Here is a 56265-nt window from a genome sequence, read left to right on the forward strand (position 1 = left end):
CCGGTCTATTTGTGTTCTATGGGCTTCCTGTATTTGTATGGGGATGTCCTTCCTTAAATTCAGTAAATTGTCTTCTACAATCCTGTTTAAGATCTGGTCAACACCATTAACCTGAAATTCTTCTCCTTCCTCTATTCCTATGATCCGTATATTTGGTCTTTTCATGCTGTTCCACATCTCTTGCATATTCCATTTCTGTGTTTTTTTAAAAAAAACTTTTCATAATTTTTGCTTCAGTGGTCCAATTCTCCAACTTTATCCTCCAGTGTTGATATTGTTTTCCATTTCATTCATTCTAGCAGTGAGGCTTTCTCCTGTTGTTTCAAGTTGGCTTATTGAGTTTTCCACTTCCTTCTTCATTTCTGCCTGAGTTTTCTTCAATGTTTCTATCTTTTGTGAATTCATTCAGAAGTTTATCCTGAAGGAGACAGCCCCTCAGACCCCCTCCCTATCCTCTGAGAAAAAGCTGCCCTCCACCTGACTCTGGAAATCCCCTCCATTGTTCAGACCCTTTCCTGGTACATTTGTTCATGGTTTCTATGGGAATGGTCTGGGGTAGAAGAGAAAGAACATTCTGCCCCAGGTAAGCTAGCCAGTGGCTGTATAGGTTAAGGCTCTGGAAATCAGCCCCATATTGTTCAAATCTTTTCATGGTTATTCTGTGTATGGTTTCTATAGAAATCCCTTGCTTTGTGGTTTTTGTGGGTTTTATGCTTAAATGTCCTGTGTTTTTGCTGCTCAGTGTCATAGTACAGCTCCCGAGACTGTCTGTGTCCCCAACCAGTTGGCTCCAATAAAGCACTGCTTTTTACTGAGACTCAGTGTCTGAGTGGTCAATTTAGGGAATTTCATGGACCCTGAACATTTTGGGGGGCTCTGTCTGGGATTCCCTGTAAACCCTCAGTCTGTTTTCCCATCTTTTTCTGTCCTCTGTCTGGAGCCTGGAGACTTCAGTTCTGATTCCTCCCGAGGTGAGTCTGTTTTGGGTTCTGTTCTGACTGTCTGGATTTCTGGGGGCTCAAAGGAGAGAAACTGGACGCAGTATTGCTCTCTGAGCCAGAAGACAGGGGATGCCCCAACCCTCCATCTGATTGGTTGACTCTCTGTGGCCTCTGGCCTTTTGGCATCAACCCTAGTTGCTCCCACAGTGACCATCGAATGCGCAGCAAGCCCCCAATGCACAATGCTTTTGTTCTGTGTCGTCCTGGTGTCAAGTCTTTGTTTCCTGATTGTCTGGTTCTCATTGGTCTTTGTTTTGGATTAATCCTTTTCTTTTCCATTATGGGTCAGACTCCTTCATCTGAAGATACTCCCCTTGACCTAATTCTTTCTCATTTTAAAGACTTCCAAAAAGCAGCTGCAGTCTCTGGAGACACTGTTTATTTGGGGAACTTCCGGACCCTCTGTTCTTTTGAATGGTCGTCCTTTGATGGAGGATGGCCCTCTACTTGTTCTTGAGATTAACAAGCTTTCTTCTCTTCAGGCCATGATCTTTGGAAGCCCAGGACACCCTGATCAGGTTCCTTATGTCATGGTTTTCTTTTACCTTTTGGACAAACCTCCCAAATGGTTGAGCTCACCAGCCCACCTGAGATGATGTCCAACAACTCCTTCTCACCCTCTTCACCACTGAGGAACACACCTGGATCCTCTTCTCTGAGGCCCAGAAACAGGTATCGGCTGAAAATGGCCCATTTACTGAGGATCCTGAGGTGATCAAGGAATTTTCCCTTGCTGCTGCCCAAATTGGGATCCCAACACCCCTGCAGGTAGGGAGTCACTCAGACTCTATCACCAGATTCTTATGGGGGGGCATCCCAAGGCCACTACAAAAAGGCCTACGAATTTGTCAAAAGTCAGCTAGGTTTTGCAGGACAAAAACTTGTTGAAGGAACTTCAATGCCTGGGGTATTAGTCACCACTGCTGCCCTGCCCCTGCCAGCATCTCCTGCCCACCCACCTGCCGCCTCAGTGCCACTGGGAGGAAGTGAGAGGGACGCCGCCTGTAGGTTTGTCACTGCAGCTCGTCCACCCCACCTGAGAACAATTGGAAGAAAGTATGCACAGGCTCTCTTCTGCAAGGAAAAGGGCTGTGTTGGACATCCCCATTCCCTGAAGTCAGAGGCAAGTCAGAGAATTCCTGGGGTCAGCTGGATATTGTTGCCTATGGATACCTGTTTTTGCAGAACTGGCCAGGCCCTCCATTTCCTGGGGAGAAGAACAACAGCATTTTCCTGGGGAGAAGAACAACAGCAGGCTTTTGATAACCTAAAACTGGCCCTTACTTCTGCACCAGCCCTAACTCTGCCAGATATCTTGAGGCCCTTCTATCTTTATGTAGATGAACAGCTAGGTGTAGCAAAGGGAGTACTTTCTCAGACTTTGGGCCCCTGGAAGAGACCAGTGGCCTACCTCTCAAAGAAATTAGACTCAATGGCAGCCAGATATCCAGCCTGTCTGAAGATTATAGCGGCCACTTCAGTCCTGGTTAAAGATGCTGATAAGCTCACCTTGGGGCAACAACTGATTGTGACTACCTCCCACGCTATTGAAGGGGTATTGAGGGCCCCACCTGATCACTGGCTTACAAATGCAAGACTAACTCATTACCAGTCTCTCCAACTAGATGTGCCCCCCTGACATATGCAGTGACCAGTGCCTTAAACCCTGCATCCCTGCTCTCCGAGACTGAGTCTGAGACAACTGCGTATCACGATTGTTCTGAATTGCTGCAGCATGTCCAGGGAAGCCAACCTAATCTCACCAGCATACCATGGAAGAACCCTGACTTGGAGATGTACACAGATGGGAGTAGTTACATAAAAGATGGAGTCAGGTATGCAGGGGTGACAGTAGTCACTCAGAAGAATGTTCTATGGGTGGAAGCCCTGCCAAAAGGAACTTCTGCTCAAAAGGCTGATTCAGGCACTAAGACTGGAAGAGGGTAAGACTGTCAACATTTACATTGACAGTAGATATGCTTTAGCCACTGTTCATGTATATGGAGCCATCTATCGAGAGAAAGGCTGCCTGACATCAGAAGGAAGGACTATCAAGAACAAACAAGAGATCATTGATTTGTTAAAAGTCATATGGGCACTTGGGAGGCAGAGGCTGGTGGATCTCTGTGAGTTCAAGGCCAGCCTGGTCTACATAGTGAGTTCCAGGACAGCTGTGGCTATAGGGAGACCCTGTCTCAAAAAAACCAAAAAAAAAAGTCATATGGATGCCAAAAAGGGTAGCAGTCATTCATTGCCCAGGACACCAAAAGAACAACACACCTGAGGCCCAAGGAAACCAAAAGGCAGATCAAGTTGCCAAGAAAATAGCAGAATCCCCATCTGAACCTGCTCTCCTAGCCCTGCCACTTCCTATGTTACCTGAAAAGCCTTCATACACAGAAGAGGATGACAAATATTTCCAGACAATTCCAAATGGGTGTGTCTCCTCAGGATGGAGACACACTGTAGATGACAAGGTCATCCTTCCCCTCTGCCTGGGGGAAATGCTAGTTTGCCAACTCCATGAAGGAACCCACATGGGAAAAGAAAAGATCAGTTTATTACTAATCAGATTCTTCCAGTTTCCTTCCTCAACAGCTACAATACAGGAGATGTATGGCATGCCAGATGATTAATGCCTACCCAAAAAATGATAAATCCTCAGGAAAACATAGGAACTGCACCTGGGGTCCTGGGAGGTAGACTTCACTGAGGTAAAGCTGGAATGTTTTGGATATAAATATTTACCAGATTTTGTAGACACTTTTTCAGGATGGGTAGAAGCCTTTCCCACCAGGATGGGCAGATGTCTTTCCCATTGCCAAGAAGTTGTTGGATGAACTCATTCCCAGGTTTGGTGTGCCTTAATGTTAGGATCTGACAATGGACCAGCATTCATCTCTCAGGTAATACAGGCCTTAACAAAGGCCCTGGGGACAAATTGGAAACTACATTGTCCATACCATCCCCAGAGTTCAGGACAGGTAGAAAGGATGAATTGCACCATGAAGGAGACCTTGACTAAATTAACCCTAGAATCTGGTGCAGACTGGGTGACTCTCCTCCCTTTTGCTCTCCTTAGGATTAGAAACTCCCCCTATATCCAGGGGGAATAACTCCTTTTGAGATTCTTTTCGGAAGACCACCCTCCCCTGGTCCCAAGATTAAAGTCAGAACTGTTGGCTGAAATATCTAATCATGTAATCCTCCAGTCTACTAGGGCATTACAGGCTGTGTAGGAGCACATCCATCCCCTGATCTGACATGTGCACAAACTGCCTCCAGCTACTTGACATCCTCACCAACCTGGAGACATTGTCTGGATAAAGCGACATCAAAAGGAAACATTGGCCCCTCGATGGAAAGGACCATTCACTGTGATCCTGACGACTCCCATGGCAATGAAGGGGGACAGACTGAGAACCTGGATTCATCACTGCTCTGGCTGGTCCCCTCTTAATCCTTATAGTATTGTTAACCTTTGGACCCTGTATCTTTAATGCTCTAGTCAAATTTGTTAAACAAAGGGTCTCCGCTGTACAACTGATGGTTTTGAGGGCCCAGTACTATCCCCTAGATGATACATATGAATCAACGAGGGCCCATTATAACCCCCTAGACAACACATATGAATCAATGGTTTGATTAAGAAAGATTTCCAAAAACACAAGGGGGGAATGAAGGAAAGTGCCCCTCAGACCCCCTACCTGTCCTCTGAGAGAAAGCTGCCCTCCACCTGACTCTGGAAATCCCTTCCATTGTTCAGACCCTTTCCTGGTATATCTGTTCATGGTTTCTATGGGAATGATCTGGGGCAGAAGAGGAAGAATGTTCTGCCCCAGGTAAGCTAGCCAATGGCTGTATAGGTTAAGGTTCTGGAAATCAGCCCTATATTGTTCAAATCTTTTCCTGGTTATTCTGTGTGTGGTTTCTATAGAAATCCCCTGCTTTGTGGTTTTTATGCTTAAAAACCCTGTGTTTTTACTGCTCGGGGTTGCAGTACAGCTCCCGAGACTGTCTGTGTCCCCAACTGGTTGGCTCCAATAAAGCACTGCTTTTTACTGACACTCAGTGTCTGAGTGGTCAATTTAGGGAATTTTACAGACCTGGAACAATCCCTATCTTCTTTTAGCTCTTTAATTTGTTTGTTTGTTTGTTCTTTAAATTCATTGAATTCCTTGATCTTGTTTATGATTGTTCTTTTAAATTCAGTGTCCTGAGTTATCTCTAGGGGGTTCTCCTTGTAGAACTCTTTTACAGAATTGGAGTTTGGTGGGGACATAGTGTTTTGGCTTTCCATTTTATTATTCTCTCGTTGGGGTTTTGGCATGTGAATTTCTTTTGTTGTTTATGACTCTGATATGAGAATTAAGTTGAAGTATGCTTTTGTTTGTATTATCTAGGTGCCTAGATCCTTTCTTTATTGGTTATGGTTGGTACAGGGTTCAGGTTCTCTTAGGTTTAATTTGGAGGGAACTGATGGCTTCAGATCAGCTATTCAGGAGTACCCACAGAAGCCCAATTAAGATTGCAGTCAGGTACACTCAGGTTTCCTTCACCGTGTTGAGGCAGGATCTGGGTGCTCTCAGGCAGTCCCCTGCATTCTCAACCCTATGCCAGAGGGAGGCCAGAGGGAGGCCAGAACTAGGCACTCTCTGGTGAGGTCTGCTGAGATCCAAACCACTACACAGATGGAGGTCTGAACCCACCCTCTCAGGCTGTCTGGTAGGATCTCAGGTTTAGCTTACCAAAGCCAGATCTTCCCTGGGACCTTGGGAAGTGCCTCAAAAAATCCCAGGTAAGGGGATAGGTATGGCACAATTAGGGGAAGTTCACCACCACATGGAGGCAGAATCCAGGTGCTCTTGAGCAGTTCCCAGTGTTCTCAGACCCTCTGCTAGATGGAAGCCAGAGGGAGGGAAGAACTAGGCATTTTGTGGTGGTCTGATGAGATCCAAGCCACTATACCAATGGAGGTCCAAACCCACCCTCTCAGGCTCAAAGTTATTTTTAAAAATGGAAAAATAAAACTTGCAGTTTGAGCAGGAAAGAGGTTCTTGTAAAGATAGAGCCAAGGAAACTGGCTGCTGAAGAATGAAGCGCCTCAAAAGACAAGTACTTTGGGTTAATTTTAAGGGTAACTTAGAAATTGGCTGAGTACCACCAATTGCAGACTCAAAGGTTTAAACCTTTTAACTCATGAAAGACTTTGTTTTGAGAAGAGAACTCTGGGACTCCCTGCTCAAAATGAGGTCCCATAAGAAAGTGCTCCCCCTTTATTTAGCCATTCAGGCACTCTGAGGACTCTGTAGCCACAGTCCTTGGGCACCTGGCTGCTGCCACTGGAGCAAACACAAACATCATTTAAGTGATGTTGGTTCTTAAGTATGCAGAATCCAAGAGTTAAGGTTAGAGCAACTTCCACCTAGATTTCAAAGAAAAGCGTGGAAAGCCAGGCAATGTATGTCAGGGTCAGAATCACTCCAGGCAACTTCCAAGGATGATGGGTGAAGCTCAAGCTACAATGGGGACCCCATGGAGAACTGCAGGCAGTGAGTAGAGCCAATGGGAGAGAGGCCGCTTGGGCTGCCACCAGCAGGGCTGTAGGGTTGGAGCTACTCAAGCCTTTTGGAGCTTACATCACAGTACCACATGCCTCAGTGCTGGACATGGAGCTAAGAATTTTGTGCTTGCCCTGCTGGATTTTGGTCTTGCTTTGTCTGACCATTCCTTGATATTCTTCTAGTCTCCTCATAGAGTGGGGTTGTTTACTCTTTTGTGAAAAGAAGATTTCACAAAAAAACCCTGACAAGTTATATATCACCACTCCCATTGATGGGCTTTGTTGGGGAGTTGTTAGCCCCTGTCTTAAAATATGGTCCCAGAACATGCAACACCCAACCATAAAGTGATTCCTGGTCTGCAAACAGGTCCTTCACCAAAAAGAAATCCTTATCAGAATAACGTGGGCCCTAAGCCCTTTACAAATGTCCCTATACAACCCCTATGACTCTATTTCTGCATACAAACATACTTAAACTCCCCTGCCTCTTGACTGACATGGCTACTGCTGATTCCAACCAGTCAGATAGCCACCTCTCATTGGCTACAATAAAGGTCAATCTGGACTGTTGAGGTTGGTTGCTTTCTTTTCTACCTGTGACTCTTTCCCCTTCTATTTCCAACAAGTCTGTCATATGTTGGAAGTATGCACCTTTCTTTTTGATTTTACAAGATCTCACAACTAATAGTTTGCCTTCAGTGTCAGAGAAGACTTTGAAGTTAGACTTACAAGATTTTTTTAAAAAATTTATTTTATTTTTTGGGGTGGGGCATGCATGCCACAGTGCATGTGGGAAGGCTGTAAGAATGTTTTCTGCTCTTACAAAGGACCTGAGTTAGATTTTTAAAATCTACATCAGGCTATCAGACGACTTACAAATATTTGTAATTCCAGCTCCAGGGAATCTGATGCCTCTAGCCTCCAAGGGTGCCTGCACACATGTGTACATTCCCACACAAAGAGACACACATACATACACATAATTATTAATGGATTGTTTTAGTTTCTGTTGCTGTAATAATAACACTGACCAAAACCAACTTGGGGAGGAAAGAGTTTATTTTATCTTACATCTCCCAGGTGGGAAATCAGGGTAGGAACTCAGGGTGAACCAGGAGACAGGAGCTAAAGCACAGAACATAGAGGAACACTGCTTACTGGCTTGCTCCCCTGGCCTTTGCTCAATCTGCTTTCTTATGTAGCACAAGACCACCTGCCCAGGGGAAGCACTGCCAACAGTGGGCTGAACCCTCCCACATCACTCAACAATCAGAAAAATATTCAACAGACATGGCCATAGGCCATTTCAATGGAGGAAATTCCTCAACGGAGGTTCCCTCTACCCAGGTGTGTCAAGTTGACAAATGACACTATCCAGCTCAATTTTATATACATATATATATATATATATATATATATGTTTTATTTTGGTCTTTTTGAGACAGGGTCTCCGTGTAGCCCCAGCTGGCCTGGAATCACTATGTAGACCAGGCTGGCCTTGAACTCACAAAGATCTGCTTGCCTCTGCCTCCCAAGTCCTGTGATTAAAGGTGTGTGCCACCATGCCCCGCTATATTTTTAATTTACTTTTATTTTATGTGTCTATTTTGCCTGCATATATGTGAGTACACCAAGTGCATGTGGTACCCATAGAGGCCAAAAGAGGATGGCAGATCCCCTGGAACTGGAGTTACAGTCAGTTGTGAGCCACCATATAGGTGTTGGGAGCTGAACCCAGGTCCTCTGTAAATGCAGCCAGTGCTTTTAACTGCTGAGCCATCTCTGGAGACTCTATACACATAATTAAAATAAGACTTTAAAAATTTTGAGGTTTTCTGGATTCTGGAGTCACAGACCAAGTCCAAGCCTGTTCTTATGTCACCACCAAGGCCCCCAAATGGCATTCTCAGTACTTCTGTTAGTTTTTGTACACTTTATTAGAAGGGACTGTAAAATAACTACTTAGACACTTTACCTCTTCAGTATGCAAAAGTAAATAAATTGTAATATTGGAAATATTTTATTTTAATATAAGAATGAGCCTGTCCAATTTCTGCTGTACATTATTAAAAGCTTTATTCACATTATCATTGAAATCTACCTAATGACTTTATATACATGCTCAGATGCCATGGAGCTCAGAAAGTAGCTGACTGTGACTAGTAATAATCTGATATATAGAGATTAGAAACGCATGTGCAAACATCTTAATGTCAATTGCATTAAAAATGAAGTTTTCTGCATGAAACTCTGTATTTTAATAATGAAATGGAGATCTTTTTTAAAGGTTAAAACCTCATTTAACTTTATGTCTTATAGGGTTTATACTGAGTACAATATTGTATAACTGTAACAATTCAACTGTAAACCTAAAAATGTACAGCCAAATTTGTAAGAGATGCAGCCTAGCTCAGAAAATTGTTATTGAATATGTCAATGCTGATGTAATGAAATGCTTTTTCCAAGTATGTGGTTATTAAATAAATAATTTTTAAAAAAGTTTTATTCACAGAAAAAATTTTTTTGAGGTTTTTAAAAAATAGCTCTTTACTTAGCTCTCCATGGCAGAATCCAGAACTGACAGATGTTTAGGCAAAGTGTAAATTGGACATGGCTACTGGCCAGGCCCTCTGCTGAGCACTGGGATTGAAATGTGAGTTTAAAAACAGTAAAACAGTGGCTAAAACAGTAGCAAAGCTATTGAGCTGTCACTAAATCCTCACTTTCTCTAGCATTAAAGTTCTTCAAAACTGGGCTGGAGAACTGGACTTGGTGGTCCACACCTTTAATCCCAGCACTCAGGAGGCAGAGGCAGGTGGATCTCTGTGGGTTTAAGGCCAGCTGGGGCTACAGTGAGACCCTGTCTCCAGATTCCCAGGGTAAATCCCCAGATTCTCCAGGGTAAAAAGACCCCAAAGAAAAGTAGCTAATTTCTTGGCTAAAAGTCAAAATGTCCTTGGGCCTCTTAGCAACATTCTCTGTTCCAAAGGCCAAAAATGTCAAAAGTATTTGGGAGCTGTATCTAATCCTTAAAAGATTTTAGGGTTACCTCTTCAGACGGGGGGATGTTAGAGTAGCAAAAAGACCCATTAATAAAAATTTTTAAAAAAAGAAAAGAAAAAGTGATGGGGAGATATGGGAGTAGTTGGAGGTGAGAGAGTGGGTGTGGATTTGATCAAAACACCTTATATGCATATATGAAATTCTCAATAATTTTTTTAAGTTTAAAAAAATCAATTGAATAAAATAAAAATAATAAAATTTAAAAAAAAAACAGGGGCTAGAGAGATAGCTCAGTGATTAAGAACAGAACCCACATGGCAGCTAACAACCATTCATAAAGCCAATTCTGAGGGATCTGATGCCCTCCTCTGTGTTGGCATTGCATGCATGTGGTGTGCTTATATACACACTGGTAAAGTACTCATACACATAAAATAAAATACAAAAAAAATAATTTGTTTTTTTTAAAAATAGGATCTTCAAAGCTATTCAAGAACAGGAAAGCAGGGCTGACATGATAGCTTATGGGTAAAATCATTTGCTGTCAAACCAGATCCCCAGACCCTGACATGGTAGAAGGACCTCCATGTCCTCTGACCTCCATATGTGTGCCATGCATGCACAAGCACTAAAAAATTTTAAAAAATAAATATAATAAAATATTGAGAAGAAAACCATCAGGCAAGTGATTGTAAGGCAAACACCCACATCCACAACTGCTCAGAAAGGAAGGAGCATTCAGCTCATGGGAAGAGGTGGGAAGACAGAGGGCTGTATTCACCTTCTGTTTATGCTAACCTGTGGTTGTTGGTAGGACTGGTTTTCTCTCTGCAGTCTCAGGGGTATAATCCAATCTATTCCTTTCCTTGTCTAGTTTCTAGTGTCTATCCAGACAGATTCCTTTCCTCATGACCTGCTTTCTCCACCCTCAAATCAAACCATGTTAGTAGCTTTAATCTGCTTCCCTTGGCGTCCCTCTGGCCATGACTGTAAGATAGATGACATGGAGCTTACTATGTAGACCAGGCTGACTTTGATCTCACAGATAGCCACCTACCTCTGCCTCTGACTCCTGAGTGCTGGTATTAAAGACATATGCCACCACACCCATATGGTGGCATACTGTCACCATTGCGTGAACTCATATGAGTAAGTGACCAGCTGTGTAGAGGGCTCTGTTTCCTTGTGGTCATCCACCCCTTCTAGCTCTTACACACTTTCTGCCTCCTCTTCCACAGTGATCCCTGAGTCTTGGGAGGCAGAGGTTTAAAATAGGTGCCCTATTCAGGGATAAGCACTCTGCAGCCTCTTGTTCTCTGCACATTGGCTAATTGTGGGTTCTGTGTTGATCACCATCTGCTGCATAAGGAAACTTCTCTGGTGACAGTTGAGAGATGCATTTATCCCATGTGTAGACGTTCCTTTGAAGATGTGTCACTTTGGGTTAAGAATCTCACAGACACTTATTCTCTGCATTTGACCAGTTCTAGAACTCTTTAAGGGTCTCCATCTGTTGCAAAAAGAAGCTTCTTTGATGAGGGGTGAAAAGTATATTTGTTTGTAAATATGAGGATGCTTATTTAGAAAAAGTAAGATATTACATTGGTCTAGGGATATGGCAAAAATAGTTTTTTTCTAGGGTCTATGACCCCTTCAGTCATATGTATTTGCCTATGTTTATAGTAAAACACAAAATTTCCATCCCATTGAAGAATGCTGCCTAAAATAATAGGATTTAAAATAAAAAAATAAATAAAAATAAAGTATAAATAACTAGGCTACTTTATGTGAAAATAGTGTCTTTGTGGTTTTAACTTTTTTTTTTGGTCTTTTGGAGACAAGGTCTCCCTGTAGCCCCAGCTGAATTGGAACTCACTTTGTAGACCAGGCTGGCCTTGAACACACAGAGATTCACATGCCTCTGCCTCCTGAGTGCTGGGATTAAAGGCATGCACCACCACACCCGGCCAGGTTTTAATTTTTTAAAAAATTTTGTTAGTGTGTGTGTATACACACTCACCTGTTCAGATTCCTCTGGCTCATATAGTTAGGCCCATCCCATATTCTTTTTCTCCAACTAGTTTGAGAGCCTGCTAACAGAGATCATGCTCTGTTCCTTTCTAGTTCTCCTTTACTCCATATACATGAAGCACTCAATAACTGTGGAAAATGTTGCCAGTTTTGTTTTATCTTTATTTTGTGGCTTGGTTGTTTTGTCATCTCTCAAGCCAAATAATTCCATAAGTGATCTTTATTCTTTCATCTTCTCCAAGGTTCATGCATATATATCTTTTTAGCTTCTAGTTTAGGCTACAAGATTGAAAATATCTTCACAGTTCCCTGGTTTCATTCTTTAGACTTAGCTTTTTTTGACTGACATCAGACTCAGGTTGGGGAAAATAAACTTGTTTCTCTTTGTTCCTAAGTAATTTATAGGACTTTTGTCTTGTAGTCACAATCTTCAGCTTAGTTATATTTATATTCTTGAAAATATTGTTATATTTCTTTTCTTAAAGTATTCTTATAAGAGAAGACCATGATTTTTATCAATTGAATCTGAAACTGTAATTGAGATTTAAGAGGATGGAGATAAATGGAAAGCCTGAGTGTGTGTATTTTTACCTTTACATCTGTCCTTGGTGTCCTGTTTTGCTACAAAGTATTATAAATCAGTGGTTCTTATTAAGATGGGTGGGTGGGGGCCAGAGAAATGGTCAGCAGTTCAGAGGACTCAAGTTCAGTACCCAGCATTCACATGGCAGCCACAAACTGCAACTCCAGTTTTAGAGGATCTGATGCCATGCATGGGGGCCCTTACATACATGCAGCCAAAACACTCATACACATAAAAATATAAATAAATAAATAATAAGTAAATAAATTTTTAAGATGGGTGGGTGGTGGGCCAGACAGATGGTTTACTGGCTAAGAAAGCATACTGCTCTTACAGAGGACAAGAGTTTGGTTCTAAGCACCCAAGTTGGGTGGCTTACGGTTTCCTGTAACTCCAACTCCAGGGGGATCCAGGGATATTTGATGCCTCTGACCTCTGTGGGCACTGGCACTCACATACACACAATTTGCAGCATTTATTATTATGCCAACATCATAATCACCTAACAAATAGACTGACTCTTATTTATTTTTCTTTGTGTATATGAATGTTTTGTCTGTATGTATGTAAGTACACCATGTGCATGCAGTGCCTGTAGAGGCCAGAAGAGGGTGATGGATTTCCTGAAACTGGAGTTGTTAGCCGCCATATGGGTGCTGGGAACCAAACCCAGGTGTTCAGGGGTTCTGGTTCCTCCAAGGGGCTGGGCCTGCTGAGGAGAATTGACTATGGAGAGTTAGCCTCAGAAGGAGGAGCATGTGGTGCCATCTTGGGATGGGAGGTGCGGTGGGCGTGGGGAATGCACAGCAGCCAAGCGTACTCAAGGACAGAATGGCCTGGCACTTATGGACCTGGAGTGAGACCATGGGCCCTTGAGGTGTGGGTGAAAGCTAGCAGTGACTATCAGATTGCTCCCGTAATCTGATATGGCGGGCTCTGAGCCTTGGTGCTGAGCGGGGCAGAGCCAGGCACTGGGTGCTCATTTCTTTGTAAGTCACTCCTCTCTCCCCCCACGATTATAATAAATGCACATAAAGATATGTTACATGGTTTGCATGATAGTGCAAGAGATCCAGCGAGAACTCTGGTGACACCAGGTCATCTGGAGGAGCAGCCCAGTGCTCATAACCACTGAGCAATCTCTCCAGTCCCTAGACTGATTGCTAAATTAAGTTTTTTTAAGAGAGAGCCTGAACTCAGAGGACACTACCCTCCCCTAGGTAGCTGTTAGAACCATGTGTGTCCCAGAACTGTGTAGATTAATTTCTCTTGCTCCCTCTACCTGTGCAGATGGAGCTGTCTGTGTTTTCACCCTGTACTGACTGAACTGTCTCTGGAACCCTGTATCTCCCAATGTGTCCCATCCTATCTGTCCCATCCTGCCCAACACACTCATAATTTATTCAAAATGGTTTCTCCAGCTTCATTGGGGAAGTAGAAATTCAAGTTCAGCTCCACTGTTAATCTTCATAGACCAACTATCTGGTCTTTTCATCCCTAGTGTTTCACTCACCAAGGTCACATGTACTTTCCCAATCTCCACTGTGTCCAATGGAGATGGGTGGGTATGCTGCTGTTGGTGCTTTGTTATGTTAATTCTGAAGCATATCCACATTCATTATTTTTTGGGGTGGAGTACCAAACTGAGTTTGCCAAGGAGATGCCCCAATCATCAGATCCATGCTTTTACTGGGGTTAATTAGCAGTCCAGATTATGTCCATTAATAAAAGTCAATCCTACAACAATTAAAAATAATAAAAGCTGAGCATGGTGGTGCATGCCTTTAATCCCAGCACTTGGGAGGCAGAGGCAGATGGATCTCTGTGAGTTTGAGCCCAGCCTGGTCTACCTAGGAAGTTCTAGGACAGCTGGAGCTATAGGGAGACCCTGTCTCAAAAAGATAAAAATAATAATAACAGCAATAAAAATAGACCTTTTTTAGCCTGGTGTGGTGGATCACGCCTTTAATCCCAGCACTTGGGAGGCAGAGGCAGGTGGATCTCTATGAATTCGAGGCCAGCCTGGTCTACATAGTGAGTTCCAGGACAGCTGGGGCTACAGGGAGACCGTGTCTCAAAAACACAAAAAAAATAGACCTTTTTTAAAGATAGGAGTGAAATTAAGGGACATTTTTCATTCAGTGTAGAGCCCACATGTAGCCCAGACACAAAGGGCCTCGGGTGAATCTTTGCACACTTTTACCTGGCTCTAATGAAATGCTCACAGAAGTAACTTAAAGGAGGAGGAATTTATTTAAGTTCCTTGTTTCAGAAGCTTCACTTCATAGTTGCTTGGCACCATGCATTTGGGTAAAACATTAGGGTAGCAGTGGCCTCTAGTGGTGGTGGCAGTCTGTGGCAGTTGTGGTCATCCTTTGGTGGAGGCTGTTCTTCACTTCCTGGAAGACCAGTGACAGAGTAGGATAGGACGCGGCAGAGATAATACACCCACAAGTACCTCAGCAAGGCCCTACCACCTAAGTTTCCACAGCCTACCAAAATGTTGCCATTATCTGGAGACTAAGCACTTGGAGCCTGAAGCTGGATGTGATGGCTCAAACCTGTAGTCCCGGGATTTGGGAGGTGGAGGCAGGAAGATCAGGAGTTCAAGATCATCCTCAGCTTCATAGCATGTTCCAGACCTGCCTGGATTACATAGTTCCAAGCCAGGCTGGGCTACACAGCCAGACCCTGTTTCAAAAAAGAAACAAACAAAAACTTTCCACCAAATTACCCAGCCTGTAGTTATGTCTACTCTTGGAATTTTTCAATTTAGGAACTTCTAATTCATATAATGAGATTTTCTTTCCTTTGTTTTTTCTTTTCAGACAGGGTCTCATGTAGTTCAGGCTAGCTTCAAATTAGATATGTAGCTGAGAATGACCTTGAATTTTTTTTTTTGAATTGATATTGTTTTTCATCAGCCAATCAAGTCAGGAGTTTTTAAATATTTTATTTATTAATTTTATGTGTATGAGCATATTGCCTGCATGTATGTGAGTGCACCTGTGTCATGCAATGCCACAGAGGTCAGAAGAGGGCTTTGGATCCCCCTGGAACTGGAGTTAAGGACGGTTCATAGCTGCCATGTGGGTGTTGGGAATCGAACCCGGGTCCTCTGCAAAAGCAATCAGTGCTCTTAACCACTGAGCCATCTCTCCAGCCCCATGACCTTGAATTTTTGATCTTCTTGCTTCTATTTCCCAACTGCTGGGGTTACAAACATACCACCACATCCACTTTATGGGGTACTGGAGATTGAGTCCAATCCAAGGCTTCACGAATGCTAGACATGCCTCTGCCAACTGAACAGCATCCCCAAAAACCATACAATGAGATTCTCTTAGGTGTACACAACTCTTTAACAACTTAATCTGGAGTGGTTTTGCTTATGCTATGCTCTTTTCTTAGCTGTTTGAATGTAGTTATCATTTTAAGTCATTCTGTGTGGGGTGTGGTGGTTCATACCTGTAATCCCAGCACTTGGGAAACTGAGGCAGAAAGATTACCATGAGTTTCAGGCCAGCCTGGGCTAAAGGGTGAGTTTCAGGCCAGCCGAGGCTAAGCAGTGAAGCCTGTCTCAAAAACCAAAAACTTAAAATGTGGTGTATGCCTGTAGTCCCATCTACTTCAGAGCCTGGGGCAAGAAGGGTCATTTGAGGCCAGGAGGCCTGGGTCAGCCTGGGCAACATAGTAAGAACCCTCCTCTACTGTGTCAACAAAACAAAACAGATACAGGGTTGTACCTGTATGGTGTGGTTGCCTAGTACGTTGGAGGCCCTGGGTTCCACTCCCAGTTACTATAAGAAAAACCCAAAATATAGCTGTAGGGAACACACACATGCCTGGGAAACTGCATCCAGATCCTCATGCGCAGGAATCCTGCATCTCATGCGAGTAATTTCCTTCTCTGTTGGTCAGGGAAACCAGCCATTCTCAGAAAAAAATATTTTAATCTTTGATTTTGCTAAAGGTGAACTGAATTCAGTTTTCCTTCATTTTCTTTGCAGTTCCAAGTTTCCACCAGGTGAGGGCAGTAAGACAACTCCCATTTCCCAAGTAAAAAGAAGTCCCAGCCATCCACACAGGGTCAAGCGCCTACCGGAATGCTCAGGTTGGGCAAATGCGGTTAGGAGCTAGCAAGGTAATCAGCGTCCTGGGTATTCTGCAAACAGGACTCTGGTCTCTGGTGAAGAATAACATGGAAGAATAAAGACCCAAAGGTCAAGGCCAAAGGGCAGGCTTGGATCGAGTCCTGACATTGCAGGAAAACAGAAAGTAGCTATTCTTGCTACTTGCCTGTCTTTTCTGGGCTATGGCACTGTGATCAAATTATATAAATATAACATTTAAAAAATGATAACGTGCTTATGAGGAAGCAACCTAGAGATAACTAAGCTAAAGAAATGAGAGAAAGAGGAAAGGAGAGAGACAGAGAGAGACAAAGAGATTGAGATTAAGTGTAGTGGTTAAATTTCAAAGAGAGCCTAGGAAAATTTTTAAATTATCATTTTGGTCCTTTTGAGACAGGGTCTCCCTGTAGCCCCAGCTGTCCTGGAACTCACTATGTAGACCAGGCTGGCCTTGATCTCACAGAGGTCCACTTGCTTATTATTTTTTGATGTATTTATTATATGTATGGGTGTTTTGCCTGTATCCTGTGTGTACAATGCTCTCAGATGCCAGAAGGTGTGAGATCCCCTGGAACTGGAGTTAGGGGTCGTAGCTACCGTGTGGGTGCCGGAAGCAAACATTGCTGAGCCATAATGAAAAGATTTTTTGGTTCCGTAAGAAAATTCAAATTATAGTAGACTGGAGGCCAGTGAGATGGCTCAGAGGGAAGGGAGCTTGCTGTGCAAGCCTGAGGACTTGAGTTCAATCCCTCAAACTCACATGGTGGAAGGAAAGAACCAACTTCTATAAGTTGTCTTCTGACTTCCATAAGTGCTAAGCACGTCCACACACCGACATACAAATAAGTAAAATGTAGTAAAAAATAAAAATAATTATACTAGACTGCATGGATCAGACTTTTCTGGGAATCACTTATTTCAAACACTTTTTAAAAATGACTACCAATTTTTCTAATACTTTGGACTGGATTCACACTAACTCAAATGTCTCCTTTTAAACAGATTTTTTTTTTTTTTTTGGTCGTCTTTTTGAGCTGTAGCTGTAACTCACCATGTAGATCAGGCTGGCCTTGAACTCACAGAGATCCTCCTGCCTCTGCCTCCTGAGTGCTGGGATTAAAGGCGTGTGCTGCCACGCCCGTTGAACGGATGATTTTTATGGGTAAACATTCTAATTCTTGTTGGTTCTGCAGTGGAAGGAAAAGTTTATAGAGTAGTTGTTCATAGGTTAAAACTATGAAGTTAAGAGTGTAGCTTAGATCCTAGATCAGCCATGGATCCTTGAGTGACCTCGTCTCAGTTTCTAGGACCCCAAAGTTTGGGTGCAGGGAGGATCCACACAGTTTCGAAACAACACCCGCCCTGTAAGGTGGCCAGGCACTTTGACTCCGGGCAGGTGTTTGGCGCTCACCCCCAGCAGGAGGCGTGGGAGGCGGCGCGGCCGGCCGTGGCGGTGGGGCCTGCCTGAGCCTGCCCGGGTCGGGGAGCCCCTCCTTCGGTGGAGGCGGGGCGTGCGCTGAGTTAAGTGAGGCCCAGGCCCTCGGCTTCTTCTAAGCTGAGTCATGGACTGGTCGCACGCTGGCACCCGGCTGCAGTTGGTTCTGGGACACCTCTGCCGTCCCTCGGCCCCAGCCATCGTATCCTTTGAGATACCCGGGACTCGAGTTGGAAGTAGAGCCGCCAACGGTAGCTCCAAGGACGCCAAGTCCTTGCCCCGGCAATGGTGACATCCCTTCTGGGTTCCGGGGGACCGGGAAGGCTGCATCCCCATGTCCCCAGAGGACCCTTGCCCGGGGGGGGGCGGACGGGGGGAGCACGTCAGTCTTGGCCTGGGAGGCTGGTGGGACGTCCCTGTACCATCTGGAGTCTGCCTAGCGCCTCGGCTTCTTGCTTTGTAAAAAGAGAGGTGGTGACGACATCACAAGGGGGCTTGCCATGTTCACTTTCTGCGCGTGGTTTGCGTGACCTCTGCGGCTGTCCAGACACCGTAGCCCTGTTAGAGGTGCGGAGCGGCCTGGAAGAAACCGAGGCAGACAGGAGACAGTGGTCCTCAGAGGTCAGGAGGGGGCGCGAGTCCTCAGGGAAGGAGCAGGACGCAGGGACTCCGCCCTGCAGGAAAAGCCCGCTCTCAAACAAGGTGGATGGCAGTTGAGGAATGACAGCTGAGGTTCATCTTTGGCTCTCAGAATGTCAGTCATAGGACACAGGAATCAAACTGCTTTTGAGCTGTTGGCCCCTCAATTCAGTGTTCTCATTTACCGCATATGCTCTAGAAAGCTCTACAGGGAATTCCCTTCCAGCAACCTGATTAGCACCTGCCATGATTTTTGCTCCTGCCATCTCTTCTGAGCCTAATCCCAGTAGCTACTTGACTTTTGGTATTGATCCACCTTTTGGTATTGATCGTCTCAGTTTCTAGGACCCCAAAGTTTGGGTGCAGGGAGGATCCACACAGTTTCGAAACAACACCCGCCCTGTAAGGTGGCCAGGCACTTTGACTCCGGGCAGGTGTTTGGCGCTCACCCCCAGCAGGAGGCGTGGGAGGCGGCGCGGCCGGCCGTGGCGGTGGGGCCTGCCTGAGCCTGCCCGGGTCGGGGAGCCCCTCCTTCGGTGGAGGCGGGGCGTGCGCTGAGTTAAGTGAGGCCCAGGCCCTCGGCTTCTTCTAAGCAATTAGCCATGTGCCAGACCTATTGGAAATTGAATATCCTGCCAGCAGGTTGATAGAAAGATGCCATTATCATAGATGATCATGTAACCTCATTGACAGTTGAGAAACTGACCAGATGAGATTAGACATCATAATCAAGGTCATTTAAGCAGAGTGTGCCCAAGTGTAGTCCTCGGACCTGCAGTGTCTCCTCCACAGGGCTCTTGTTAGACCTGAAAAGTTTAAGGCTGCCCTCAGCCTGCAGGGTATACTATCTGCAAGTTAAACTTTGAAAACCGCTGATATATTGGGACCAGATTTATTTGGGTTGAAATTGGGGCAGTCTCTCACTACCTTTTGTTTTTTGAGACAGGGTCTCCCCAGCTGGCCTGAAACTCTCTATGTAGACCAAGCTAGCCTTGATCTCATCGAGATCCACCTGCCTCTGCCTCCCAAGTAATGGAATTAAAGGCTACCACACCCAGGTAGGAACTGCATTTTCATTTTTATTTATTATTTTTATTTTATGTGTATGAGTGTATTGCCTACATGTAAGTGCACCCATGTCATGCAATGTCTATGGTGGTCAGAAAGGGTGAATTATAGACAGTTTTTAGCCACCATTTGGAGTCTGGGAATTGAACCCAGATCCTCCACAAGAGCTCTTAACCACTGAACCATCTCTCTAGCCCCGGAACTGCATTTTTTATTTGCATTAATTTTAGTTTCAATAGCCAGATGTGGCTATCAGCTGATATTGAACAGTGCCAACCAAGCTCTCGAGTGAATATTATTTAAGTAGACTTTTGGAAATGTTGTGACTTTCTCCTCAGCCTTAATAGTTTTAAGATATGTGGATTTGGAAATAAGGAGTTTGGGTTTTTTTGTTTTGTTTTGTTTGTTTTGTTTTAGATAGGGTTTCTCTGTGTAACCCAGGCTGGCCATAAGCTACAGATTTCCCTACCTCAGCCTCCTGAGTACTGAGATTTACAGGTGTATGCCACCGTACCAAGCAGGAAGAATTGTTTTATTTGTTTACTTTTATTGTGTATATGAATATTTTGCCTGTATGTGTGCACCATCTGCATGTAATGCCTTAGGAGACCAGAAAAGGGCGTCATATCCCCTGGAATTGGAGTTACAGATGGCTGTCATTTGAGTGCTGGGAATCAAACCTGGGACCTCTGGAAAAGCAGGAAGTGCTGATAAGCTATCTCTTCAGGCTAGGAATATTTTGGAAGTATAAAATATGTGTTTGTTAAATGCAAAATAGTAAAAAGAAAATACACCCATGATTCCACCTATTACAAACCATCATTTGTAAATATTTTGGTGTTGCAGTCAGGTTTTTTTATTGTTGGTGGTGGTGATGGTTCTTTTTTTTTTTTTTTTTTTTTTCTGTCTTTTTTGAGACAGGGTCTCCCTGCTGTCGCAGCTGGCCTGAACTCCCTATATAGGCCAGGCATTGAACTTAACAGAGATCTACCTGTCTCTGCCTCCTGAGTACTGGGATTAAAGGAGTGCGCCACCATGATAAGGTTTCCCTATAGCCTCAGCTGACCTGGAACTCACTATGAAGATCAGACTGAGGCCAGCCTCTGCCTCCCCAATGTTGGAACTAAAGGTGTGCGCCACCATACCTGGCCATTCATGTTTTTTTTGGGGGGGGGGTTATTTTGGTCTTTTTGAGACAGTGTCTCCCTGTGGCCCCAGCTGGCCTGGAACTTACTGTGTAGACCAGGCTGGCCTTGAACTCACAGAGATCCACCAGCCTCTGCCTCCCAAGTGCTGTGATTAAAGGTGTGCACCACCATGCCCAGCCAGTCACAGTTTTTTTTGTATTCACCTTTCCCTAAAAAATTTTCTTCAAGAACAACAACAAAGGGCTGGAGAGATGACTCAGCAGTTAAGAGAACTGGCTGTTCTTGCAGAAGACCCAGGTTCAATTCCCAGCATCACATGGCAGCTAATAACTGTCAGTAACTCTAGTTCCAGGGGATCCGACACCCTCTTCTGACCTCAGCAGGCATTGCACTACGTGGGTGCACTTACATACATGCAATCAATACACTCGTACATAAAACAGAAATAATAAATAAAATAATAAAAGAACAACAACAAAGCAACCAAGTTGCAGAAACAGTGGAGAGGGGCCAAAGACTTTGGCACAGAGGGATGAAGTCTATATGTCCGTGCAGAGATATAACTACCTGGACAGGTGTACCAAAACAGCTCTTGTAGCAGTTGGGTCTTAGGTCATAGGTGTAGGGAGTCTGTCTATTTCTCTTGTCTGCAGGCAGAGCGCTCATTAACTCAGTTCCTGTAATTCCAGAGGGCTTGCAAAACCATGATGCCCTGTTGCTTTGGGGAGGGGTTGTAGATCCGAACCCTAACAACATGTTTCTGAGAAGTAATATTTCTGAAAGCAGAAATTTTAGCTTTAGAAGAAATTTATTCTTTAGAAACAATGAGAAACTGTCAATGTCAATCACCTGCAGTTACTAGGTGAAATAAATCTTACAAAAGGATTTCTAGTCTTTTTTTTTCCATCTTTTTTTTTTTTTTTTTGGTCTTTTTGAGACAGGGTCTCCCTGTAGCCCCAGCTGTCCTGGAACTCACTATGTAGACCAGGCTGGCCTTGAACTCACAGAGATCCGTCTGCCTCTGCCTCCTGAGTGCTGGAATTAAAGGCATGCACCACCACGCCCGGCTTCCGTCTAATTTTTCAGACAAGGTCTCTCTGTATAACCCTGGCTGGCCTGGAACTTGCTATATAGATCAAGTTGACCTCAAACTCACAGTGATCTGCCTGCCTCTGCCTCCCAAGTGCTAGAACTAAAGGCATGATGTGTCACCCTGGCAATTTATTTTCTTTCTTTCTCTTTCTCTCTCTCTCTCTCTCTCTCTCTCTCTCTCTCTCTCTCTCTCTCTCTCTCTCTTTACGTATTTTTATTTTATGTGTATGAGTATTTTGCCTACATGTATGTAAGTGCACTATGTGTTTGCAATGTCCACAGATGCCAGAAAAGGGCACTGTAACTCCAGTTACAGACAGTTATTAGCCACCACGTCAGTGCTGGGAACTGAACTCAGATCCTCTGGAAGAGTAGCAAGTACTCTTAACTGTTTGAGCCTTCTCTCCAGCCCCCTATTTTCTAGTCTATTTGAAATTTAAAATTTTACTTGACTGTGTGGCTCACACTGTTCTTGAACCCTTTGTTTTATCCATTGTATACTTTTTGTGTCCTAATGACCAACCAAACTCTGGTAGTTTGTACTGCAGTCACACTAAGTTAAGTACCTTTGTCTGTCTTTCCTCACTTCCATAGTGGAACCTTTGACTTTTTTGTCTCTCAGTAGTTTAGTGGAAGGAAGAATCAAGCAGACTGAAGGTAAAGAGTGTGGGTCAAGTCCTGTCTGGGCCATTCTCCTCTGGGCAACCTTGGCAGTGACTGAGCTTATCAGATTTCCTGCTCTGAAGAGCAGACAGGATGATTAGCCTCCTGATCTCCCCAGCACCTCTTCAGGGCTTTGAGACAATGACATGAAACAGTATAACAGCAGTATATGTATCTGTCCAGGATTATGCTAACACTCATTTCATGTGTGAAACGAGGCAGGCAGGTAGAGGTTTCAAAAAAATGTTGGCTTCTATGTTGTACTTTGTGTGCCTTAATTCTTACCCCAGGTAACACACCTCACGTCAGGGACTATTTCCCCTGCTAGTTTCCACCTTCAACAATTCCAGTAAGTAGATTTCATTTTAGCTTATAACTGTGTATGTCTTTCCAGTGGTAACTGAGATATAGTTACAATATCAACTATGATAGAATATAAAACAGCTTCCTCATTTGGCAGATTTGCTTCCAGAAAATGTTCTAACTAGTAGAATCATGGAAAACTTTGGAGACAATAACTGTAATTTTCTCTATTATTCTAAAATTCAAAAAGAAAAAAGATACATAATCTAACCCTTAAAAATTCAAGCATAGGCTGAGCATGGTGGTGCATGCCTTTAACCCCAGCACTTGGGAGGCAGAAGCAGGCAGATCTCTGTGAGTTCGAGGCCAGCCTGGTCTACATAGTGAGTTCCAGGCCAGCTGGAGCTACAGGGAGACCCTGTCTCAAAAAGACCAAAAAAAAAAAAAAAAAATCAAACATAATACATCACATTTAAATTGGCTTCTATTTTAGTTTTATTGATATATTGGCTAGCAGTTTGAACATATATGTGCGTATATGTTCAAGACATGCATATTTAATTTATTTAATTTTTTTTCATGAAGTGAGGTCTCACCAGGCAGGTCTTGAACTTGGGTTCCTCCCGAACAGCTGGGACTACTACAGGTGCACACTCAGTAGGTTTATTGCCCTGTCAGTTTTTCTTTTTCTTTTTGGTGTTTTTGAGACAGGGTCTCCCTGTAGCCCCAGCTTATCAGGAACTCCGGGTTGCTTTGCTAGTCGGAGGCCCAGCTCCAGGAACAAAGAGACTGGCGCAGAGTGACAACTCTGGGACTTGAGCTTTACTTCCCGATAAGCTACAAGACAACTTTATTCTTTAACAGCAAGCTTATATACGAAAGAGGGGCTAGTGGGTATGTGCAGGGTTCAGGGTGCATGTAAAGTTCATTTCAGACAGAGACAAAGGTTGCTCATATTATGTGTCATACAGGTTGATCAATCCTTAGCGTGGTCAGAGGGTCATTTGTACAAGACCAGGGAGTGTGTCAGAGCTTGTTAACGAAGATGGCTTAATTTTAATTATACACATACTTGGTGTATTTGATTAGGCTGTTTTTCACCGCTAGATCAAGAAAGTCAAGATATTTTTCTCAGAACAAAGACTTTAAACTTTTAACCTGGCCAGCTGCCTTTTGCTAGTCATTGCAGTGCAGTGTTCCCATCACATGACAGCTGTAGAGGCACGCCTCGCCCTTTTTACCAGAGGCTGCAGCCTGTTGAAAAGTTCATGCCTGCCAGTGCCAACTGGCTGAGATGAACAGCACCTGAAAGGGGGAGTGAGGATTAAAAGAAAAACAAGAGACAGAGAAAAGATACTTGGGAGGACTGTCAGTAGAGACTGCAGCCCCGGTTTATTTTAGATCAGCCTTTTTATACAGTAGAACATCAGATAGCCACTGTTTCCTTAGCTCAATTAGCTTCAACAGCTTTTTTTTCCCACCTTTATCTGTTGTGAATTCCACCATTTAACCATCTTCCCTAAATTATCAACACATTCCTCCTGACTTGGCAGAACAATTCGGTACTTGTGTGCAAAACACATAAACTCTTGAGTCAAGGTGAAAGATCATAAAGTAAACAAGCCTGCCACAGCTCAATGTACATAATGGCTGTGCTTATACTAATATCTCCCAACACATGCCTAACTTGTCCCGAGTCCAGCCATCTTGGTCCCCAACACCAGATGACCTGGAACTCACTATGTAGAGCAGGCAGGCCTCAAACACCTCCTGAGTGCTGGGATTAAAGGTGTGCGCCACCATGCCGGATGCCCTGTCAGTTTTAAAGGGGAAAGCCTGACTTCGTAAGTAGCTGCATATAGCCACAACTCTAATCTTAAGGAATGCATTGGCAGATCAGGATTTGTGAACCTGTAGTATGATTCTTTGGATTTTGTTACTTTGATTACTTCTGAGAATGTATTGACTAGACAATTAAAGAATATATAATTTGGGTGTGGCAGTACATGCCTAAGATATTTTGAGTTCAAGACCAACATGCATTACAAAGTGAGATCCTGTCTCAAAGGATATATGAATGTATTTCAGGTTCTTGGTACATACTGTTAGCTTGTAATTTAAAATTGGGAATTATTTGCAGATTCTTTTTTCTTCCCCTTTAGGTATACCTTAGATAACAATGTCCTAAGCCTGGAGCAGAGAAAATTTTATGAAGAAAATGGGTTTCTTGTCGTTAAAAATCTGGTATCTGATGATGATATTCAACGCTTTCGGTATAGTAATACTGTTTATTATTTTACAAAAATATGTGTTACATATATGTAATAGGAATACAAGTTAAATTAGATGTTGTATGTTCAGATTCAGATATCTTTTAATGATGTGATTTGTTTGGGCGTGTTTAGCAGCCTGAGTTCTGGAGCCAGACTGTCTGGTTTTCATCTCAGCCCTCCCCCTAACATGATGTGTTCTGTGACAATCTGCATATGCTTTGGACTCCTCACTTTTGAAATGGGCATTTTGATAGTACTGATATCTAGTGTTGCTGTTAAGACAAAAGGAGGTAAAATGGACAAAGGGCAGTATGGCTAGAGCCCGGCATGCGGAGGGTACTGTGGAAGTGTTTGCATTAGGGATGCTCAACCTGTCACATCAGGTAAATCTCACAGCAAAATCCAAAACTTCTTTTTAAAAATTATTTTATTAGCATGACTTTCCTTTTTAAAATTTTTTATTTTATTTTATTTTATCTGTATGAGTGTATTGCCTGCATGTATGTAAGTACACCCATGTCATCATGCAGTGCTGGCAGAGGTCAGAAGAGGGCATTGGATCCCCTGGAACTGGAGTTACTGACAATTATCTGCCATGTGGGTGCTAGGAACCAAACCTGGGTCCTCTGCAAGAGCAACCAGTGCTCTTAACCACTGAGCCATCTCTGTAGTCCCCAAAACGTCTTGAGTGATGACATAATGCCACACGTGGAAAATCCCACATGTGACCTCATGTGACAGGTCACACTCAAAACAAAGGTGCACTAAAACATTGCATAAAATTACCTTAAGGCCCTATGTATAAGGTGTGTTGGAAACACCAATGAATTTTGTGTTGTACACTTGGGTCCCATCTCTAAGATGTCTCATTATGCATATGCAAACATTCAAAAAAGGCTGAAATCTGAAGCACTTCTGTTTCTAAAGCGTTTCCGTTGGGAGATGCTTAACTTGTATTAGTACAATGTCACCATATCAAGAAAAAATTTTCAGGTTGGGGAGATGGCTCAGTGGATAAAGTGCTTGCTGTGCAAGCCTGAGGACCTAAGTTCTGATATTTGGTACCCATATAAAAGCCAGGCATGGCAGCAGATATTTTTAAAGCCAGTGCTGGGAGCAAGGAGACAGTCAGGTCCTGGGGGCTCAATGGTGAGCCAGTGTAACCTATGCAGTGATCTTAGGGTTCAGTGAAAGACTGTCTCAAAAAAATAAGGTGGAGCATACTCACACACACTATTTCCTTACTAGTCATCTAACCGGAGAAGTATTTCAATTGTGGCAATGGCCCCAAGCTGAAAGGCAGGACTTTTGACTTGACCACTTTTTCCTCCCTACCATCAGTGTGACTGTACTAGGGTGGATGGATGACTTTGTGCAGAGAAGCTGTCACAAAATCTGTAAAATTCTCTCAATAGGGCAGGGCCAGCTAGGTGCTTAGAGCCTACAGTAATGGCATCCTTTGTAAATCTCATTTTCTAGGAATGAGTTTGAAAAAATTTGCAGGAAGGAGGTGAAACCGGTGGGGTTGAGTGTAATAAGAGATGTGACCATTGCAAAATTGGGCTATGAGCCCAGTGAGAAAGTGGTTTTGAAGATCCAGGATTTCCAAGAAAATGAGGAGCTCTTTAGATACTGCACTCTCCCCCAGGTGAGAACCAGGGCCTGCCTTTCTTTTCTGCTCAATGGCCAGTGTACAGGTTACTCCACCTAGTGCCTATCTTTTTTGCTTCATAGCTAGTTTGCAGGTCTGCCTCCAAACTCTGCTGGGCCTAACCCATCCATCCAGCCCTTTTCTACATAGGATGCTTGATCCAAGCTCTCAACTGGAGGTGACTCTGTCCCCCACTGGATATTGGCAATGTCTGGAGATATTGCTGGTTATCATTAATGGGGATGGGGAGCTAATGGCTGCTAGTGGGTACAGGCCACCGAGGCTACTAACAGAGCCCAGAGCCCATAATACACAGAGAAGCCCTCAGTCTAAACAAAGAGTCATCTTCCCCAGACACCAAGATTGAGAGATCTTCCTGTGGACTATGGTAATTGTGTTTTTGTTATGAAAGATGACATCTCATCTAAGACAGAATAAGTGGTGTATCAGCAGCTGTAAAGCTGTTATTTGTCAACTTATTTATTCATTTTTTAATGCAATTAATATGGTCAGTCGAGGTATAAGATACATTTGTTGGTTTGTTTTTGGTGCTGATGATCCACCCCAGGGACTTGTCCACACTAGGCAAATGCCCTGCCTACTGAGCTACATTGCCCGTCCTGCATTTTTGTTGTTATTTTGTTGTTGTTGTCAGTTTTCAGACAGGGTCTCACTAGGTATCCCAGGCTGACCCGAAACTCAAGATCATCCTGTCTCAGCCTCTTCAGTGCTGGGATTACCCCCTGTTCTACTATCTTATTTCTTCTGAGATTCAGTGTGCCCTGTGTTATTAGCCTGTCCTGATTTCCTATGAAGTTGATTCTTTTTCTTTTTCTTAGGTTTTGAAATATGTGGAGTGCTTCACTGGACCCAATATTATGGCCATGCACACAATGCTAATAAACAAACCTCCAGATTCTGGTAAAGAATTCTTTGTTGTTACATAAAAGCAAAAGTATTATTTAATTAATATATGTAAAATTGATGTTCTGACTCATCATGTGCATAACTGTCAAACTTTAGATGAGAGAATGTATATACTTTTTTTTTTTTTTGAGGCAGGATCTTCCTGAGGCCCCAGCTGTCCTCTAACTCTATGTAGACTAGACTGGCCTTGAACTCACAGAGATCCACTTGCCCCTGTCTCCGAGTGCTGGGATTAAAGCCATGCGCCACCACGCCCAGCCTGAGAGAATGTATATACTTTTTTGGGGGGGGGTCTTTTTGAGACAAGGTCTCCCTGTAGTCCCAGCTGACCTGGAACTCACTATGTAGACCAGGCTGGCCTTGAACTCACAGAGATACACCTGTCTGTGCCTCCTGAGTGCTGGGACTAAAGGTGTGTGCTACCATGACAGGCTGAGAATATATATATACTTTTTTAAAGTCTTAGTTTACATTATAACAGCACTGAAGTAGTAACTTCAGATGTTAATTATGGGGTTATCACATGACAAGCTCCCCCAAGATGCAGTTAACAATTATTTACATAGCATAAACTCCTCTTATTCAATGTGTCTAAACTTTTAAAATTTATTTTTGTTATGCATGTGTATGTGCTCATGCCTGTGTGTAGGTTAATGTGCATATGTGTGGGTGTGTATATGGAGGCTAGAGGACAACCTTGAGTATCATCCTCAGGAATCCTATCTAGCACTTTTGAGACAGGGTCTCTCATTGGTCTGGAGCTCATCAATTAGGTTAGGCTGAATGATTAGTCAACCCCAGGGATCCTCCTTTTTCTCCCTCCCCAACGATTGGATTACAAGTACATACCTCTATGCCTGACATTTTTATGTGAGGTCTGGGGATTGAACTCAGGTTCTCATACTTGCAAGGCCTATTAGTTATTTCTCTGTTGCTGTGATAAAACACTTTGACTAAGGCAACTTATAGAAGGAAGAGTTTGAGCTTATGGTTCCAGAGGGTTAGAGTCCACAATGGTGGAGGAGCCATAGTGGCAGAAGTGGCCAGAACAAAACATCTTCAAGTAGGCACAGGGAGTAGAGAGACAGGAAATCGGGCAAGGTTTCAGAACTCTCAAAGCCTGCACCAATGATAAGCTGCTTGTACCAAAGCCACACCTCCTACCCCCCCCCCAAAGAGCACCACCAACTGGGGACAAAAGGTCCGAATACTTGGCACCTATGGGGGCATTCTCATTCAAAGCACCACACAAGGCAAACACTATCAACTAAGCCATCAATTTCTCCAAATTTTTGTTGTTTGTTTGTTTGTTTTGTTTTGTTTTGTTCTTTTTGAAACAGGATCTCCCTGTAGCATCAGCTGGCCTGGAACTTGCTATGTAGACCAGGCAGGCCTCAAATTCACAGATATCTGCCTGCCTCTGAGTGCTGGGATCAAAGGCATGTGCCACCACACCCAGCTATTTCTCCAAGTTTTATCAGCCATTCTTAGCTGTGACAGAATGGGTGCTACAGTCCTGATCTGAAGACATTATTATGGCTAACAAAATAAAGCTATTACTTTGAATCACCCTTGAGTTCTTAAAATGTCTTGTGCTTGCCAAAATGTATGTTCAGATACTTTACTGAATCAGAAATAGCATCCAGGTTTCTTTTTAATGACAACTTCAGAGGTTCTCCTGTGACTACACTCTTGAACTACACTGAGAAATTCTTGTATGAGGAGCATTAATCAGTCATGACAGCTTTTTACCCTTCCAACTTTTCCTTCCTTCTGATGACAGGAAAAGTTTATGTGACAGGACTGAAGCACAATGTCACTTCTCTCTTCCTCTGTGTGTGTCTTGCCTGGAGATAGTAGATGGTCAGGGAACCGAGTTCCAAGGACAAAGTCAGGAGAAGTGGCTATGTGTTCGGTGGCAGTAATTGGACACTGACTGGACCCAGGATGCCTCTCATCCTGCAGAGGACAATCTCTGAGAGACCCTTCAGCTACACAGAAGAACTCAAACTTGATTCTGCACCATTCTCTTTAATGTAATTAATCCAACTTTTTAAAAAACTCATTGCTGCATGCTACTTCTGTGCCAAATCTCAACCAACAAAGGAATAAAATGTAGCAAAGATGATGATAGTGTGACTTGCTAGGAAAGAGCATTAAGCATTAAGCACACCTGCCAGTAATCTGTAAGAAAGCAGAGCATCTGGAGCCCTCATTTGATTTAATATTTCAATTTTTTGCTTATCTTTTGAGACTAGTTTTTCTATAGTATTGCTTTTTTTTTTTTCTTGTAGAGAGAGGTCAGTCAGTATTCTGGGTTTTCAGGCAAAGGATAAGAATTCTGAGACTCAAGCATAAGCACCTTTTGACAGAAGGTTCTGTTGTAGGCAAGAAGACTTCCCGGCATCCCTTGCATCAGGATCTACACTATTTCCCCTTCCGGCCCAGTGATCGCATTGTCTGTGCTTGGACTGCCATGGAGACCATCAACAGGAATAACGGCTGTCTGGTTGTGCTCCCAGGCACTCACAAAGGCACCCTGCAGCCACATGATTACCCCAAGTGGGAGGTAGGCTGCTTGGCTGATGAGTTTGTGTATGTAGTACACATTGTGCAGGTGTGTATACATGTGGAGGCCAGAGGACAGCCTTGAGTGTCATTTCTTATTTTTTATTTTTCGGTTTTAAAAATTTTTATTTTCTTATTTTTTTATTTATGTGTATGAGTGTGTTGCCTGCATGTATGTGAGTGCACCCATATCATGCAATGCCGCAGAGGTCAGAAGAGGGCTTCGGATTCCCCTGGAAGTGGCGTTAAGGACGGTTCGTAGCTGCCAGGTGGGTGCTGGGAATTGAACCCAGATCCTCTGCAAGTGGGAGACCTGAGTGACTCCATCTTGGATAAAACCTCCATGGGACTGACACAGCCCTGAATCCTATTCCAGGAGAAACCACAAAAAAAGTGTACTTGGAACGGATAGAGAACAACTCCCCCACCAATGGTCAATTAACCAGGGACAGGAATGTACTAAAAGTCCAAATGTCTTTTCAGATTTTATGATTTGGCACTGGGCTGCAACCAATCAGATGATTGCCAGGCTGGAGACCCCCTACTCCCCTACTTGTTAAACTTGCTGAAATAAACCTATAAAAACCTTTGTCTCCCAAAGCAAGGGGTATCACTTCTGAGCTCCACTAGGTCGGTGACAGAGTGGGCCCAAGCTTAAGCTTGTAACAGCAAAAGAACCCTTGTGTATTTGCATCGGTCGGCTCCATGGTGGTCTTTGGGGTCTCGCGAACTGGGCACAACACAAGAGCAGTCAGTGCTCTTAACTGCTGAGTCATCACTCCAGCCCCATTCCTTATTTAAAAAAAAAATACTCAGGAGACAGAGGCAGGCAGGTATCTGTGAGTTCAAGGCCAGCCTGGTCTTCATAGCGAATCCAGGCCAGCTATGACTACAGGGAGACCCTGTCTCAAAAAAAAAAAAAGACCCAAAATTTTATTTTATTTTATTTTTTATTTTATGTGTATGAGTGTATTACCTGCATGTGTGTAAACGCACCCCTGACTTGCAGTGCCCACAGAAGATAGATCCCCTGAAACTGGAGATATGGATGATTGTTAGCCACCAAGTGGATGCTGGGAATCGAACCAAGGTCCTCTACAAGAGCAGTCATTGCTTGTAACTGTTGAGTCATCTCTCCAGCCCCCACCTTCTGCCTTTTAAAAGTAGGCTTTCTCACTGACCTGGAGTTTAGCAAGCAGGCATGGCTAACTGTCAGTGAACCCCAAGGATCAGTCTATTCAGTCTTTGTCTGCCTCCCCAGTGCTGGGTATATACTTGTAGACTACTACACCCAGCTTTTTTTTTTTTTTTTTTTTTTTTTTGTGGGTTTTGGGACTCAGGTCCTCAGGCTTGCATAACAAGCACTTTACAGACTGAGCCACATCCCCAGTTCTAGCTGCTGAGTCTCTATTGGAATCCCTTTCCAGGTTTTATTTCACATCAGAATACACAAAGAGCTTAGAGCCAAGACTGCTTTTCCTCTATTAACAAAGCATCATTGTGCAATCGTAATGGTGTAGTTAGGATCAGGGAAAATGTGAAGATGTCAGATAAAATATCAGTCACATTTATTCTTTCAACATGTGTTTGAAAGCCACGGCAATGCGTGAGACTCAGGTACATGTAACTTAAGATCTGAGATTGTAAACTCTCATTGCAGAGGTCAGTCAGGAGTACTTCAGCCCCAGACGTCTGTGATAAATGCTAAATTAGTCTTACTGATTGATGGACATTAGAGTGAAGAAAATGATGGAATTGTCCCCTACAGTTGCAAAGACCACCAGAGACTCTCAGGAGGGCTGGCGACTTAGTCAAGCACTGGGGAACATGGTATATCTCCTTGCAGATAAGAGGCATGGCAGTCAAGGGAAAACACGGGCTTGCTAAGGAGCGAGAAGGAGGCAGGAACTCCCTCACAGTCCAGATGGGCTGGGGACTACAAGAACACTTTAGAGGTTAGCAGGAAGAGAACATCTAAGGGACCACATTAGAGAGGATGTCACACTAAGTCATTTTCTTGGGGAGAATAGGGCCTTATTTTTGGAAACTAGAAGAGCTTTCATTAAAAAAATAGTTTATTGGGCTGGAGAGATAGCTCATTGGTTAAGAGCACTTGTTGCTCTTGCAGAGGATCCAGGTTCAGTTACCAGCTCCCACATGACAACTGATAACTGTCCTTAACTCTAGTTCCAGGAGATCCTATATGCCTTTTGTTTTTTCTCTTTCCTTTTCTTTCTTTCTTTCTTTCTTTCTTTCTTTCTTTCTTTCTTTCTTTCTTTCTTTCTTTCTTTCTTTCTTTCTTTTTTTTTTGACACAGTCTCCCTGTAGCCCCAGCTGGTCTGGAACTCACTATGAAGACCAGGCTGGCCTTGAACCCACAGAGATCCTCCTGCCTCTGCCTCCCGAGTGCTGGGATTAAAAGGTGTGTGCCACCAGGCCCAGCTTTCTATGCCTTCTTTTGGTCTCTGTGAACACGGCATGCATGTGGTACCCTTACATACATGCAGGCAAAACACTCATACACATAAAAAATGCATATACATTTTAAAAGTTTACTATACTCTGTTCAGAATATAGTTTCCATATAATAAACTACCTATTTTCAGTATATAATGTCATCATTTTTGGCATATATATATATGTATATACATATATAACCATAAGCAAGAGAATCTCTCCAGCCTGGCATAGTGGCACATGCCTGTAATCCTAGCACTTAGGAGGCTGAGGCAGGAGGATGGCAAGTTCCAGGTCAGTCTAGGTTACATAGCTAGATCTTGTCTCAAAGCATGACTGAGCTGGTTTCTGTTCTTATAGATTGGTTTCCATGTTACATAAATGCAATTATATAGTATTCAGTCTTGAAAAATGTTTGTGTATGTGTGTGGTACCTTTCACTTAGCATGCTTATTTTGAGATTCAGCAGAGTTGTGTATGTCTTGGTAGCTTTGTTTTTTGCATTGTTGAGCAGCATTTTGTTGCATGGCTGCACCATGGTTTGCTTATCCATTTAGCTCTTGATACTGAATTGATAAATGCTGTTGTATCCACGAGATCAAATCAGTATTAAAAGCAGTTACCTCTGGGTCTGGGGAAAGATATTTTGGAAGCCTGAGAGGCCAGAGGCAGAGAACCAGAGAAGATGCTCTCGGTATTTCAGGTCTAAGGCCAGAAGATCACAAACTCTCAGATGAGGGTTAGGTTATAAAGACCGCCTATGGTGAAAGCAGGGGACTGGGTTGTTCTTCTGTGTGGAGTAGAGAATCCCACCGAGAGAGTTTCTGTCTCAAGAAGTTAAGAGTTCTTTGTTGTTGTTGTTTGTGCCATGGTGCATATGAGGAGGTCAGAGAACAACTTGCATGTTTTTTTTCTCTACTGTCATGTGGGTCCTGGGGATTGAACTTGGGTCAGCAGTCTTGGTGGTAGGTGCCTTTACCCACTGAGCCATCTCACCAGCCCAGCAAGTTAGAATTCTTGTCATGATGATTGGTATTACTATGTGAAACTATTTTACTTTGTTCATGATAGTAAATCTGAAATTGTGAAATTCATCAATTTAAGGTTAGGTAAAAGGGTCAGGGAGATGGTTTGGCAGGTAAAGGCATAGGCATCATGGGCAGCAGCCAAGCCTGACAATCTGAGTTTGATCCCTGGGACCCACATGGTAAAAGGAGAGAAATGAATTCCACAGGTTGTCCTGTGACCTCCACGTGTATGCTGTAGCATGAGTACCCCCTTCTGCTGTAGTAAGTAAGTAAATGTGGGGCTGGAGAGATGGCTCAGCGGTTAAGAACACTGGTTGTTCTTGCAGAAGACCTGGGTTTGAATCCCAGCACCCACATGGCAGCTAATAACTGTAACTCCAGTCCCAGGGGATTCGACAGCCTCTTCTGACCTCCGTGGGCATTGCACCACATGGGTGCACTTACCTACATGCAGGCAACACACACATACACATAAAATAAAAAATAATAAATAAAATTAAATAACAAGTAAATGTAAAAAGAAGTTAGGTAAGGGTTGTTCCAAGCCCCAGAAGTAGGCTCTGGCCAAGTTGCGCAAAAGGAAATGATCCAAAGGGTTTCCAGAGCAGACTGTGTCCCTGAAATGCTGCTCAGATTCAGAGCAGCAGCAGTTCAAGGTTAGTTTAGCTTTGGTAAGAGCCACACATCCATTTTTCTGGGAGAAAAGGGCCATTGGTTAAAATTACAACATTATCCCATTGGAAAATGTTATTTCCCAAAAGGAAGTTTGGATACTCTTAGCAAGAACAGGAAGCTGAGGGTAGGAAGATGGCTCAGGCAGTAAACTGCTTGCCTTGCAAGCATAAGGACCCGAATTCCATCCCCATAACTCACATCTTTTTAAAAGAAAAAGCTGGGTATGGTGGGCACACTTGTAATCTCTGCCATGGAGGTGGGAACAGGCTGATCCCTGGGGCTCACTGACCAGCCTAGACTACTTGGGGAGTTCCGAGCCAGAGAGAAACCCTGTCTCAAAAAACAGGTGGAAGACTCCTCCCACCTTGTTTTTTGAGACAGAATCTTGTGCAAACAACTCTAATTAAACTCAGTAAGTCACACACAAAAATTAGACATAGGGAGGGATGCTTAGGAAGAAGAAGGTTTTGAGTGGGAGATTGAGGAAGACAAGAGGGGGAGCTGGAGGTAAAAATGACTAGAATTTATTATATACATGTTTGGAACTGTTAAAGAATAAAAAATGAAAAAAATATATGAGGAAAAAAAGGTAAAAAATGCCTGAGGAATGACACCTTGGATTGAGTTCTGGCCTCTACATTAGGCATACATGTATGTGCTTTTGTGCCTTCAAACACAGGCACACATATATATTACATACATGCATCTATATACATACATACACACACACAAAGAATGGGTACATTCTCCACCTTGATCCATAAAGGTTATAAACTGTAATTCTCATTTCAGTTTAATAAGATGTAACTATTACCTATGTAATAACTGACTTTAAAAAGTCATTTTTCATTTTATTTGTGGATATTTTGTCTTCATGTATGTAAGTGCACCTGTGCATGCAATACCCACGGAGTTTGGAAGGCCTTGAATCCCCTGGAACCAGAGTTATAGGTGATTGTTAGCCACCATGTGGGTGTTGGAAGCCGAACCCCGGTTCTCTGCCAGAGCAACCAGTGCTCTTAACTGCTAAGCCATCTCTTCAGCCTATTTATTTAGAATTTTTTTGAGGCAAGTTCTCATGTAGGCCAAACCCCCTATATAGTAATTCAAGGACCTTGAATTTCTCATGCCTCTACGTTCCCAGTGCTGGGATTATAGGTGTGGGCCACCCTGTCTGACCATTTACTTTTTTTTTTTTTTTTTGAGACAGAGTCTCTCTATAGCCCCAGCTGACCTGGAACTCACTATGTGGACCAGGCTGGCCTTGAACTCCCAGAGACCTGCCTGCCTCTGCCTCCCGAGTGCTGGGATTAAAGGTCTGAGCCATCACGTCCAGCCCATTTGCTATTTTTTACTATTCTTATTTTACTCTTGAGTATTACATAAGTGCTTGGTACTTTTTCCCCTTAATTTTGGGTAAATAGCATTTTCAAAATACTCCTGAATAAAAGGAGGATAATACATAGAAAATTCTGGGTAAGGAAAGCTATCACACTAGGGAAGAACATCACTGATTCAGGTTGGACAAGCCTAAGAGAAAATGCCTGTGTTAACCAAAAGAGGCAAAGCTGGCCTAAATCAGTTATAAGTAATTGACAGTATGGTCAGTGGGTAAGAGCATTTTCATGCAATTCTGACAATTCCCAGAATTCACATGGTGGAAAAAATTGACTCCTATAACTTGTCTTCTAACCTCTGTACACATACCATGGTATGCGCACCCACACACACACACATATCCCCCACCCCAGTCCCCACACATACCAAGGGTAAATAAATAAATATAATTTAAAATTTAAAAAATTAGGGCTGATAGTTGGGCATGGTGGCCCAAACCTTTAATCCCAGCACTCAGGAGGCAAATGCAGGTGGGTCTCTGAATCTCTGAGTTTGAGGCCAGCCTCGTCTACATAGCTAGTTCCAGGCCAGCTGGAGCTACAGGGAAACTGTGTCTCAAAAAGACCAAAAACAAAACAAAAAAAATTAAGGCTGGAGAGACAGCTCAGCAGTTAAGAGTACTGGCTGCTCCTACAGAGGACCCAGGTTCTATTCCTAGCACCGGCATGGCAGCTAAGAACCATTGGTAACCCCAGTTCCAGAGGATCCAGCACAACCTTCGTCTGACCTATATACTTGCATGCAAAACATTCATATACATAAAGTAAAATAAAAATAAATAAGTCAGTTATAATTCACTCATGAAGGGGAAGTGAAAATTCAATTTTTTTCATTTGGTCCAAAAATGATTTTAGTATAAAATATGACTTTTAATTAATTAATTAATGTGGAGGTCACAGGACAACTTTCAGGAATCAGGTCTCTCCAGTCACCATGGGTTCTGAGGCTCGAACTCAGGTTGTCGGGCTTTTATGATAATGTGCTTTTACCCAGTGAGCCATCTCAATGGCCTAACATGTAACTTAAAAATAAGATCTCTGAGAAGATTGTGTATTTAAAAAAAACTGAGACTCTAATTTATACATGCCTTTGATTGGGGGAAGTTTGAGAGTGCTTGCTTTCCCTGCTGAATAGCTGCTGAAGTCTTGGTCATGGTGGTGCTTCAAGTGTGGACATGGCTTCTCTTATGTGTTCTAGGGGGGAGTTAACAAAATGTACCACGGCGTCCAGGACTGTAAGCAGGATGGCACCCGGGTGCACCTGGTGATGGAGAAGGGGGACACTGTTTTCTTTCATCCTCTGCTCATCCATGGATCTGGTGAGAACAAAACTCAAGGATTCAGGAAAGTATGTATTCAGATTGCTGTATTTCTAAAGATGAATGGATTAGAGACAAAAATCTTAAGATACATGAATATGTCAAAAAATGGTCCCATTTATTTATTTATTTTGGGACAGGGTCTCCCTGTAGCCCCAGCTGGCCTGGAACTCCCTGTGTAGACCAGGCAGGCCTTGAACTCATAGAGGTCTGCCTGCCTCTGTCTCCTGATGCTGGAATTAAAGGCATGCACCACCATGCCCAGCTGGTCCAGTTTATTTACCAGGAAATATTTGCCTTTTTTTGTCTGTCTTTTTGAGACAGGGTCTCCTTGTAGCCCCTCCTGTCCTGGAACTCACTATATAGACCAGGCTGGCCTCAAACTCACAAAGATCCACCTGCCTCTGCCTCCCAAGTGCTGGGATTAAAGGTGTGTACCAGCATGCCCAGCTCTTGTTCTTTTTTTAAAATGTTACTTTTTGAATTTTTTAAAATTATAATTGAATTTTTAAAAATTTAATACAATGCATCTTAATCATATTTAGGCCCCCCTCCCTTATCTGCATTCCCCCATAGACCCCCTCTAGATTTCATGCATTCAATGCAGTCTTTTAGTCTCTACATTTTGGAAAGTTTGGCTTTCTGTGTTAATAACCATTTGTTGCATGAGGAAGCTTTGCTGGATATTACCTCTACCCCCTGTTCCACTATGTTCTCTGAGCCTTAGGTTTAGAGATTGCATTGTAGATGTGTCACTTAGGACTGGGTATCTTACAGATACTTATTCTCTGTGTTTGACCAGTTGTGGAACTCTGTAATAGCTTCTATCTGTTGCAAAAAGAAGCTTCTTTGTTGAGTGGTGACAGGTATACTTGTCTGTAAATATAAGGATCCATATTTAACATACAGTAAAAAAATTACATTTGTCTAGGAATGTGACAGACATGGGGTTTTCTCAATGATCTATAAACCTCTCCGGCCATGTGTGTCTGGCTGTGTTTATCATAACACATATGAGTTCCTCCTACTAAGTAGGCCTTAAGTTCAACTTAAGGCTGTTGATTACCCCCAAGATAAAAGTGCCATTACTGTACCAATAGTGAGAATTTGCTGGGCCAGTCATTGTTGTGGTTATTAGGCTTTACAGCTGGGTTGAACCATTGATTGTTCTTTCTCCCTTAGTAGATTGCATAGTATCCTCTGATTCTATGGGAGCTGGTCTTCAGGGATGCTTCCAGGACAGTTCCAGCTCCATTGCTCCAAGTCCTGAGTCTGAAGTGTGTCCTGTCTTCAGCAATAGGATTTTACCTTCAAGTTCTGGGAGGCAATCAAGGGATGTGGCAATAGGCTGTGTTATTTTGGGAGTCTCTTGGACTACCCTGACCAACAACTCAATGGGAGGTTTCTTTTACCTGGCTCTGTTTTTCTTGTTATCTAGTCTTCAGCTATACACAAAGATTCATACATATTTTATGTTATTTTTCAGTAGGCTTTTGAACTAATACAATCCCCTCTAGTTTTTCATACTACCTAAGCATTATTTATCTCATCTCCCACCCCCATATAACCCTGTCTCCTCCAACCCCATTTCCTCCTTGATAACACCTATCCCCTACTATCCCCTCTCTCAGGCTCATTCTCCCCATTTATTTACCCCAATGATTTCTTTCCATTTTCCTGGTTCCTGTGGTTACATCATGAAATATACTCACATATAAGGATTTGGAGCTAAGAACCACAATTGAGAGAGAACATATGTTGCTTGGTTTTGAGTCTGTGTTACTTCACTTAGTATAATAGGTTCTAGTTCAATCCATTTACCAGCAAATTTCATGATTTCATTTTTTGTTATTATTGAGTAGAACTCAATTGTGTAAATGCACCACATATTCATTACCCACTCATCAGTTGAGGTACATTTAGGTTGTTTCCCTTTCTTAGCAATTATGAAAAGAGCAAACATGGCTGTGCACATATCTCTGCAGTAAGATGAGTCCTTTGGGTATATGTTGAGGAGTAATATAATTGGATCATATGGTAGATTTATTTTTAGGTTTTTAAGAGTTTGAACCAGGGTCCCCCATAACCCCATCTGGCCTGAAACTCACTATGTAGACCAGGTTGGCCATAATCTCACAGAGCTCCACCCGCCACTGCCTTCCAAGTGCTAGAATTAAAGTCATGCCTGACTTTATTTTTATTTTTAATTATTTGTATATGTTTGTGTCTGTGTATGGGTTTGTGTGTGTGAGTGCAGGAACCTGAGGAGGTCAGAAGAGGGCATGAAATCTCCTGGAGCTGGAACTACAGTCATGAGCCACCCAGTGTGGGTGCTGGGAACCAAACTGAGGTCCTCTGCAAGAGCAGGAAGTGCTCTTAACTGATGAGCTATCTCTGCAGCCTGTTCTCCCACCCTGCCTCGACCCCACTCCCATCACCCTTTTAAAAAACTGTTTTCGGTCAGAAACACAATGACCTTAGTGCCTAACCCTGTCAACACTGAACCATAATCACTCATAGAATTGCTTCCAAACAAAAGTGCCCTCAGCCCATGGCTGCTGCTTTCAGAGCAGGAAAACAATGACTGAATTATTAAAGTGATAACATTTGGAATTCTTTTGCTTATTCCAAGCCTAACAACTGAAAGGTTTATATTGTCTTTACTACTGAGAAAAATAGTATTGCTCCAAAACACTGCTGTTCTGAACTAGCCACTCAGAAATCAGATTCAGCAGGCACTTGTGTTTTTTCAACCCTAGCCCTCAAAATAGCTAAAATTTAATACTCTGTTGCTTACATTTCATTTTATTTATTTATTTTTATTTCATGTGTATGAGTGGTTTGCCTGTATGTTTGCAAGTGCACCTGTGTCATGCAATGACTGTAGAGGCCAGAAGAGGGCATGAGATTCCCCTGGAGCTGGAACTACAGGGTGTCAAGAGCAACCCCATGTGGATGCTGGGAACTGAACTAGGGTCCTTTGCAAGAGCAGCTAGTACTCTGAACTGCTGAGCCACCTCTCTAGCCCCCAGTTGCTCACACTTAAATTTTTTTTTCATTAGGTAGGTATGGTGTTGCAAACCTTTGATCCCAGCACTCAGGAGGCAGAGGCTGGTGGATTTCTGTGAGTTCAAGAGGGCCTGGTCTACATAAGGAGATCCTGTCTCAAAAGGACCAAAAAAAATTTTTTTCCCATAGAAGTCCCCAATTTCTTGATTCTCACAGGTTCCATAGATCTGAATCCTGTGAATGCACATTTCCCTTGGGAACATGGTGGTTCATACTAGATATGAGGGCACCTTTATATTAAGTGGGGTTTTCTGATTTGTCACATTGTTCCCACCCATCCCCACTGGCTCCCTGAGCCCAAAGATAAGGAATCAAATGTCTTCTTTCATCCTTAAGGTTCTCCAGGACTGGGATTAATTAGGCTGAGGCAAGTTGAAGCACTGCCTCAGGACAAAATTTAAGGGGCTGCAAAAAATTTAGCAGTCAAGTTAAATAATATTTTAATACATTGAAATTAAACATCCTTGCTGTTTACAATGCCAAGAATTTAAATAAAATGCTGACATGATCCTTGGACCTGTGCAAGTGAGAGGGTGGTGTATACATTGCAATGCAAATAATGTAAGTTTTTATATATTCAACTTGCCTTTTTTCTATATTTTCCCAAAGACTTGAATGTTTTGGAAAAATATGTACCATTCTTTCATAGTAACATGAGTGTGTGAGAGCACATGTCCTTTTGCCTTGAGTTCTGATATGGCTCTGCCTAGCTCCCAGGTTTACACAGCAAATGGAGTTTTGGGCATCACTGTAATCACCTTAGATTATTAACTGGTGACCAGAAGAATTTCAGTGAGTGCTTTGCAAGCTTAGATCTGTTTGTAAATTTTTCTAGACCGGGGAGAATCAAGTGATTTCAGCCTCACATTCAGAAGAAAATGGGTCAACAGAATTGACCTTTAAATGCCCCTTTTGATTGAGATGTGTATTCTCAAGGTATTTTCAATTTTTATATCTATTGCCATTGAGATAAAAGCCCATCTCAAAGCCAGGCGTGGTGGTGCACACCTTTAATCCCAGCACTCTAGAGGCAGAGGCAGGCAGGCAGAGGCAGGCAGGTCTTTGTGAGTTCAAGGCCAGCCTGGTCTACATAGTGAGTTCTAGGCCAGCTCTACTACAGGGAGACCCTGTCTCAAAAAAGACCAAAGGGGGGAAAAAAGCCCATCTCAATTTCTACAGGGTAACTAACTTTTATGACTAAAATGTGTGAAGCCAGTGTGGTGGTACACACCTGTAGTTCTAGCACTTGGGAGGTTGACACAGGAGGATCATAGGTTCTAAGAGTTTGAGAACAGCCTGGGCAAAATGAGTTCCAGGCCAGCCTTGTCTACTCTGCCCAAAAGAAAAAGAAAAAGAAAAAGAAAACCATTATAAGTAACAGTGGGACACAGTCCTTTTTAGGACTTTATGATATAGGAAATTTAATCTCATGTGATTATACTTGCCTATATATACCTTTTAAAAGCAAACATCATGGATAGTACATACACTTCTAATCTCAGCACTCAGGAGGCAGAGGCAGGCAGATCTCTGTGAGTTTAAGGCCAGCCTGGTCTACATAGCAAGTTACAGGCCACCCAGAGCTACAAAATGTAAAAAAAGAAAATCATTAAAAACAAATATCACAGCTAGTTTGAAAAATCTTTTGTGGGGCAGGAGAGATGGCTCAGCGGCTAAGAACACTGGTTGTTCTTACAGAAGACCCAAGTTCGAATCCCAGAACCCACATGGCAGCTAACAACTGTCTGTAACTCCAGTCCCAGGGGACCTGGCAGCCTCTTCTGACCTCCGCGGGCATTGCATGACATGGGTGCACTTACCTACATGCAGGCGATACACACATATACATAAAGTAAAAATAAATAAAATTTTTTTAAAAAAGAAAGAAAAATATTTTCTGGGCTGGCATATGGTTCAGTGAGTAAAGGCACCTTCTACCAAACCTGACCACCTGAGTTCAGTCCCCAGGACTCACATGGCAAGAAGAGAGGGCTAGCTTCTGAAAGTCGTCCTTTGGCCTCTACACCCTTGCTATGACACCTGCACCCACACAAGCATACAAACTAAAAGTATAAAAACATTACAATTAAAAAATCTTTTGTAATTTCTCAATTAGCTGTGGACAAGAGGACCTGAACTATACACAAGGAGACTGATTTAGAGTACCATGGATCAGCCTTCCTACTGAGAAAGCAAATCCCAAGTAAAATAATTCACTTTCTAGGAGGACTCTGCTTGATTATAGAATGTTTTTCTCCAGTATTTTTTCATTCTGCACAGGCAATTTCCTGTCATTTCGCCAGCGCTGATTGCAACTATATAGACGTGAAGGGTACCAGTCAAGAAAACATTGAAAAGGAAGTTGTAGAGATTGCTCATAGAGCCTTTGGGATTGAAAGTAACATCGACTTCAAGGTATGCCTATGTGAAATTACAAAGTAAAGATGACAGGCTTTCATTTTCTTCAGATTTAATTTGAAAACATAAAGGCTTCTATTTAGAGATCCTTTCAGAGCCATTGCTGAGCCCCACTAAGAATGAAAATGTAGGGCTAGCGAGACCGCTCATTCTGTAAGATTCTTTCCTTGTAAGCATGAGAACTTGAATTCATTCTCTCAGAACCCAAGTTAAAAAAAAAAATCAGCCTGAGCTTGGTGGCGCACACCTTTAATTTCAGCACTTGATACACAGAAGCAGGCAGATCACTGTGTGTTCAAGGCTAGTCTGGTCTACACATCAAGTTTTAGGACTACATAGTGAGACACTGTCAAAATAAAAATAAAAATAAACCACAAAAGCCAAAACAGACAATCAAAAAAATGTGATGGACATTTGTAATCCCAACACTGGGGAGATAGAGATAGGTGGATCCCTGGGGCTCACTGGTCAACCAGACTAGGCAACTTGGCCAGCTCCAGGCCAATGAGAGACTCTGTCTCAAAATATAAAGTGGATAGCACCTTAGTAATAGCAGCTGAGATTGTCCACTGGCCTCAACATGCACATACACACGTTCACTGGCATACATACACATGTGGACATACATGCACACACAAAGAATGACAATGGGATTTCAGTTTGTACCTGTTTCTGCAAGCAGAGTCCCAAGAACCGGCAGATTCTTAGGTGTTTAGTGGTCTTAGCAGAAACCCTGTCCTGCACAAGACTGACAAGTAGAAAATAGCTTCAGGTGAGAGGAAATGAAGGGCATATGACCTTCAAAAGGCATAGATGCCAAGCTAAAAGTTTGGGGTCTCAACCACTAAAGTCTTTTATTCATGCAAAATAGACTACTGATGCATTAAGGGAGCCAGTCAGACTCACGGAGGCTATTCATGAGTAAGCGTTTTTCTTGGCAATTTGCAGCTAGTGTTTTCTAAGAGGTACAGTTTGTATGAGTCAGAGATCAAAAGTCACACTTGTCAATACGGGCAGGAGACAGCACCTCACATGCTTCCTAATTAATGTGCACACTTGTAAATTGCTTTTAGCTAGTGGATATTCAATGTTGTTGCTGATCAATAGATAAGTTATCAGTCACGGCCAATGAATGAGCATATACACTTTATAGAATGCATACATACCTCTTAGCCTCTGAACCAAGAAGCTGGTTTTATTCAATTTGTATGAGGTTGTCATAAATGAAGGCTTGCTGCCCTGAAAACACTGAGTTTACTGCTATCTTTGGGCCTTCCAGTGCACTGTAGGCATGCTACCATGGTCTCGAATCATCTGGCACACCTTTCCAATGGAGCATCCTGATTCTTCCTTTAGAACCTACATATGTGTGACTGTGAAATCTATATAATTAATAAGGAATCACTTTACATAATTAAAAACAAAGGAAATTACAAATGTGTCCCATATATTAAAATGCTCTGATTTCAGGTCCTAGAAATTCTTATTTTTTTTCCCTTTGTGTAGGACTTAAGGTGCTCTACATGACCAACATCATTTGTAAATCAGGCTTTGGCCCAACAAGGATGCAGTCAGCTCTCCTTGTCTGAGGCTCCACATTAGCAGATTCAACCAACTGAGATATTGGAAAATACTAAACTATTTGAAGAAATTGCATCTATACCAAACATGCACAGACATTTTTATTACTCTTCCCTTAAACAATATTACAGCTATTTACATGATATGTACATTCCACCAGGTATTACAAGTAATCCAGAGATGGTTTACAGTATATGGGAGGATGTGCAGAAGTTTTATGCAAATACTGTGCCATTTTATATAAAGGACTTGCAATCAGTATCCAAGGGGAGTCCTGGCTTGAGGTTTGTCAAGACTGTGCTAAATGAACTCTCCCATGTTTAGTTACTTTATAAGTTATAGTTTATCAGGTTTATTTAGAATGCCAATTTCTGCTATGTAATTCTAAGATACAAAAGCACTTCTATGTCCCTTATATTCCTTATTAAATTCCAGTGGGACAATCAGAACAGCTCGATGCTATTTATTGAGTGTTTGGTCTTAATACCCAAGTCAGACCAAAACCCAGCATGGAGGGAGAGGGTGGGCAAGAAGCCCCAGCCCTCGTTGAGGGTCTATTGACAATTGATCGTTGCTGGGAGAGGAAGAGTCAGTTTTCTTTAAGGGTGTGACATCTGGCAGGTTGACCAGACTCCAAGAGATGGACTCATACCCAAGGGCATTATAAAGAGGTCATGAAGCCAAGGGAGGAAGGGTAGTAGCATAAGGGGGAGGTGGTCCGGATAGGATCAAAATACGGTGTATGAAATACTCAAAGAATCAACAAAAATATTGTAAAATATTCTTTTTCCAATTTTTATCAAATTTGTGTGCATGTCATATAAGAGATCTTAATCAAATTTAGGCCCTCTCTCTGTCCCTTATAGCCTATATGACAGAATAAAAATATCTTTTAAAAGAATGCCAGGGATTGACAGAGCTAGATTTTAGAACTGGCCTAAATCTAAAAATCATTCTTTCCACAATACCTTATCAGTTGCTCAAAAGATAAACAAGAAACAAAAAAATCTAAATTGTATTATTAAGAATGAAAAGGAGGGGCTGGAGAGATGACTCAGCAGTTAAGGGCACTGGCTGTTCGTGCAGAAGACCCAGGTTCAGTTACCAGCACCCACCATCTGTAACTCCAGCTCCAGGGGATCTGATACCCTCTTTTGACCTCCACAGGCATTGCACGTACAGGTGCACTTACATACATGCAAGCAATGCACTCATGCACATGAAATTAAAAAAATAAGTAAAATTTTTTTAATTTAAAAAAAGAATGAAAAAGAGCCAGGCATGGTGGCAAACTCCTATAATCCCAGTACTAAGGAGGCTGGGACATTAGGGACAGTTGCAAGCTCAAAGCCAGCCTAGGCTACATAGTGAGTTCTAGGTTGATCTGGGCTACAGAGTAAGACTCTTGTCTCATAAAGCCAAAAACAGGGCCAGTGCGATGACTCAGTGGGTAAAGGAGCTTGCCACAAAGTCTGACAACCTGCGTTTGATCCCCAGAACACGCAATGGCAGAAGGAGATAACCCACTCCCACAAGTTATCCTGTAACCTCTGCCTATGTACTGTAGCATGCACACACATGCACATACACACATACACACACACACACACACAAATACAATGTAATAATAATAATAAATGGTAGGAGGGAACCCACCCCCACAAGTTATCCTGTGACCTCCACCTAGCTACTGTGGCATGCACACACATACAAATTCAATGTAATAATAATGACAATAACAAATAATAACGAAAACCCTGGGACTGGTGAGATGACTCATTAAGTAAAAGCACTTCCCTGGCAAGCAGAATTAGATCCCTGGAACCCAAAAGGAGGAACCAACTTCCAAGAATTGTCTTCTGACTTCCACATATGTGCTGTGGTATACATGCACCCTATACATTGACCTGTACCCACTCATACATAGACATATATACACACACAAATAAAAATAAAATATAATCTAAAAATACCCAAACAAACAAAACAACAGTGAGAGGACAAAGGGGAGTAAACAGAATTAAAAAGTAAACTAGTATGCAGTGCGTGGTGCCTCACACCTTTAGTCCCAGGACTCGGGAGGCAGAGGCAGGTGGATCTCTGTGAGTTTGAGGCTAACCTGGTCTACATAGTGAGTTCCGGGTCAGCTGGAGCTACAAGGAGACCCTGCCTCAAAAAAAAAAAAAAAAAAAAGTAAACTAGTAACCCATGGTACTTTTTTCATGATTATATATTAGGAGAAGAACCTTCAACACACTTTAGGCAGATAACATCAAGGCAGTAGAAATATGGCTAGGAGGGGCTGGAGAGATGGTTCAGCAGTTAAGAGCACTGACTGTTTTTGCAGAAGACCTGGGTTTGAATCCCAGCAACCACATGGTGGCTAACTGTAACTCCAGTTCCAGGAGATCCAATGCCCTCTTCTGTCCTCCATGGGTACCACATGACATAGGTTCATATACATACATGCAGGCAATACACTCATACACATGAAATAAAAATAGTAAATAAAATTAAAAAGAAATAAAGATGGCCAGGAAAGAGTTTGTACTGTGGAGTATTGTGTCGACCCAGTTGTGTCACAAGTCCTCAGCATGTATAAATCAGTTAGGGCTGGCAGCAGGATACCCACTGACTTACAGTAGGTAATGCTATTTTACATATTGGTAATGAGAGCAATTAAGAGTCCTAGGACATGTTTTATTTCCTGGTCAATATAACTATTAATATTTTTCCTATTTAACCCTTTGTAGAGGCTGAAATATCCTTTGTTTTGTGTGGAGACTAGGCCAATGGATGTGTCCTCATAGTCTCTGTTTGATGTTCCCAGGATGTTTGGATCTTACGAGCTCGACTTGTGAAAGGAGAAAGAACTAACCTTTGAAATAACCCTTCAAGAGCCAGGTGCGGTGGCACATTTGTAATCCCAATACTCAAGAGCCCAAGACAAGAGCATCTGAAGTTCGAGGATAGCCTGGGCTACATAGCAAGATACTGTCTCAACTCCCACTCCCCAAAACAAAGCAAAAAGAATTATTCCTTCATTATAACTCTTTTAAAAAGCATCAAAATAAAACAAGAAATCTAAGGAGAATGTTTTCACATTGAGATGATATATCTATCCTTTCGATCACTTGTTAACAAAATCAAGAAACGGGTATTGGGGAGTTAATTGCATGGAGTTAAGTTTGCATTTTTATTGCTTTAGTGGAAGCCAAAAACAGTGAAAGTGAAATATTGCTGTTTTAAGAAAACCTTGTAGTTATAACTAATAAAGGTGACAGTGTAATTTAAGCATAGTCAATCAGTTTCATTTGATTCAAGCAGAAATGAATTCTTTGAAATCAGTATACATCAAATTGTATATCCCTCCCTTTACAAACCTACCTCCTATCAATTTCATGTCAAGAGAGGTTTCTGTTCAAACTTAGAACATGCACTGAACACTCACATTTAATGTTAAGCAGAAGGAGTCAAAATAAAGGTTAAACCTCATGTTCTGACGTAGGCTTCCTTGCAAGACTTCCATTAAACATAGAACGGCTATTTTCAGTATTTTCTTTTTCCACTTTTTTTTTTTTGGTGCTAATAAATGACGACCAGGGCACCCCATCGCTATTTCTTGTTGGGCAGGGCAGCTGAAAACCTTCTACTCTTATGATGAAACCTGCCCTCTTTCAAAGTACAGGGACTTTTAGATTCTTTTTTTTTTTTTTTTCTTTTTTTTTTTTTTTTTTGTATTTTGCATGGAATGGGGATTTAATATGATACCTTATTTCTCCACCAGGTGAGGCAGCAGGGAGACTTGGTCCTTGGCTTTGATAAGAAAGAAACGACTTCCTTTCTTATCCTGCTAAGGACCAGATTTCCTGAATGTGGTATTTTGATGTTTATCAGTGCCTTGGATTTGCTAGACTAGTGCTTTATTTTTTTATTTATTTACTTTTTTTTAGGATACGGTCTTGCTAAATATCTCAAACTGGCTTGGAAATCACTGTGTAACTCAGGCTGGCCTGGAACTTGAAATTCTCACAGAACCATCCCCAGACCTAAATTTGCTTTGTTCCTAATTTTTTTTTTTTTTTTAGAACTCCTTACACTCCAACACAGTGAGATGTTCCTAAGCAGCCATTTCTCTAGGGCAAACGTTATTTTCTTGGCCAATGCCATTGTTGGAAACTAAGACCTGGGTTCTGGGTATGCTCCTAGTGACCTGTGACCAAACCCCCCAGTGATGCTGTGTACCTCAACACTGTCAAGTCCCTGCTGTTGCACCCCTGACGCATGACAGTTACCTGGTCTCACAGTGCCTTTTCTGAGAATTTCGATCTTCTCTCAGAGACAGCAGACTCTGAAAATGTCAGACTTTTATTTGTTATTCTTGAGAGACATCATTTTCCTGGAACATGCTATGCAGTGGGGAGATAAAGCATTTAATGGATTTTGATTTGAACCACACGAATGTTCTACATATTCAGAAACCAGGATGGAATATTAAGTTGAAACAGTGAACAGGAAGAAAGGGACAGTGATTTGGAGAGTGCACCTCAGAAATACAAGCAAAACTTCCAGCCCAGTTGAGTCTTGCATTGGCAGCCTTCTATCAAGAGTCACATCATCGGGACTGGAGGGATGGCTCAGTGATTAAGAGCACTGGCTGCTCTTGCAGAGGACCTGGGTTCAGCTCCCAACACTTACATGGTGTCTAACAGCTCTCCATAACTCCGGTTCCAGGGGATCCTATCAATGTCCTCTTCTGACCTCTGTGGACATTGCATAACATGGTGCACTTACATACATGTAGGCAACGCACTCATACCCAGAAAATTAATAAAATAGTTTTAACAATTGTCACATAGTCAATATTTTCTGCTTTGCTGCCCAGACGGCCTCTGTTGCAGGGACTCAGGTCTGCCATTGGAGCAGGCAGATGGCCAGAGACAACATAGCTGAAGGAGTATGACAAAGACCTAGTGGTACTGTCTGCAAAAACAGCCAGCTTGCCAGATTTGCCCTGAGGCTATAGTTTGCCCGCCCAGTTCTAATGAATGTGCAAATTCAGCAAAATTCAGCAAAGCAAATAAGTGCTTTGTACCTTGGTAAAAAGCACCCCAGCATTGGTGATGCTTCAGGGACCCCTGCTTCTTTTTCAGGGTGCACGGGCCCCAAGAGTGGGCCCAGAGAACAATCTGCTCATCTGTATGTGATACACTGTGGCTCAATTTTTTTTTTCTTGTTATGGCCAATTTTAAATCTAGATTAAATCTGGTACAGCATTTAAAACTCATACCCTAGGAAGCTGGGTGTGGGTAGCACACACTTGTAGTCCTAGCACTCGGGAGTCAGAGGCAGGTGGATCTCTGAGTTTGAGGCTAGTCTGGTCTACATAGTGAGTTCCAGCCCAGCTGGGGCTACAGGGAGACCCTGTCTCAAAAAAAGACACCCCCCTCAATCCCTCATACCTTAGGGGGACTGGAAAGAAGGCTCGGTGGAAGAGAGCACTGGTTGCTTTTGCAGAAGACTGGGGTTCAAATCCCACCACCCACATGGTGGCTAATAACCATCTGTAATTCCAGTTCCAGGGGATCCAACACCATCTTCTGTCCTCTGCAGGCACTGCAGGACACATGCACTTACATATTCAGACATAACACTCATATACGTAAAATAAAAATAAGTAAATAAAAAACCCCACCCTACAGCCTAAAGAGAGAGCAGACATAACACTCATACACATAAAATAAAAATAAATAAATAAAAAGCCCCACCCTACGGCCTAAAGAGAGAGCAGTGTGTGTGGGGGGACGAGATAGGGTGGTGAGTGTACACATTGAATATAATCCATGCACATTTTATACATGTCTGAAAATGGCATAATGGAATCTATTATTTTGTATAATTGATATATGCTAATAACAAAGGTTCTCCCTGAGATCTCCAATGTGTCCCTCGTAGCCCAGAAAGGAACTGCTCTGAGATGTGCTGGAAGATGGCAAAATATTCATGGATTTCAATTAAATGCACATCAACAGCAGTCAGAAATGATGCTCGCAAATAACAGAAACTGACCTGGACTGTACGAAACAGAAAACAGGTTGCATGGGTGGTGTATCAGTGGTGCAATGAAGTAATGTAGGAGGCCAGGCATGCAAAGGGGCAGGGACTGGATGGGCTGGTGGCTGTAGGGTTAGGAGTGACAACCAATCCCTTACCCCACACCTGGGGCCCTGTCTGGCCTCAAACTCACTATGTAGCTGAAGATGACCTTTGAATTTTGATCCTCCTGCCTCCTTCTCAAGTGCCAGAATTACAGGTGTACATCACCAGGCCTAGTTCAGACAATGCTAGGGATGGAGCCTAGGGTTTCCAGTACACTAGAGTCAAGTACTCTACCAACTGGGCTATAACCTCAGCCAAGTTCTCCCATTTTTGTGATCCAAGATACGATCATCTCCCTTGTGCTTGTTAGTTCTTGTCAACTTGATACACACTAGAGTTACCTGGGAAGAGAGAACATCAATCGAGGAATACTTCCATCAGACTGTCCTGCAGGCATGTCTGTGGGGGCACTTTCTTTATTATTAATTGTGATGACTAGTCCTGGGTGTCAACTTGACTGGCTCTGGGATTAAATGAAATGAGAGAGATCTTCTTGATTGGATCATCTGAAGCTGGGAGACACACCCTAAACGTGGGTGTTACCTTCTGATGGCAGCTGTATAAAAGGCCATGGCAGAGGAGAGCGCTTGCTTTTTGTCACTTGCCTTCTCTCTCACTTGTGAGTTCATCTTACTACTGTAGACTGAAGACTAGCCAATTGTTTGGAATCCATCAGACCTTCAGCACTAGATTGGGACTACTAAGACATCCAGCCTCATGGACTGAGCGACTATATATGAATAAAATATTCATTCTACTGGTTCTGTTTCTTTAGAGAATCCTAATACTCTAATTGATTGTGGAGGGCCCAGCTAACTATGGGAAGTGCCATCCTTGGACAGGTGGGCCTGGGCTGTATAAGAAATGTATCTGAGAAAGTCAAGGGAAGCAAGCCAGAAAGCAGTACTCCTCTGTGCTTTCTGCTTCAATTCCTGCCTCTGGATTCCTGTGTTGGCTTCCCTGGATGGTGGACTGTAACCTCCTGTAACCCAAATAAACCCTTGACTCGCCCCAAGTTTCTTGGGGTCATGATGCTTATCACAGCAATAGAGATACCTAACTACAACATCCTTTAAGAACACACATCATGGTAGAGCAAAGACTGACCCAGAGCAGAGCAAGATCACACTGAAAAGAGGAAGAGGTCTGCTAACACCCATAGAACATTTACGCCCACATCTGAGCTTCATAGTTGGTCTGCATGGAACCCCACTCTGAGCATACTGAAGGGACTAATGAGTCTTCCCTGAACAAATGTCATATCTACTTTCTCAGTCCCCTTCCAGACACTATTTGGGCTTCCCAGTGACATACCCTGGTCACCTGGCATTAGGTCAACCTCTGGGACCCAGCTGGTAATAACACATTCTAGAATTGATCATATTAATTTATTAGACCATAATCTCAATTTGCTAATGAAAGTTTAAACATGGAAAAAGTCAGAGAACCCTACACATGTAAGGGACAGGCTGTTTTGTCTTAAATGTGCACATACATTTTGTATCATCATGCAGAGTAAATTTCTTACTGTTGGGTATGGTAAAGAATTATAATGTCCAAGAGTCAAGTTTATGACTCACATATCGATCAGTTTTCTAGAGCTGCCCTAAAAAATTACCACAGCATGAGACTTAAACAGCAGACATTCATTTTCTCAGTCTTTGAGGTCAAGGCGTTGGCAGGGCCAGTTCTGTAGGAGGTTTGGATGTAGTATGTTTCCTACAGGCTCACATTTGAAAACTTGGTTCCCAGCTAGTAGCCCTGTTTGGGAGGGTTGCATAGCCTTGAAGTGGAACATCCTAAAGATTTTCTGTTCACTCTCTGCTTCCTGACTACAGATGCATTTGACCAGCAACCTCATGGTCCTGCCGCCGTCCTGATGGACTGGACTGTAGAACTTTGAGTCAAAATAAACGTTTCCTTAAGTTACTTCTTCTCAGGTATTTGATCATAGCAACAAGATGAGTAACTAACAGAGTCTCTCTCTTTGGACTACAGATCTCTGCCTTCTAGTGTCTACATGATCTTTCCTATATGTCTGTGTCAAGATTTCTTTTTCTGGGGGTTGGAGAGTTGCCTCAGTGGTTAAGAGCACTGGCTATTCTTGCAGAGAACCAGGGTTCGATTCCCAGCACCCACAGGGCAACTAACAACCATCTATAACTCCAGTTCCAGGGGATCCAATGCCCTTTTCTGACCTCCATGGGCATTGCATGACATAGGTGCACTTACATACATGTAGGCAATACACTCATACACATAAAATAAAATAAAAATAAATAAAATATTGTAATAAAATTTTTTTTAAAGAACACTGGCTACTCTTGCAAAGGACCCACATACAGGTCTTAGCACCCACAGGGCAGTGAACAACCACCAGTAACTCAAGTTCCAGGGGCTCTGATACCCTCTTCTGACTTCCATGGGCATTGCATACACAAGGTACATTTAATACATGCGGGTAAACACACACACATAAATAAAAATAAATTAAAATTTTAAAAAATGAAAACCCATAAAGTAGAGCGTGATAGAGGCTTCCACATGCACATGCAAACTGTGCTACACACACACACACACACACACACATACACACACACACACACATACACACACACACACACACACACGAAGACATGATCATGTGCACATCAACATACACATAAAAATACACTGATTTAGCCAGCATGGTGGCACACACCTTTAATCCCAGCACTTGGGAGGCAGAGGCAGGTGGACCTCTGTGAGTTTGAGGCCAGCCTGGTCTAAGCAGTTCCAGGCCAGCTGGGGCTACAGGGAGACCCTGTCTCAAAAAGATCAAAAAAAAAAAAAAAAAAAAAAAAAAGATACACTGATTCAAACCAGCATCTCCACTTCTGGGACGGTTAGTAACAGAACTGAAATCAGAGCCACAAAGAGATATTTGTGCATCCACAGCAACTGTGCTAGATAGCTTCAGTTGTCAAGTCACCTGGGAAGGGGGCACCTGAACTGGGGAATTTCTTCTATTGGATTGATCTGGTGGGCATGTCTGTGAGGCATTTTCTTGATTGTTAAGTGATGTTGAAGGGCCCAGCCCTGTGGGTGGTGCCACCCCTTTGCAGAGGGTCCTGTATTGTATAAGAAAGCAGGTTGAGGGGCTGGCTCAGCAGTTAAGAGCACTGACTGCTTTTGTAGAGAACCCAGGTTCAATTCCCAGCACCCACATGGCAGCTAACAACCGTTTGTAATTCCAGTTCCAGTTCTTTTCTGACCTCCACGGGCAATGCATGACACAGGTTCACTTGCATTCATGCAGGCAATATACCAATACACAAAAAATAACAATCAAATATTAAAAGAAAACTAAGACAGAAGTATTATTTACTTTTGTAGAAAGCAAAAAGTGTCTTTTAGTGGGTGAATGGATAAGCAAAATGTGGCCTATACATACAATGGAATATTATTCAGTCTTTAAAGGAAGGAAATTCATTTTTTAAATTTTATTATTTTTATTTTATGTGTATGCATGTATTGCCTACATGTAGGTAAGTGCGCCCGTGTCGTGCAATGCCCACGGAGAACAGAAGAGTCTGTCAGATTCCTTGGAACTGGACTTACAGACAGTTGTTAGCTGCCATGTGGGTGCTGGGATTCGAACCTGGGTCTTCTACAAGAACAACCAGTGTTTTTAGCCGCTGAGCCTTCTCTCCAGCCCAAAGGGAAGGAAATTCTGACCCATGCTACCACATGGATGAGCTGGAGGATAAGTGAAATAAGCCAATCACAAATGGATATGTATGGTGTGAGTCCACTTACATGAGGTTCCTGGAGTAAATTCATAAGGTAGAGAATAGAATGTGGTTGCCAAGGTCTGTGGAAAGGAGAATGGGAGCTGGGCTTAGTGGGCACAGAATTCAGACTTGGAAAATGAAGTATCCTGGAAATGGGTGGTGATGAGGATAGCACAGCAATGTGAATGTAATTAATGCCACTGAGAGTTCCACTTAAAAATGGGTAAAATGACCAATTTTATGTTGTGTCAATTTACCACATAATTTTAGAAACATGGGCTGAGCATGGTGGCACATGCCTGGAGTGCAAGCAGATATTCAACAACTGAGGCAGAAGAAAGGTGAGTTCAAGGCCAGTCTGAGCTATATAGTGAGAATCTGTCTCAAAATTAAAAAAAAAAAATTAAAGGAGCTTGGAGCTGTAGGTCAGTGGTAGAGTACTTGCCCAGCATGTGGAAAGCACTGGGTTTGAGCCCCGGTGCCATAAAAAAAAAGCTAAAAGGGGAAGAAAGGGCCTGGAGAGATGACCCCACTGCTAAAGTGCTTGCCGTTCTTACAGAGGACCTGGTTCCCTTCCTAACACCCATATGGTGGCTTACAACTGTAACTCCAGTTCCAGGGGATCCAATGCTTCTTCTTGTCCCCCTGGGCACTGCATGCATGCAGGATAACATCCATGCACATAAATTAAAATAAAGAGATCTTAAAGGTGGGGGTGGTAGTGCGTGAGACAGGGAGGACTTCCCAAGCACATAGAGTGAGCAGAGGCCTGTGTGTTTCCTAAGCCTTTACTACCAAAATTCATGGAAGAAGGTCCCTCCTGTCTGTTTTGTTCTGGGCTTTGTGTGAGTATACACACTGTCTTTAGAGGATACTGGTGAAATGTCTGCAGCCCAGGTCCCTCAGACAGACCTTAAGTTAAATCCTAACTCCATTATTTTCACCTTTTGTGAGTCACTAGACATTTCTAGATTTCAGTTTATTTATGAAATGAGGTTTACTGAGGTATTTTTGAAAATTAAGCAAAAGACTAAAGTGTTGAATATTTTCCTTTCCATTTTTATCATTTATTGAGCAGCCCATTTGGAGGTCTACTGGTGAACACCTTAAAAATGGAGTCTGTGCCAGACATGGCCGTGCCCTTCTGTAATCTCAGCACAGGAGGTGAGAGCAAGAGACCTTCAGGTTTGAGGGAGATCTGGGCCTGTCTCTAAAAATCAAACCAAAACCAAACCAGGGTCTAAGGATTGTATGTAGTTCAGTTGGTAAAGTGCTTGCCTAGCATGCATGAAGCCCTGGGTTAGATCCCCAGCACTGGGTAAAACTGGATGTGGTTGCACACACCTGTAATCCCAGCACTTGGGAGTTCGATGAAGAAGGCTCAGCAGTTCAAAATTATCTTTTTAAAAATTTTTATGAGTGTTATGCCTGCATGTATGTAAGTGCACCCACGTCACACACTGCCCACAGAGGCCAGAAGAGGGAGTTGAGTTGCCCTGGAACTGGAGTTATGAACATTTGTTAGCTGCCATGTAGGTGCTGGGATCTGAACCCAGGCGTTCAGCAAGAACAGCTTATGCTCTTAACTGCTCAGCCATCTCTCCAGCCTTCAAGATCATCTTTAGCTACTTAGTGAGTTGGAGACCAGCCTGAAATGCATGAGACCCTGAGTAAAAACTAAAACAAACCATCCCATAACAACAGGAATCCATACTACCAATGAAAACAAAGAAAGCCACCTTACATCAGTAACAACTCCACCTAGGATGTTTCTAGGAGCTGGTGGGAAAGAGGGTCTCTTGCTCCTGTGACGGGACCAAACATCTTTCTCCAAACACAAACCCCCCAAGTACCCATGGATTTTCCAATAGCTACTGGTCTGGCTCTGTAGGCCCTCAGGTTACACTAAGAGTGAGTACAAAAAACAAATTTTCCCAGGGACAAAAGAGGGTAACGTGTATGATTGATGTACATTATGTACATGTATGAAAATATAATCAAATCCACTATTTCTATAATTAATATGCCAATAAGAATTGTTTTGGTCTTTTTGAGACAGGGGCTCCCTGTAGCCCCAGCTGTCCTGGAACTCACTATGTAGACCAGGCTGGCCTTGAACTCACAGAGATTAGCTTGTCTCTGCCTCCCAAACGCTGGGATTAAACGTGTGTGCCACCCGGCAAGAACTTTTTTTTAAAACTGCAAAAACATTATCCTGGTTCCTGTAGTTATGTCTGGTTGCATACTTATTTATCAGAGTCTGGTGTTAGGATCCACATATGAGGGAGAACATATGTCAATTATATAT

At 42.8% G+C, this 56265-nt stretch overlaps 1 protein-coding gene across 1 annotated transcript; it reads left to right on the forward strand.

Annotated features, from left to right (window-relative positions):
* The first annotated feature begins 17802 nt into the window (after nucleotides 1-17802).
* Phyh (phytanoyl-CoA 2-hydroxylase) lies at nucleotides 17803-47324 on the forward strand. Its single transcript, XM_008851888.3, has 9 exons — nucleotides 17803-17951; nucleotides 22650-22708; nucleotides 24825-24935; nucleotides 26415-26583; nucleotides 27426-27507; nucleotides 29901-30082; nucleotides 36837-36986; nucleotides 42307-42441; nucleotides 46856-47324. Exons 1-9 carry the CDS (start codon nucleotides 17877-17879, stop codon nucleotides 46907-46909), a joined length of 1017 nt encoding a protein of 338 aa, XP_008850110.1. The 5' UTR covers nucleotides 17803-17876; the 3' UTR covers nucleotides 46910-47324.
* The last annotated feature ends 8941 nt before the right edge of the window (nucleotides 47325-56265 follow it).

The sequence above is a fragment of the Nannospalax galili genome, unplaced genomic scaffold (genome assembly GCF_000622305.1).
Source record: "Nannospalax galili isolate Female #2095 unplaced genomic scaffold, S.galili_v1.0 scaffold1426, whole genome shotgun sequence".
Classification (NCBI taxonomy): Eukaryota; Metazoa; Chordata; class Mammalia; order Rodentia; family Spalacidae; genus Nannospalax; species Nannospalax galili.

Excerpts from the sequence above, each read along its gene's own strand:
- Phyh (XM_008851888.3), top strand. The coding sequence starts at position 17,877 with ATGGACTGGTCGCACGCTGGCACCCGGCTGCAGTTGGTTCTGGGACAC. Across the intron at positions 27,508-29,900 it reads AAACAAACCTCCAGATTCTG|GCAAGAAGACTTCCCGGCAT; the intron begins GTAAAGAATTCT and ends GTTCTGTTGTAG. Across the intron at positions 30,083-36,836 it reads ATGATTACCCCAAGTGGGAG|GGGGGAGTTAACAAAATGTA; the intron begins GTAGGCTGCTTG and ends TATGTGTTCTAG.